We start from the raw sequence: 72,089 nt of genomic DNA, 5'->3' as shown, positions 1-72,089 counted from the left end.
GATAGCCAGCATCTCATGGTTTTTCTGCAAAGTTAGGTCTGTACACTAAGCTACTTACACTAATTTACCCATTTGTACAGCAGGATAGTTTTTACTGTATAAATTCGAGCTAAGCATCATGATCAAGGGTTCTATAGTGGGAGAGGAGATCGGAACCCAGGTTCCTTGACTGCTCTGATCACTACAGCATAGTATTTATGCTCTACTCCTCACAGAAAAATCCACCCGGGATGCAAATTAAGCACTGTCTCTCTCGGTTCAGCCGGCACTGGGTGCCGCTATACCAAACACCAACCCGAGCTCCGCATTTCCATCTTTTTAACAGGAGAGCATCGCGTGGGTGGAGAAACGTGGTGCATTGTGGTTATCAGCATTATCCAGGTCACCCCCTTGTGAAGAGTATGAAATGGAGGCATTTGGCAGCCGTTTCCATCCCCCTCCCCCCAAATAACCCCAAGGCCCCCATGCTGCTGGGCACGATGTGGAACCGCTTGGCCCTCACATCTCGAGACACCTGGGGTTCCCCGCACAACAGCAACCAATATGTCCAGGAGAAAACTCTTTGTATTTCTGTTACACCGGGGGGGGGAGCTGGGGGGCTGATTTTTCTATTTTTCTGGATTGTTCTACCAGGCGGACACTCTGTTCTTTGTTGGAAATTTAGAAACCTGTGACAAAAGCTGTACGTGAGTGTGTGTATTTCCTGCATGTGTCATACAGGTGCAAATGCAGCAAAAACACGTCACATCCAAATTTCTTGTGCGAACGTCAGGGTGATCTGTGCCTCTGTGCCCCAGTATGCCTCCGCGCCACAGCAAAACAAAAAACCGTAACAACACAACCTTCCCCGAAACCAGGGTTCGGTTCGCCCACCCAGCTGTCACGTCCTCTTCTAACAAGTCCAACATCCATTGGGACAGAGGGAAACCGCTCAGAGGCAAAAGCTAGGGGGGTCGCTTTCTCAGTGCTCTGGTCCGAATTGGTCTGACCAACAGAAACCGCAGGAGATCAAACCCTTATTGAGGACTGGGAGCGCTTCATGTGAGGAGATTAGATCCGGGTGTCAAATTAATGCTACGTCTTATCTTCTCTGGATCTTAATTTCAGCAGCTTCGGATAAACGTGGCGATTTTCTCCACACACTTGCGCACGCACACACACTCAGGCACACATGCACAGGGACTCAGTTAGCTGAGGAACAATCCAGGGCACTAGCTGGAGAAAAAGACTCCCTAAGTGCTTTTCTCTCATGCCTGCTGACAGTGAGGCACCCAAACAGTGACCATGCCCAGCTGCGCAGGCTGTGCACACCGACGGATTCATGTTTCAATGGTTTGGGTCCTGGCCAATCAGGAAGCTGCAGCCCTAGGGTGGCTGGTGGGCTCAGCGAATAGTGAGTGTGCCTGCACTCCACATGACTGGATCTGCTCCTGTCCATCAATTGGGTCGTATATAGTTCATTTCAAGTGGGACAGATGAGACTTCAGGGAAGCGTGGAGCAGTTCGCTGCCTCGTCCGGCCATACCGGCTTTTTTTTTGCCGCCACTGCTGCCGCTGTTGGCTTGTTTGTTTTGCTGCTGCCTCCCACTCTGAGCGGGACTTGCGCGGACAGAGCTAACGGCATGGTTCCTAATGGTGAGGCTCAAGAGCGTGCGAGGGAGGAAAAGAAAAGGAAGGGGAGCAAGCAAATGAGTAAGAGAGCGAAAGAGAGAGCGAGAGAGAGAGAGAATGAGAGAAAGAGAGAGAGGGGGGGAAAAGTCCCGGTCCTCTCTGTGCCACACCAACTTTTTTGCGTGTGTGCAAGTACTTACAGGAAGTTATTGTTCCTGCTGCCAGACACATTGGTTGGGGCAAATGGGTTTTTTTTTTTTTTTTTTTAAAACTGTCCCCTCCCGCCCTTTTTTATGCTGTGCAGTCTGTCTCCCGGTTATTTGCTGTCTTGACAGATCTCCCTTTTCCAACGTGGCTGGTGTGACGCTGGGGAGACCTTCAGCGGAGTACTCTCTCTCACCATCAGGGTAAGCAAAAATGTTTTTCAGCCCCTCCTTATCTTGTCCGGAGTGATCCCGGTCAGTGGTGGTCGAGTGTCCTTTACACATGGTACAGCATTTCTTCCAAGTGTTGTGTTTTGGTGCTGCCGGATTAACTCCTTCCCACCCATCCTGCGACCCTCCTCCTGGGTTTTTTTGTTTTGTCAACTTGTCCGACTGCTGTTCACACCACCCCGTCTGTGTTCTGCTGGATGGATAAGCTTTGCTTGGTTGGTTGGGGTCGCAGTCCGCTTCGCATTGCTCGCTGCTGCGGCGGGTCTCCCTGCTGCCGGTGACCACGTTGGGGTCAGTTACCGTCACAGGTGTTTTTTAACCGTTTGAATGCGTGGCAGGCACAGATGGGAACCGGCAGTGGAGGTCAGACTCTGGCTCTTTGCGTACTGTGTGCAGGGGGGGGGGGGAGAGCATCAGCATTAGCCCCTAGGGCAGAATGGCAGGGGCCACTGGGAGCCGGGGAGGAGTTCAGCGAGACGGACTACAAAGCGATGAGGGAGCCTTGCCGGGAGCCAGCTAAGGTCAGCCGCCAGGCCAGACAGCACAGCCTAGTGCCGGCCCGGGGGGGGGGGGGGGGGGGGCTGGGGGCACGGGGCTCTTCGAGAGGTCGGCGAACGGGACACTCCACCCCCTTTCCCTTCTTCCCTTTTTACTAGAATAGCGCTTTTCCTTGAGCTGGAATGAGGCTCAACAGCCAGCAGAGTCAAAGAGTGACAGAAATATCATAACAGAGCAAAGTACGCATGGAGATTTAGAGAGAGAGAGAAAAAGCACAAACACAAAGCAGTTACGAAAAGGGAGTAAAAGTGCTCCTTTCTAGAGGGGGCTGGAATGTGTTGAGTGACAGGAAATGCTTTCAGACTCAGCTTCCCCCCCCCCCCCCCCCCTTCAGTCAGGTTGCTTTTGTCTAGCGCTCAGGACCCGTTTAAAACATATCAGAGGCCGAAATGACATGCTATCCACACACACACACACACACACACACACACACACTCGAGTGAGAATCACCTACAGACAGCTGTACAGCATGGAGTCCATAAACCGGAGTGTAAAGTCCATCGAATCTGCTTTTTGCCACAGAGTTTAAAAAGCAGGCAGACAAAACACACTGGAGAAGACAGAAACTCACTCCTGCACGATCAGCTGTGCGTACGTGTGTCCGTTTTTTTCCGTATGAGCGCATCCATAGCCGACTCTCTCCTGAGATACGTTCAGGTTTTTGCATCTCAAAATACAGCTGAGTGTGAAAGTCTCTTTGCCTGTGGACAGATTGGGGCCCTGCCAACCATGGGAAATATATAGCTCATTGAGCCGTCTGCATGCTTTACCAAAAAACCTGCCAGGAACTGACAGAAGCTACTTGCTGACAGTCAGAGGTGAGAGACAGCAGGTAGTGTAGCGGTTGAAGATCTGTGGCTGTGACAAAATTTTGGCTCCTTTAGGGACCACACACCTGAACCCCATTCTGAGTTTGCTTAACTCAGCTTTCATGTCCGATAACAAAACTTTTGCGATCAAACTCTCGCCGGGCTACCCACAGACCCCCGCCCCCCACCTCCAACCCTGTCTCTACCTGGATTTGAATAGAAACCAGACAGCGCGCACCCCCACCGCCACCCAGCCATCACCATTCCCAGTGCTGGACAATGAAGGATTGTTAGCACCCAGCCACAAGCCGTCACACACAAAGCTCCAAACCGTACGGGGTGAGGGAGCGAGGCGGGGTGGCTAGGGGCCCGTGGGACTGCGGGAGTGCGAATGGGGGGGGGTGTCATTGCGGACAGGAAATTACTACCTTTGATGAACTACCAGAAGATTTGTGCTCGGAAAAACAAGGCACAATGCCGCGTGTCATCCATCCCTCCCCCGGTCACTTCCAAGTCAATTTGGCACAAAAAAAAGGAAAAAAAAAAAAAAAAAGAGTGAAGACACTGTAAAGCTGTCCCAAGGAGAAACCGTAAAGCTGATCTAAGGACGCAGCCTGTCACTTCCTCCGCCAGTGACACGGCTGTCAGGAATTCAGGTGCTGTGCAAACACACACCCGGGTTTTTTCTGCCATCGCCGCCATTCTTCCACTTCAACTCCTCCTCTGTCCCATTCAGCATATCAACATTCCATCCATCGAGAAATTCATTTAATCTTTTATCCCTTCATCTCTCCTTCAGAAGGAGAGGCGGAAGAGAGACCGCGGGCAGGAGTGGGACACACTGTGTGGAAGACCTGAAGGAGATCTCTGGCTTTTGTTTAGCGCGGGATTGAGACGTGTTTTCGGCAGACTGTGTCTGGGAAAACAACCGGGTAACATCAGCCAGCTCTAATCTTTTACGACAGTCCTATTCATGAACCGACATGCCCCCCCACCCTCCGGTCCAGTCTCTACCTTTTATTGTAGGCTCAGAATGGATGGCGGGGGTGGGGGAATGAAAGCTTGTTCTTTTCACCAGTTTGATAAAACTACACCGTAGGGGCTGCTTCGGAAATTTCGGAAAAACGGTCAGAGAAAACAAAAAGCGCAAGTAGGACAACAAATGTTTACGTGGGCCTGAGAGATGTTTTGGGAGATTTGCACGGACAGGGAAATGAAACATGATGTTGTTTCAATTCGGGCTTCTGTTTGGCTGTGAACCACGGACTGAGAACAAACTCCGGAGTCTATCAGGATGATCCTTCACTTTACATTTATATCTACTTATTTAGCAAACGCTTTTCTCCAAAGCAACTTCCAATGAACTCTATGTGGTGTTATCAGCCCACATACCTTATTCACCAAGGTGACTAACACTGCTAGATACACTACTTACAATGGGCCACTCATCCCTACATCAGTGGAACACACTCTCTCTGTCACTCACACACTATGGGAGAACCTGAACAGCATGTCTCTGGACTGTGGGAGGAAACCGGAGCACGCGGAGAAAACCCACACAGACACGGGGAGAACACGCAAACTCCACAGAGACTGAGCAGGGATCTAAACCATGTCCTCTCACACCACCCACTACTTGCCGTGCCACCGTGTTGCCCCCAGACTTAAGCAGTGCCCCATGTTGGAACCAGGCATATCAACAGGTTGGAAATATTTAAGCAGTTAGAAAGAGAGAGAATGAGAAAGAGAGTGTGTGTGTGTGTGTGTGTGTGTGTGTGTGTGTGTGTGTGTGTGTACACACGCTACAGGAGGGAGTTGCCATAGGGCTTGTGTGCAAGACGTAGTGCCACATTGCGTGTAGTAATGTTAGGGTCAGCGAGGTAACCGATGAGATACGGAAAAAACGGTCACTGACTCCGGGATGCTGACTCTTCCGAAGAGGGAGGGGACACACCTTAAAACCATCTGAGCGATACAGCTTTTTGACTATGCGCACGCAGGAGCTGCCCTGCCTCTTGCACTCTTTGTTTTGTTTCGCAACGTGGGTGTTCGTGGGAGTGGGGGGGTGCACGTACGCCACTCCGATATCTCGCAAGTCAGGTTTACTCTCGGGCGCCGCTGCAGTCGCTCACGACGACGGCGGGCCGCCCGTCAACACGCTTGCCAAGACTGTCTCCGCGGGCCGACCAGATGCCAAGACGTGATTAAGAGTAACAGAATGTTCAGGCTGGGGTGTGAGGCGGTGTGGGGGGCGGGGTGGATGTGGGTTCGTAGAGCTGGCAGCGAGAAGCACGCGATGCTGTCTCTGCACTTCCAGAGAAAAGCCGCCCCTGAGAGTTGTCCCTCCCTAAAGCTACCCAGAATCTAGGTGACATTCCGGAGCGCGTAAGCCCGAATTTCGGAAGTGCCGGCGATCGAGCCACCTGAGAACACGCGACGCCGCAGTGCCGTGATGGGAGGGAGGGCCACTTATTGAGCTTCAGTGGGTTTCTTCAGCAACTCGTGCTCGACTCTCTAAAAGAGTTCGGCTTCCGCGGGCCCAGAACGCTTTGTTGTCCATGAAATTTTAATATTCATGCAGCGCCTGTCCCCATTTCAGTCCCTGCAAAACAAACGCAGCCATTGCCAGGTTGCACATCAGCAACAGAGGAACGAGAGGTGGCCCGCTCCTTCACGGTATGTTAAGAGAAAGGCTTGATGCTGCGGTTGCTCCCTCATGGTTTGAGCTCATGTTCGTGTCATGTGAAATTTTGGAGCAGGGGGTTGGAAGTCCAGTCCACTGTCAGGCAGCAAACCCGGCTGCTGCACACAATGACATTACTGTATTTTATTTTTTTTTTTTTTTTAATTTTTATGTTGTCTTGGCACCTCATACAGAAGATTCTAAGCAATTGTCTTGTCCTAGGAGAAAGTTCCCAGCCTGTGGGTTATTTTTATTTTTACTCCTGCATACGCCATACAAGTCTCATGCACTCTGTTTAATAATCTTTGGAAATACGAATACTGTGTGTGTTTGTTATTTTTTAAATTAAATTGTTAGTAATAACATGCTGGGTCAATAATCCTTTATTTATTTTTAATTGTTTAAATTGTTATTAATGGCTGTACAAATATGTAACCTGGGGAGGTGTATGGACATTTGGATATATCAGCAGCAGATGGTGTAACTGGCAATTAAAGGACCCGGTTTCGAATCCCACCTCTTGCTGTAGTACCCTTAATCATGGTACTCACCCTGAACTGAGGCAGTAAAATTTCCCAGCTGTACAAATGGGTAAATCAGTGTACAAACCTAACACTAAGTTACCATGGCGTCAGAGAAATGAATTAATAAGTCCGGCACTGTTGTGCAAACGAAAGAGCTGTTGTGATGAGCTTTGTCTTCCGCTCAGTGAATATCAGGGTCAATTAGGAGACACATCTGGCTGCTATTCTGTGTGCATTAGAGCAGATTAGGCAGTGGTATCCAGCACGGGGACCTGGGGTAGGTCATCTGCCTCGCTGACCCACATTCTCCCGGTAAGCTCGTCGCTTTCTATTATATTTGCCACCCCGTGTCACATCGGTGTAGGGTGGTTAGCTAAATCCCCGTTCAGTGGATTCGCACCCCGTACTGACTTCAAACTGCCCGCTCATCGTGACAAGAAAAAAAGACAAATTTGCTTGTTTTGAAAAAAGAAAACACATTTTGCATGGATGTGCAGTTCTCAACATGGATCCTACATCTTCTTCTGGAACACTTTATAGCAGAATATAAGAGTCCTGTAATAACCGAACGAAAAATAGAACTTCACGTATATGTTAATATTAAGGAAATGCTTCTCTCTTCCTCCCCAAAAAAAAGTTGCAGTCCAGCGTTCGATCACAAAGCCCCTTTCGTTCCGCGGCAGATCAAAGCCGTTCTCGAGCCGAGTGCTGGCCCCAGATTGCTGCGGAGAGTCTTCCGTCGATAAGGAACCATTCGGAATATAGCACAGATCCTTAAATTGCTGCAGGGATGCAAGGCAGATCAGTAAGCAGTCTTTCGATCAGTTTGAATGCTCAGAGGCATGAAATCAGAACCGAGGACACGGAAAATGGGTGCGGAGGAGATACACACGATACAGATTCCTTAAGAGCCTCTAATTTAGTTACTCTGAAGACTCATACTGTGGTTCAATATCATACCCATTCATTTATAGTGAGGGACAGTTTTTACAGCCGCAATTCAGGACAATCACTTTGCTCAAGGGTACAGCAGTAGCACATGAGCTTGGAAATTTTTGTCTGAACAATGCTTGTTTGGAAAGAAAACTGCATGACCCCCAACTTTGGGACAGAACTGATCGAGGACAGATGCGAGAAGCTTCCAGAAATGGATGGGGACTCCTAAATCCCTCTTCAATTTTGATTTAAGAATCCTGGGACCAAGAAAATCAGTCTCACCCCTTTAATCTCCTCTTTATTCTTTACTTGCACGTCCAGGAATCATTCATTTTTCAAATCTTTCTCTTTCACATACCAGCATTTATGTGAAATCATAAAACGGATCAACCACCGAGTTCAAGAATGAAAACAGTAAAAGGGAGTTCCGGGCACATGGCTTCGGTAGCTGAAACAAAATTGTTGGTTTAGAGTTCCATCAGAAGTTTGGACCCCCGTTGACAAGTCTGGGCACGATCCATGCAAGGCCATTTCAGAACAGTAACGTAAGGCAGTTGCAGCTTAGCGGGCTTCTGACTGTTATGCATCAATCGTCTTGCCGATTTAGCCTCCATGTCTCCGCGGCCAGAGTTAATTGGCAGCTTTTGAATTTGCGGCCCTGTCGACAGATAAGGGCAAGAGCGGGAAGCTCTATAATCGCTGAAGATTAACAGATCATAAAAAATGGTGACATTTTTCTGGAATGTTCTGAGGAAGGCATCGGGATCATGCGGCGCAGCTGGGGCACAATAGGAAACAGTGCGTTTTCTGTGTTCTTAAAGAAATTTTATAATTTCTTCTGGCAGTGAGCAGAATGCTGTAAGAGGAAGAGGAGGAAGAAGAAAAGGTCAATGGAAAGGTCAAGAAGCAGTAGATTATAAAAAAATCATAACTGCAATAGTGTGTCCATCGGGTCTTGGCTTAAGCTCCATCTGATGAATGTAGTTGGAGAAGCAGATTCCTCGGATGGTCAGCAGTGTGTGTGTGTGTGTGTGTGGAGACCTGCAGCAGCACACCAGACAGTGGAGATCGTCCTATCAAAAATGGTCTTGGCAAGGATGCAAACCAGAGTCCTGAGATTGACGCACTCACATCTGCTTGAGGAGCATTTTGAGAAATGTGCTGAGGATCAGCGTTTAGTAAGTTCAGGAGCCCCAAAAAGAGACAGCTACCCAGGATAAGTCTGAGGGAGACCTGTGTGTTTGTGTGTGGTGATCTTGGCCTGCCAACCAATTAAATCACCTCAGACAACAGTCAAGTGCGCAGAATACTGGTCCAAGGAAGACCAGAACTAGACCAGGACCTGCAGCACGTGATGAGTAGAGTCCATGCTCATCAGGATGATGGCCGCATCACCCTTCAGCCAGTCCCCTCGTCAGCATGGGTAGCAGTAGCCAGAAAAAAGCCCCAGGAATGGGCCCTGTCACCCTGATGTAGGAGAAGGCGCTAGATAGAGGGTCTGTCAGCCTGGAGGACATTTGCTTCTGCTTTTGACTTTTACAGGGAGTGACGTGGTGTCTTGCCCCTGCAGGTCTCGCTCATGTATTTGGAGAGGGGTGGGGGCTTTCAGACAAGAAGCTGTGGGGTATTGACAATACACATCATTCCTTTGACTCTCCTCAACTTTTTGCACTCTGACCTTTGTTGTGGTGGTATCTTCAGCATCTCCTGGTAAAGCAAAGGGACCCAAGCTTATCTCCTTTAACCAGGAGATGCTTTGCAAAGAACATACATGGGAGAGGTAGCCCTCAACTAAAAGAGGGCGCTACCGTCAGGTCATGACCACAGTGTCATGGCCTCCACCTTTTGCATTCCATGCCACTTTATAAAACCAGAAAGGTCAATTCTGGCCAATCCCATCATCATCACCTAGGCAAGGGTACAGGTCTAGGGGTATCAGTAATGGCAGCTTGCTGCACATCTAATCATCATAATAATTATTATCTTCATCATCCTCTGTGATTATTCAGATTATTGCAGCTGAGAGCTGAGCAAGTGCAAACAGGGTGCTGATCACTGCCAGCTGGATCAGACACCACCTCCATCGAGCAGATTAAATGGATTAAACACATAATAAATGACCACCGTGTGATTCTCAGAGCAGCCGTTTTTCTCCAGCCTGAGCAGTTTTCTGCTCAACTCCACTGATGTTAATGATGTGCAAAATGAGTGACTGAGGAAAAAACTTAACTGGCTTTAACTGTTTGTTTTCAATCGGACAAGGGTGGTTCCAGAGTTAGTTGACTTGAAAAACTTGTACCACCATTTTGCTAATCGATTTGCAATACCAGGGACTGACAGTGGATCAAAGTGCCCAGTATGTGAGTGTCTGCTGTTTTAGAGAAGTCTCCTTTCCTTTGCCATGCCTGTAGGGCAGCCTTAATGTGATTAGCAACAGCTAAATTTGGAAGTGTTGACAGAAAATTAATCCAGTATAAAATGTGCTTCATGTACAAGCATTCCAGAGCTCACTGTACTAATCAGGGTCCCCCAGTCATGGAGGGTTATGCCACATGATCTGTGGCGGGATGGGTAAGGTCACATCATCTGTAAGGATACGGTTCAGACGTTTTGTAGGAAATTACTGCAAACTGTTTTTTGCTAAGCAATCATGGTGTGGTCGCTGCGATTGCCTGCCAAAAGCCATAGTTACATCCTTAATGTCTACGGGAATAACCATCAGATATCTCTCTGGTATCAACCTGATGCAGGTGGTTTTTGTATTTTAAAATTAACTATTACATAGCTAAGGGGGGTGCGGTGGTGCAGTGGCTCTGACCAGGTCCTGCTCTTCGGTGGGCCTACGGTTCGAGTCCCGCTTGGGGTGCCTTGTTATGGATTGGCATCCCCTCCTGGGTGTGTCCCCTTCCCCTCCAGCCTTGCGCCCTGTGTTGCCAGGTTAGGCTCTGGCTCGCTGCGGCCTTGCTTGGGACAAGCGGTTTCAGACAGTGTGTGTGTGTGTGTGTGTTACATAGCTGACATGTTTTTCAAGGCTCATTACAATGTTAGGTTCCCATACTAAGCTACTTAGAGTGAGTTACTTATTTACGCAGAGCTGGGCAAATCTTACTGTATCAACTGAGGGTAAGTACTTCGATCAAGGGTGCTACAGTTGGAGTGTGTATTCAGACCTTTGTCTCTGATAACGCCTCTAAACGCTGCACTAACTAGGAGTAACTGCTTTCAGGTTGGATTCCAGTTGGCATGATTTTGATTTACATTCTGTCATGTTCCTGTGTTAAAGGGTTACTTTAGTTTCAGGCTTCTGACAGGTGCATAAGTCCCTTTTTCTGTTTGCACCTTAATCTCCTATCTGAGGTTTAGTTTACCTTCTGAAAGCGCGACACAGAAGTCAGCTTGTGTTTCAGAAACGAAAACATATGCAGCCGAATGAGGGTGTGTCTCCTTTTTTGACAGGCTTTTTGGACACCGTGAAATCAGACCGCCTGATATTACTTCTCCAAGAAACATCGCTGAGGATGCTCTAGAGACTTAGCTTGTAAGTCTACTGTTGTCTGTCAACTGCCACTGGGAACCTGCTGACAAAGCAGTTTGATGTGTGTCCTTCCTAGCTTGATACCTGACAGCATTCAAGTGTCAGCTCAGCCAGGGCAGTAGCACTGGATTCAGGAAGGTTCCATCTGAGCAATTGCATTTTGGCTTATTGTGAGCCAGTACAAAATGCGGAACTTCGAATGGAGAAACATCAGCCCTATAGCCGAACTGCTTGCTGTGGGCACTTGTAGCATCTCTGCAGCAGGAGCTGCGCAAAGACTTTCTTTATTCATGCGCTGACTGTAACGACAGCTGCCCACTGTCAACTAGAGGTGTCCCACACGTGGACAGCTGATTTATGCAAATAAAAGGATGTGTGATCAGTGAACAGGGAGAGGCCACGGGGAAAGGGCAAGGAGTGACAGAGGAAAACCCAAGAATGGGAATCTTGTTAGAGCAACAGCAGAAGCCAAGGTCTGGGAGCATACTGCCAAAGAGAAGAGGCACTCCTGCCAAACATTCCCTCCAAGGCGACTCCGTCTCTGCACCTCTTTTCCTCCATGGTCTCCAACACGACATCCGACAGAGCAGCGGAACCAAGGGATGAGACCCGTCTGCCGTCAGGCGATAACGCGTGGGATGTAGAGCTGCACGGACCGTTCTCCACCTGGCGTGGCTGTGGTCTATTTTCTCTGCGCCAAACCCAAAGCTTTTCTCCTTCCAGGCCTCTTCACAAAAAAACTCTACTCAACTGCCCAGATCTGCCAGCAGGCAACAAATGGGATACACAGATAAGTAACAATGCTTCTTTAATCCAATATCATTAATGATGGAGAACTATGCACCTAAAGACACTTCATATCCCTATTTCTTCCCTGAAAGCCATTAATTATTTGTCCTGGTCCAACCACTCACAGAACAGAAATACACATGATTTGATCTGTCATTTTGGCATGAAAAATGCACTGTGAACCTACATAGATCTAAAGAATTTGGAGGGGTAGAAGTGTTGAAATAAAAGATGGATATCAACACCCAAGGAGAAACATGGATAATCTTATCGGCACTGTCTATAATATCATCGCGACAAGGAGCAAGCATTCTTCACTGACAATATTTTCCCCGATTATTCACCCAAGTTTGAGTTTACCTAAGTACACCAGTTTTAAAAGTAACAGTTTGACTGATGTTGTTGAGATGCCCGTCTTTTCAGATGCACGAAAAAAAAGAGTGTTGCTTCTGCACTCAGTACCACGGTTTCTAATGCCACTGCACTCATCCCCGATCCTAAAACAAACAAAAGAAGCTTGCTGCTCCTCACCAGTCAAAACGGGCAGAGCAGTCCTTTCAATTTTTCTGGAGCTGAGGTCTTTCCAGAAAGCTGAACCCAAACTCTCTATATATATATATGTGTGATGTATATATGTATAACTGTCTGGCTGAATGGTCCCCATTCACTAGCCAGTACCCACTGCCTCTGTAAACACAGCTGACATAGAAGTTTGCTCAATAATTCAGAGGGCCGCCGAGCCGGTGTTCCTCCAAGGCCCAGGCTTTGCAGACACACACACGGTGAGCCAAGGTCATGAGAGCACCCCAGCCTGCTCATTCCACTGTTTTTAACGAATGCTGGTCACTCCTGTTTTTTTTTTTTTTTCTTCCCACAAGCCACTGGAACGTAACTGCAGTCAGACAGAAGCTTCATGGCAGAAGGACAGGGTGAATGCAGCTTCTGTTAGCAGTAGGCTGTATACTCTTTATACACATTCACCGCACACACAGACAGCTACTTACACACATGGTGCATATCATGATCCAAATTGTATGACACTTAAACCGAACTGACCAATTTCTTCACAGCTCTCTTGCAAATGTCCTCTTTAACTAACACACAGACACCCACACACACACGCACGCACGCACGCACACCCTATGCTGCTTCCCATAATGAATGTGGTAATTCCATTTCCATTTTTCCAGAAAGGGTTATAAGTCGCTCAGAGCCTGCCTTATCATGGGAGTTGAGACTGGGGAGCTGGAGTATGGCATCTAAGAGGCACTTCACAGCAACTCTGTGGGAGTCCACTCCCTCATCCCCTATCAATCCACCCCATCACCTACTCTCCCTTCTCCAACTGAGAGCCCCTCCATGTTTAAATAAGGAATCATCATTTGATATCATTTCATTGTTCGCCTGCTCAAACGATATTGCTGATACTAACAGAACAGCAAACTTTGCCTTCTCTCTAATGTGTCATAAAGCAAGCATCCTTGGCAAACCCCATTCCCTTGTCATTCTACAGCCTTGCTCATGTTTAGGATCGAAAGCCTTCTATGCTGGTCTCAGGCGCTACTGCGGAAAGATTCTGAACCACCATACGGTTATAAATCCTGTGAACCGTGAAGCATGTGTTTTATGGAACAATATACTGCGCTCCCCGTCTTCCTTGTGCGTCCTGGAAGCCTCGGATTTGTGCGCCAGGGAGAGACACAAAGGCAGAAAGAGAAAGAGATGTACGGATAGATGCCGGCGTTAAGTTAGGTAGCGGCAGCCGAACAGGGTTGCGCATTAATAATGCATGACTGCACGATTTCACAACCTCAAAGCACTGTGCAGAGAAGACGCGTTCACTCTGGGGGCTGTGTGCTGGTCGGGGGTGGGGGTGGTAGGGTAGATCGGGGGAGCAGGAACAGTGATTACAGCCCCCTTTCATAAAGCTGAGCGGTACCTTGGTGATGCTGGGCTGTGTTCATAGTTTTACATGTCTGCTAAAATTAAAAGCTCTCCCCCTCTGCCCTCCCACTGTTATCCAAAAAGGGGAGTGGGGGCACAAGAAACCTTTTTAGAATAACTTGACTTTGTTAAGCGGTTACTCAGTTTCTTTGTCCCTGATGTAAAGCTGCCCTAACACTTTTAAAGGCAGAGTTTGTTGTGTTTATGTTTCTCTCTTCTTCCATGGCATGTCTCCTTGTTCTCCAGGCAGGTCCAAAAGAAGTGGAAGAATGAGGATGGGATAAAATCTATAGCATCCTAAGTCTAGAGCTGTTCTGTTGGTTGTCTCTCTGGACTCGTCACTGAATATGTCTTCTCAGCACTAGGGAACTTGACCTCCTTGGCTGTCTCTCTCTCATAACACAGTCATATAGATGTATGGGGATATGGCAGTGCAAATGAGTCATACTTATTGTCCCTGGTGGCTGCATCCTCAGCAACCTTATCCTCATCTAAGGTAGTGGTTCTTAGTTCCATGTACCTTGTGGACTCGCAGCTTCCAAGGCAGTCTGGGGTCAGAGTTCAAAGGTTGAACAAGTGAGGTCATGGAAGAAGACTGTTGGAGTACACGCCGAAAGACATCACGTAACTAGGTGTCCCCAGGGAACATTCAACGCTGTCGGTGAGTTTGAGCTTCTGATGAAAGAAACCATCGACCGTTGACTGTACCCCGAGGTTCGCCATTCTCATCCTAGCACAAGCTGACCTAACAACAAACTGAATATTTATTTGAAGAGCGAAGCTCCCCCAGCACTATGATGAGCGTTCTCGCTAAAGACCACTCAACTCTTCCAACCCTATGACACCTGCAACACAAGCTAACTAATAATGGCTGCGATAAACATTCATTGCTGTCGGTGGGTTTGACGAAAGGGTAACTCACTGGCCAATGAGTGCACACTGCGGTGCAAACTCCTCTGAGGCCTCCCTAGAAGGTTCCCTCTCAGACAGCAGATACCTCTGTCTATGTTCCCTTACTGGTCCACGTTCTAGCCTGAGAAGTATTTGTGGAGGCAAAACTCCCTCCTAGTTGGCTCTGTCAGATAACAATATACCAGATCTTCCATGTTTCGTACTTTAGGATATACTGGATCAAGAGTAGTAAGAAATATATGGAAGTAGCAGTAATGGGAAGCACGTGCTGACAATTCCCACTAATTTTAACATACAGAGACCCCATGAATCACAGCCAGGCAAAGGCCCCATGCTATGGACAAGCTTCACTACTAAACCCTCTCAGATCTAATACTGTGATTCTGTTGAAATCGGAGTAGCCTTGCATTTTTTTTAATCTCCGTTCTTTCTTTTTCCATCCAGCAAGTGCTTCAACAGGAATTACTTTTAGGGGAGCTACTAAGAAAGACAAAAAAGGCAGGGCAAAAGAGGACATGCAACAACTCCGATAAATTTTACCAGAATAATAGACTTCACTGTTACCTACTGTGATTAATAATGCAGTTTGTTTGAAACAGCCAAGTCACCCCTCCAGTACAGCTTGGGTTAAGGACTGTGAATGTGGTGGGGTGTTATTTTTGTGGTCATACACTAAAAAAATTAAGGTTCCCGGGATGAACCCATAGCCAGAAAACGAATGTACTGAAATGAACAGTGGAGTGTGACTGAGCAATGCATTTCAACAGCGCTCTGTGCACCATGGCCGCAACACACCTCTTGCCAAATAAATAAAGTCTACATTGAACTGCTGACCCCCACCACTCCAATTCACAGCACGTTAACAATCAACACATCGCTTTTTTTTTTTTCTCCAGCAGTTTTTTTTTTTTTTTTTTTTTTTTTAAATTGGAAAATGTACGGTCATCTGGAACCAATCTCACTGTAACTTCTCCATTAAAATTGTAACCATACTGGGAATTTTTAACACATAGAAAATTTTCCAGGCCGGCCAGACGACATGCTTGAATTTTTTTATTTTTTTTTAATTTATTTATTTATTTATTTTAAGTAGAAAGTGTCTCCTGATCCAATTAAAAGCGGTTGAAGAAGAAAAAAAAAAAAAAAGCTCAGTCCTCTTTAATCTGTGCTATAAAATGCACTCTGGGGTTCCGCAGCTTCAGAGGAACTCTTCTGTAGTTCTCCTTTGATCTTTTCATAATTTTGGGAGGGAATGTTTCAACGTTTTAGACGAAGGCATACGGCCAAGCGTGTGAGGAGCAGCTGCCTTGTGTCACACGCCATTCCGAAATAAAAGATAAATATAAAGATGAAGGCAGTTAAAAATCATGATCACTATGACAAAAAGGGCCGTGTCCAAAAGGCACATAGGGAAGATCACTTCCCCTGCTGTGACGATAGTATCTTGACCTTATCCATAGGAATGGTGCTGCAATGAAATATTTCTACTGGTTTCAAAGACAAAATGACTGAACGACCCACTTCCAGTGGATCATGTCCACTGCAACAAATTTGAACACTTCCACCAGGATCATTTAATTCACTGACTTTTTTAAACCCTTTTGTGTTTTCATGGTTCATGAGGGCTTTCAAATTTCAATGAGGTTATTGATTTAAAATAGATTTTTTTTTAAAAATCACAGAAGCACAAAAATGAGACATACAGACATGGCAAATATAATGGAAAATATCACAAAATATTTTCACAAGGCAGTGTCAGCGTCAGAGACACCTGCTGGACTTCTCTACAGCAGTTAAATATAAAATATGGTTGGTCATGCTCACACTAAATTGATAAAACTAATGGAACAAAGCACGTTTGTGTGCAATATCGGAGTGCAAGGTTTTAAATAAAATTAAAATGTATATTTGTGTAAATATATCAAGTACATTAAGAGCAAATGAGCATATGAATATTTTCAGGATGTTTCATTATAAAACAGATTTAATTTCTCTATACTAGGATTGGAATGACTGGATGTTTATAATGTAGCATGAAGGTTTATTTTTATGTCCACTGTAATAAATTACACCAGAGTTTAGGGTTTGCAGCTTCTACACATATGTACTCGACATGCTCAGAGCTTTTTCACTCATGGGTGCCGCCACCACGTGACACTGGTTAGCAAAGCATGTCCATGGTGCTCGTGTCACCAAGTTGCGGCAATGTTATCGGGGGAGACAGGCAGGAACATAGCAGAACTGTGAGGGCACCACCGCCAGGGAATGACTGCAAGCGAATCCCTGGCTCTAGTCCATGCCAACCATTGCTAATGGAACCAGACAGGAACAACAAACTCACTTGGAGAAGAACCCTAAAGAAAAACTGACCATGTCCCACACTGGAGGACCAATCAAACAGTATTTACCCTGTGGTGCAACTCTTTAAACTCACAGGATATTTTCACTCCATGTTTTCTTGTATGCTACACACAGAGATTACAGGTGTCCCCTTACAATCGAAGGACCCAGGTTCGAAACCCTTCTCCGCTCTATTGTACTCTGGATTGAAGCACTCACCCTGAACTGATGCATTAAATGTTACCCTGCTGTATAAATGGGTAAATCACTATAAGTAGCTTAGTGTACAAAGCTCAAATTGTAAATCACTGTGGACAAAGGTGTCAGATAAATGACAATTAATACACAAGGCCTATAGAATCCGGCATGAAACATCTACCAGCTATTCTTTCTGTTCATCCCTTTTACTATTCTAACATGAAAGAACTAAAGGAAATATCATACATTCACTCCTAACTAAAAGCCTCAATATTTTAAAATATTTTACACTGACATGACATTATTATGTAAATCACATCTTAGCAAATTTATTAAAATCACATCCTGTGCTACCATTACTAAAAATTATCCCTCCCCATCCATGACACAAAACAGAACTTCAAAGGGGGGTGGGGTGGATGTGATAAATTGAGATCTGAACTAAGTAACCGAAGAAGAAAATGTAAATATATCTTCATGTTATTCATAAGCAGAGGCAAATTTATGTACCAATAAGTCAAGGCAAACTATTATACATTAAACAAAAGTAATACCCAAAAAGAGAAAGATGACTTGTGTACATCTGAGATCAGTTTCAATGAAACAATAGATAGAATCCAGTTTAATATATTTCTGAGAGAAAAGAGCAAACACTTGTTTATAATGTCTTCTGACCTGTAACTTTTTGGCCACAGGCTGCCCCAGTCTGAGCCACAGTGGGCAGACACACTGAGGCTGGTTCAGGGTCTCTGTGACTCACATATCCGCAGTCTGCTTCCCACGGGTGAGTCATGACCCGAGTCACAAAGGCCATACAGCCACTATCTATGACTCTCACCAACTGAGCTCACGCACCAAGACATGCAAAGCTCATGCAGAGTGATGCCCCGTACTATAAATCAGAGACACGGTACACTGAAACGGCTGTGGTTGTGGGGATGAGATCATAAGACGGATAAATCAATCTCTCAGGGTGCTAAATAGAAGGAAGATAAAATGTATGTCCTCTATATGACATCTGAGAATAAATCAGTAATATTATGACCTTCTGCACACGATACTGATAAAACCAGCAAGAATTAAATTACAGTTCACACATGACTGGATGTCACGTAACCAAATCTTGGAATAACTGGGCAGCCCAGTGCATCACAATATTTGTTAATACATTTTCCAGAATTTAAACAAAAAGTGCTTGCTTAATTGGCAAAATGAAACCTAAATTATTTTTAAAAAGAACATTATTTAAACATTATAATTGACTTTCGAGCATACAAATGTCAATACCTAACTTTTTTTGGAACTGCAGAATTAGAAGGAATCGTGAGAGTTTCTGTGTTAGCCTCCTCCTTCTTGTTAAGATCACTGGTAGTTTTTCAACTTGTACGATACTAACTGGTGAAATGAAACAGTTTCTATATATTTTTTTTCTAGTAATTTGCAAGCATACAACTCTACATACTATCAACCAAACAATGTCTACAACCGCTTGTCCCTAGCGGGGTCGCGGCGAACCGGAGCCTAACCCGGCAACACAGGGCGCAAGGCTGAAGGGGGAGGGGACACACCCAGGATGGGACGCCAGTCCATCACAAGGCACCCCAAGCAGGAATCGAACCCCAGACCCGCCAAACAGTGGGCACTGGCCAAATCTGCTGCGCCACCACCCCCACATACCAATAAATATATTTTTTTAATTGTTAAAATAAATTAAATAATAGTACTGCCATGTCAAAATGACACGTGAAAGACTTTTTATTTTAAAAAAAAGAAACTACATGTACAGGATGCACTGGAATCACACAACTGGATCCCTCCCCCCGTCAGTCCAGTCATGTGACGAAGAACTGTCTATTGTGGTCTGGGGTTGCTGACAATGAATTTCATCTGTGACTTCTGCCCCCTTGTGGCCAGCAGCTACCATCAAGTGGCTGCCGCACTGCACAAATTGCGACTGCTCGCACCCTCTGATCCAGCAGCACTTGACCACCTGGGGTGATGCTCGCACGGCTTTTGCAGGAGTCCTTGAGACGCTCAAACCCGGCATTATCGCAGGGTCACCGCACGCGCGTGAAGACGCTGCCCCGAGTGCCGTTCCGTTTGCGCGTTTGCATTTCCCGTTAAAACATTCACTCCGATTCTCTTTCAAGGCATTAAATCACGTTCCAAAGAATAAAACGTGTGGCTGAGTACACAGAGGAACAGCGATACCAGCCTTTTAAACTTGGTGCCCCATGCTGAATTCCGAACATGACTGCCCTAGACAGGTGAGCACTTTCACGTAGCGGATGAACACGCAGCGTGCGCAGGGGGCCTTGCGCTTCTGAGTGACTCCACAGCTATGGAAAGAGGAGCCTTTCTGGAGGGAGGTCACTCAGCACCATGTGCAAACATTTCTGGGTGACTCGCTGCGTGACCGTGGGCATAGTGGACGGTGGGGGGGCACCCTGGGCGGGACAGTTTATCTCCCAGGTGTCTTGCTGACACTCCAGCTCCCAGTACGGGCTCTCTAGCTCCAGTTCTCCTGGATTCCTCTGGGTCAGCAGGTCCAACAAAAGGCCTTCCTCCCCTGAGCCCAAGACTTTGGACCCCCTGCTGCTTCCCAGCTCCGACACATCATTTCTCTCCACCCATAATCCCATTGGTCATGCCGTCGACGGGGCAGTCGGGATTGGCTGGCAGACCTCCGTATCCATGGAAACGGGAGCGGTGGAGGTGGATTAAGAGTTGGGCCTGAACACGGTGCTTTGTTCCAGGGGCTGAGGCCTCATCCACAGTCTTCCCAGGGACATAAACAATTATGTTCCTACATCTGGGGGCATGTGTGGGGGTAGGTGGCGGCACTGTACACTCCTAATCCCCCAGCTCTGTAACGCACTCCCACGCTTCCTTTGTGTGCCGGCAGATGGACGAGTGGCGGGTTCTCGGCCTGGTGCAGAGATCCCTGCCCCGGCACCGCCGTCGCTGGCCGCCCTCCAAACACGCTCCCTGCTGCCACAGATGATGAAGTGCTCTTGGCAGCATTGCTTACAGTCTTAATTTGTAGTAAAAAGTCAGGCTCATTCATAGCAGCAGGCATTCCTCGTAAGTAACAGAGTACGAGCCACACCTCCGTCCCCGGGTTTTCCCACTGCGCTGCCTCGCCAGGCAGTGAATTGTTGCGACTTCTTGTTTTTGTCTCTGGTGTTGTTTATAGCTGACGACGCTGGTGATGATGATCATGATGTCGATGTCACTGAGGATGCGGGTGTGTTTTGTGTTGTTGCCGGGTCATCAGGTTGTTGACGCATTCGTTACTGATGTTGTTGACTTTGTCGCTGCCGATGATTCTGATGTCATTGATAAGTGCCTATGTTGTGTTGTCACTTTTGTTGATGTTAATGGTGACATTTTTCTTTCCGACGTCTGATGTCGTTACTGAAGATTCCGATGTTGATGTCTTCGAGGATGTGGGTGTTCATGTTGTTGTTGGGTTGTCACCGTTGTTGATGTTACTGTTGACGTGCGTGTGTGTGCGTGGCAGGCGGCTCACTGGAGATCCAGCTGTCACCAGAGACTCCTTCAGAACCCCCCCCCACCAATACTGCTCTATCAATTCAACCAGTTAGCTGAAAATGTCCCAAAAACCATGTGATCGAGTTATAGATAAGAACCATTCGTAACGATATATGGACGAGTCACTCATTGGCAGTAGACTATCTATCATTGTCAGTCACTTTGGGTGAATAAGGTGTGGGATGATAACACTACAACACGACAGTGTTCATTAGAAGTCGCTTAAAAGAAAAGTGTCTGCAAAATTAATGAATGTATGTAAATTATTTTTGCTGCTAATGTCTGCTCCTTTCATGACAGATTATTCTAACGATGTCATTGATGATGTTGGTGTTTATAGTGAAAATGTTGACTGTGGTCTCTGTTGTTAGTGCTAATACCAATGATGCTTTCACTGATTTCGAGGTTGATGTCATCGAAGACTCAGGTGCTATTTTTCGTGTTGTTGGGTTGTCAGTTTTGTTGACGCTTATGTTGATTTTGTGATTATCGATGGTGTTTATGTTCACGTTGTTGTTTTGTCTCTTTCGTCAACGTTAAAGTTGATGCTTTTGTTGCGGATGTCTGATGTTCTTATTGATGAATATGATGTTGATGTAATTGAAGATGCAGGTGTTCATGTTAACGTTGTGCTGACGTTATTGTTAACTAACGTTGCTGATTTTGTAACTGCCAATTGCTCTGAGGCTGGTGTCATTGAGGACCTGCGCAAGTGTTTATGTTCATGTTGTTGGATTGTCACTTGTTGATGTTATTGTTGGTGCCTTTGTTGCCAACATCTGATGTTGTCCATTTTGCCATTATTGATGCTTCTGTTGTTGATGTCAATGAAGATGTGGGAGTTCATGTTCATGCTATCATTGAGCTTTGCTGACACTGTTGTTGCTGTTGTCAATGTTATTACTGGTGCTTCTGATGGCATCATTGATGTCTATGTTGACTGTGCCATCACTGTTCTTGACACTGACGGTGTTGATATTGTTATTGTTGGTCTCTGGGTTAGAAACACATTGCAGCTCACCTTCTGCCCTCTGCAACTCTCCTGCTCTAAATTCACTGGGTGCACTGGAAAGACACGAGGCCATGTTTTCAAAGCAAATTTTACAGCAAAGCAACGAAGAGAATCAGCTCACGATAACCACACAATGACAAACCTCACCACGTTTTTCCATGAACCACTTGGCCCGTTCATTATTAAGGTGCTCACCGAACAACTCTTCAAACACCTCTTCAAACTACAATAAAAACTCACAATACAAATTTCTACAGGTTACAAAATTCATAAAATATTTGGATGACCCAGCAGGATTATGGTGTAACACATTAAGCTGACTGAGTCCTTCCACCCCTTCTGGACAAACAGGAACAGGCTGGTGTGGTCACTTAGAGACCAGTCCAGCCACCATACACCAGTGCTGCCCCCAGCTCCTGCATGTTCATTCTGCCCCTCTAGTTACCCCACTTACCACCACTGACATACATTGCTATTTTCTCAATAGATACTTTTATACACTATCAGTAAGATACCTTCAAAACTGACATGTTTATATGTTTAGTAAAGTGTTTTACATAGATAGACAGCACAAAATACTGCATTCCTGGTATTCCTTCCGCATCCCTGCCAGTTCTTCTGTCAAGATTTTATGTTCTGCAAGTTTATGTTCCCTTCATCTCTTTGGTCACTGTTTAAAACCTGCTCTTGAAATATTAAAATGCTGAAACATCTAACCACTGTGCCCCCTATTGCCCATATATAGGGAAGAAATGTGGTGGCCTGAGATTTGAGTGCCAAGTCTGAAGGTGTCACAATCTCATGTTGGGCTCTTCATTGTACCACATGACATGCTGTGTGTTTATGATTGTGGTGGTCATGTTAGTCTTAGTTTATTGAAATAGCAATGAAATGGTCTAATCATGTGCTAAGCTACACTAAAACCAGTTCAGCATAGTGCCCAACTGGCCAACGGCAAATGTTTCTGGGTAACGGCCCATTGGCCAATGGGGAATATTTTGATGTTTTTTGAAGCATCTCCATGGCACATTCCCAGAGGGTTTAGCAATAATGTAAGAACCTACAGACAGCTAAGTTGTATTTCTGCCTCCTCAAATGAGGGGCTTCGAAAAGCTCCACAGGCAGCTGCTTTCAGCACAAATATTTGCCCCTTGACCCCCTCCCCAGGCAGTGGTCAAAAGTGCTGATTTTCACAGCACCTTCTCAGCGGATCCAGTTTTTAAGTTCAGGCCTTGCTCAGTGAAGCCCTCGCTCATGACTGCACCCTCAACTGGTGGTGCCCACATTTGGAGCACTGAGGGATTATGGGAAATGCACAGGGCGATGAAGGTAGGGTTATAGGGTTGAGGGTGGGAATGGTGCTTTTAGGAGCTTTTACACTCTTCTGTTCTGGTTTACAACCTAATTGGTTGTCCACACAAATAAATTACTTCTCCCAGTATGAACAACAATGTGGGCCAATCTCAGATCCTCAGAGCTTCACTTTTACAGACCCAACCCCCTCCCGGTTTCCCAAGGTTTACGGCGCTGCACTAAAGGCGCGGGCTGCTGGGAACCACGAGATTTGGTTGGCGACTGCGTGCATGTTTGTGGAAGCTGGCAGGATGACACAACCAGTCTAGAGTCGCCTGGCGGTCAGGAGTCGAGTGGAGGTCAGAAGTGGTGTGAACTGTGTGTGACATCTGACCCCTGACCCCCACCACCTGGCAGTGTGACTAGTGAGGGAAAGTGGGGCAGAAATGAACTTAGCCTGAACCTGGCCCTTAACATTGGACTCCCAGTCTGTCATGGGCTCTATGTCACTGGCGCACAGAGGTGCTGCTGCAAGAAGACTTTTACACAACATCAGAGGGCAGAAGGGGCAATAGTGGGTATAATCACTGCCTCTGAACTCAGGTTGCAGGTTCAAATCCCATCTATAGTATCTTGGATTGAGGTATTTATCCTAAATTGCTCCAGTACGAATTACCATGTTGAATAAATGGGTACGTTGTTGGAAGGAGCTTAACACTGTAAGTTGCTTCTGAGAAAAGGATCAGCTAAATAAATAATGTAACGGAAAATGAAAAGTAAATGCAGAGACCCTTCCAGGAAAGGTCAAAGGTCAAAACCCAAGCTGAGCAGGTTATTGGAAAGCAACACGCATCACTAGTCTGCAATGTGGCAAAGAGACATGCAGTATCTGCATTGCTTCTAGAACAACATATGACTTGTTTTATTTTACACTTTCAGTATACTACAGCAAGGGGGGGCGCGGTGGCGCAGTGCGTTGGACTGGGTCCTGCTCTCCAGGGGGTCTGGGGTTCGAGTCCCGCTTGGATTGCCTTGCGATGGACTGGCATCCCATCCTGGGTGCGTCCTCTCCCTCTCCAGCCTTTTGCCCTGTGTTGCCGGGTTAGGCTCCGGCTCCCCGCGACCCCGTACGGGACGAGTGGTTTCAGATGATGTCTGTGTGTGTATGTATGTGTACTACAGCGCAAATGCCTCACATTTAAAAAAACTGCAATCATGCACTGAAAACTCATTCATATCTCATCATCAGTTGTTTAAACCAAAGTGATTTGATTATATTTACTGACATATGTGCGTATTTTAAACGGAGCAGTTCATGGACAGCACCCTGATCGGTACATATACCACCAGTGAAAGGTGTGAGTCCACTTCAGTAATATCTGTGTGGGCCAAACTGGACACATGAGTGAAAGCAAAGAACACACAAGTGTCCTACATCGTTGGAACTGTGAGAGAAAGGCTGAAAAGGCAGTGAACAAAAACTATTCCACTACTCTGTTCATTGGTAGTGCACATCTAAAAGCTTTTTGTCCCTCATCTAATTCCTCATCAGTTATGCTCACTGTTGCAAAAAAGACTACTGGGTACAGAATGATGAAAATATGTCGTTTAGTTCAATTTGAATAGTTTCCCGAATATGGAGTTTGTGTAATGCATGGGTTCTAAAGAGTCACTATGAATCTATTTCCAAAGGCCCTCATTTAATTTCCTATCTCTTCCTTTTTGAGTTTTCCGCTCAAAGCTCTGCACCTGACAGGGGCGACTAATGCAGGATGATAGTATAACCGCAGTGATGGGGACACCCAAATCCACCCGGACAAGCTGACCGTCCCTGCGCAAAGCTTGCACCCTTCCCCGCACCAGTCAAGCCAGTTACTCAGGGCCATGAGCCTGATGACTTCTGATGACCAAATCCATCATGAACAAAGCAGCTAAATACCCAAGCATTTCACAGTCATATGTGCCAGTTCATGTTGACTCAGGAAGGAAAAAAAAAAAAAAAAAAAAAAAAAAAAAAAAAAAACCCAATAAACTAATATAACTCAGACAGTTGATAGCATCGTGGTTAGAGCCTTGCCTTTACACCCAAAGGCTGCAGGTTCAGATCCCATTGCCAGCTGCAACCCCTTTGAGCAAGGTACTTACCCTAAATTGGTTTAGAAAAATTTACCAAGTTGTACAAATGGATAGATAATTTTAGTTGGCTTAATGTTTTAGGTAGCTTTGGAGAAAAGCCTCAAAGGAATGTAAATATTTAGAGTTTATATCCGCATTATTTCATGTTAACAGCAAGTTGAGCATATGATGCAGAGTAGGTGAACATGTAGAAAAGCGGACTAGCAACACAGCACTGTTAACCTGGTAACTGCCAGATACAGACCAACACAGTTTACTCACACTGTTCCGTCCCATTCAAGCCTTATTCCCCATTGGTGTAGTTTTGCTGCCACCTTGTGGCGAAATATGTCGATGCAGCAGCTGACGCTTCAACCCAATACAGAACTGATTAAGCTAATCTCAAAAGTTTCACGAAAAATGAATGACTGCACTAAGTACTACAGTTAAGTATGATCTGCTAGGAAAATTATGTTCCAGACCGTACAGGATCCAGCAGGCATGTAGTGGTTAAACCCGCTGCCTTTGGATCCAAAAGTTACAGGTATGAATGCCACCTCTAGCTGCAGTACCCTTGAGCAGGATACTTGGCCTAAAATTTTCCAGTAAAATTACCTAACTGTGTATATGGTAAGTCATTGTAAGTAGGTTAACTAAGTTTCTTTGGAGAAAAGTGTCAGCTAAAGGAATATAACTTCTTAGCTCATCACACAAATAATAGACACACTTGTACGTGAATATGTCTTAAGAGGTGAAAAGGGTGTACAGCAGGTTTCCAATTTACCCACTAATTGTTACTTCAAAGAGTAGTATGTAAAATCTGTAGGACTCAGGTTTGCAAAAAAAAACAGAGAATAGTCTTTCCTGGCATAGCTGTTGTTTCTTTGGGTTTCTGTTTGTATGAGTTTAATTGTAAACTCAACCAGTTGTTCCAGCTTAACAACTGTCAGATGTGTAAATTGGTGAAGTCTTTAAATATATAAAAATATTTTCCAAACTTTGTCGCCAGGCACACGGGGGTCTGCTGCGCATGCACACACACAACACACGTTGCTGGAAGCTGCTCATCCCAAGCAGGGTCATGGCAAACCAGAGCCTAGCCTGGCAGCACAGGGCTCAGGGCTACAGGGCTCAGGGACACACCCAGGATCATTCATCGCAAGGCACCCCAAGCGGGACTCGAACTCCAGACGCACCAGAGAGCAGGCCCAGTCAACCCCCCCCCCGCGGGTCTGCTAAATAAATGTCAAAGCATGTTTTCAGGTATGGGACAAGCGGTTCTGAAAATATGTGTGTGTGAGAAAGTTATTCTTAAAAATGACCACTAGAGGGCGGAAATGAGGAAAATTTATTCTGAAGACCATAAAACAAACCAGCCTTTTCAGCCTATGCATACAGGATAATTGCTAGTTCTGTATACCCTTTATCATGCTTGCATACTAAGTGAGTGTGAGAGACACGTTCTGCCTATAATTGTAAAGTGAGAGTATTTTTCAAAGGAATGAAAAGCTTGCTAATGCGCTCAGAAGTCGAAACACTAAAATTATTGCCGTATTCTTTGTCCGAGGGGCAGGGGGTTCAGTGCAGAATGAGCCCAGCAACAAGGACTTGAAAAGGAAATGTGAAAGAAGCTTTTTCAAAACACCAATACTGCTAGTGTGAAGGGAATCTAGGAAATAAATTAAGCATTAATAAGGATTAATTATTTATTATAATTCATTCATGCAATGTGATGCATTTATATATATATATATACACACACACACACACACACACACACACACACACACACACACACACACACAGTTTGTGTTTCACATCTGAAAGTTAAAATTTAGAACCTGATCCCCATCTACAACAGTGACAAATTTGCTGGCCATTGAGCTTCTTTACTTGGAATCACCTAAGCGTCACTCCTATCTGCTCCTCTCACACTCCCCGTACCTTGTTTCTAATCAAAACCTGTCGACTCTGTCCCCACAATGAGACTAAATGACACTGACTGCTAAAGATAAGAGGGAAGATTGGTAGCATTACAATGTCCAGCTTGGTATTCACTTAATATTTAGACTGACGCAGATTGTCTATGATAAACTCTATTCAAAGAACATTTAATATCAATCCCCAGAAACCTGGTCTGGGTCTGATGAACTTTCAAGAGCAGTGATTGTACTCAGTTATTTGCAGCCTGGGAACTGCTTCTCGAACACCACTGTACCACCACAACAACTCTTATTCCAACAACACTGACACACAATAATTTGCCTATTTATATTGCTGAGTCATTATTACTGTAAGAGTTCAGGGTAATGAAGGGCAGGAACCAGGATTCAAACTCAGATTCTTAAATTTTAATGGGACTGATCTAAGTGGAATCCAGAAAAGAATGAAATCCAACGACAACCCCTGTAACCGTTATGTCACTGAAACAAATCCTCTTCGTGGTATTGTACAATATGATTAATCAAAGAAATTGTGTCACTCATGAATGACAGTGGAAAGCACCAGGACGCGGTTAGGGTTTCCTCTTTGCCCAGATGCAGCCTTCGTGTTCCCGCCGTCTGGTCACCAGTCCATCGGACACTCTGCACCATCTGTGCTGGGCCTGGTCTGGCCAGCCTGACTGTGGACCCTCAGGACCCTTGTGACTGACCGCTCGCTCATTTGCTCACTTTAATGGACTCGAATCATCAATTACGGTATAGTCCAAACCGCCCCCCGCTCCCCCAACAGCTGCAGATCTCTGACCCCACACACGCCACCCATGTCCCTGGCATGCTCTGCTGAGCAGTGGCATATGGTCCCCCCGGAACGTGGACGTGTGCACACAATTAAGCAAATACATCATATTTTTACATTTGGTTTTTTCCCCTGATGTGACTTAGATTTCAGACGATTCAAAAGTCCATTCAACAAGGAGCCTCAAATGCAGACAAATGATATCTGATTTACTGATAAACATTACCAATACAAAAGTTGATCATAATTACAGTATGTACAATACAGTAGCATGGTAAAATAGACTCATGGTGCCATTTTGACTGAACTGAAAATGTGGGTTTTAAAGTCCTTCTTGAATGTGTGGTTTTCTATGGTCCTGAAGGAGGAGGAGCCACTGAAAGTCAGCAGGTATGTAGGTGAAACAGTGAAATAATCAGTGGAAGTGCAGTGATTTTGTGGCATACAAGTTGACTAGGTACTGAAAATAAAGAGGTGCTGTTTCCTTGACCACGCTGCAGGCTGTAAGAAGAGTCTTGATCTGGACAGTGACAAAAAGGTAATTAAGGGAGATGCACAGGCACACATTTATTATTATTCAATTCAATAAAATTTATCTGACAATTTTGTCCAAAGGAACCCAAATTCTTATTGTTTTAAATAGCTAAGTGTTTATGCTGGTAGTGTAGTGGTTAGCGCAACTGCCTTTGGACCCTCACCTCTGGCTGTAGTACCCTTGAGCAAGGTACTTACCCTGAATTACTCCAGTAAGGGGGGGGGGGGGGGGGGGGATTACCCAGCTGAATAAATAGGTAAATAATTGTAACCTTAACATTGTAAGTTGCTTTGGAGAAAAGCGTCAGCTAAATGAATAAATGTAAATGTACTGCAGTTCACGGTCCATAGCTTCAACGGTACTATAGCGCTCCCTGGGGTACATGAACCAACAACCTCCAGGGTACAAATAACCATAGGTCTTCTACGTGGCCCTAACTCCAGACAGTGAACTCTACCACATCACACACACTGCTGCCAGATCCAGCGTATCACATTGTGATACAAGTGTTGTTCTCAGTAGTCCCTTGATTCATCCACTGGGTAGCCTCTGTAAGAGTCCCACATTCTGAACAATAGATAATGAAATATGCTGTAACACTTGTATTTTAATATGTTTAGTACTGTCAACCTACTTTAAAATAAAAACTAATCTAAAAAAAATCACTGAAAAATAAATGCAGTGTCTCCATAAACTCCTGTTGACAGATTCATCTAATAAAAATGTGCGACACTCCTATGTTTTTATGGATCACCAATTACCAAGAACTTCAGGCAAGTGCTGTAAACACCGTGGAAATTAGCTGATGGGAGGTGATTCCACAATCCTATCCTATTTACTCTCATCTGTCAGTTGCATGTGTTCTCAATACAGACAAAAAATTTAGAAAATAGGTAAAGGAAGAAAATGTAATTAAAAATAAAGTGGAAAATAACCTAACATGAGGATTCAGTGTACATACAGTAGATCACCTGATAAATAATGTTGAACTCATCTAGTTGTCAGGAGATCAGGAGTGAAACAGGTCTGAAGAAAATGAGTGTGAAACCCTTTCTTGAATGTTGGGAGGGATTTAGCAGTTCTGAGGGAAAGGGACAGTTCATTCCACTACATTGTGTTGTATATCCAGAAATATTGAAGGTGAAATCTGGAACATGATCCCAGTAAGGATGAGTTCGTGAATTCTTAATGAATGCTTCTATTAACACTAATTTTTGCAGTTAAAACAACCTAATCATGTGATCTAGTCTTTCTACACCTTGAGGGAGAATCATGGGATCACCTAGGAGATTGTGATGCAGCTATTCACATTCTACACACACACAGAAAGGAAGAAGGAAAGAATCAAGTATACATGGACACTTTGAACCTTTCTATCAGTGCAAATATTGAAAATTTAATGGGCTAAAGAGGGTCTGTTGAACTATTGATCTGTACCTGGATACACGTTTCCAGGGCGAACGCATGATTTCATTTGACATACGACACTCCTCAACTCCCACAATCCAGCTGCTCTCTGGCTAATCAACCCCTAACACCCCTGAAGCCCCACCCCCGATTCTAACCCTGCACACCATGCTACCCCTCTCCACCCCACCCTGCAGGGTCAAGCCTTGGTCAGGGGCAAGAAGGAGGGGGGGGTGGGGTTTATGATAGGGGTGCTTGTTATTCCACCACAGTGACAAGCTCAAAGGGATGTCTTCCCTTTCAACATAAAAGAGACAGAGATTTACATCACCCGACCTGGCTAGTGTACTCCATGCAGTATTGGCTGGCGACTGGGGCATTGGGGCATTTCCTCAACGGAGAGGTGTTACTGAAGGAAGTGGAAACTCAGTGACTCCCACAGCAGTCAACGGCACATCACCAATGAGGTGGGTACAGACGAGCAGAAACGTCCCTCAGCTAAGGTGACAGACTTCCTTGAGCAATAAAGGAAGTGGCCCTTTGAAACCCATCTCCTGACTTTGGTCTTTCAGTAACCACTGATCAGAGAAGACCAGCTACCTTCCCATTTAAATTTAAAATTCCGTAAAGCATTGCTTGACCTAAGGCGCTCAAAAAATGGGGGATCTTTTCAGTCTGTAGAGTTTAAGTTTGGAAGCTTTACCTGATATAGTATTTGAGATGACAGGGGAACGAGGCTTCGACTGGGACTTCGAGAACCACTGGAAAAGTCAGCCAGCAGCAGTAGTAGTAGCATCTTCTTCCTAGTTGGTTGTCAGCTCTCCCCAGGGACCCAGCCCTGGAATTTATGGGCGCTGGCATAGTTTTCTGAGCCAGCTGAGCCTGTTCCCTGAGCTCTCAGATTGAGCTGTCCCTGGCTGTCCACCACTGGAAAGTTCCACCATTCCTCTATCCATTACTTTCACTAACTCAGCCACTTCTCTCAATCCTCTTTTCCCCCTGCGGCCTCACCAAAATTGCCGAGTCCAGTCCCTTCGATTATACATTCAGCCTGAATCACAGCGATTGAGAAGGAAAAAGGAAAAATACTGCCTCGCTCTTTTTCACTCAATCCTATCTATAGATGGACTGACCGAAATACCAAATGATTATAATTTTTTCTCTCTACACTATAGTGAACTTTGTGTACTTAGCTACTTACACCAATTTACCCATATCCACACCTTTATTAAGTACCTCTATCAGGAGTATTGCAGCTGGGGAGGGCATTCAAACCCAGGCCCTCTGGTTGCAGGGAAACAGCTCTGACCACTCCACCACCTGCTGCTGCTAAATTAACATCTTATGCAAAGCATGCTGAGTGGAAAGCTCATGCTGGTAGTGCCTTGCTGTCCCTCTCCTGCACAAGTGAATACTCTTAGCACTTATGTTTTCATTTGGCTAGAGCTTTTACCCAAAGAAACGTACAGTACTTGGCCCATTTGGGTATTTTTACCGTATCAGTTCAGGGCAAGTAATTTGATCAAAGGTACAACAGCAGTAGCAAGGAGAGGGTCTTGAACTGGTTTGACCTGGAAAATCTTTAGGTTACAGATCCACCTCTTTTACTGTATAGCTGTGAGCTAACTATGTCCCGATTTGAGTTGATTTCAAACTTGGGAGGTCCTTGGGCACGCACCACTGTGCTCCTGGAAGGATGCTTCCATTACTGCCTTGATGAACCCCTGTTTTAGAGTGGTCACTCATCCCTCTGGGTTGCCATCCAGAGGAAGGAAGTAAGATGTGGGTTACCTAGCAACACATCCCGCACTGGACATGTGCTTGACCTGACCATTGCAGCCTACCTTTCTACCTTAATACACTTCCACAGCAGCTGGACTGAGAATTAAAATGTACCATAACTGACTCCCAACATCACCTTTACATGGTTAGCCCTTGGGCTGTGTTCCGGTCCAATTTGACCCATTTAAACCTTCCGTCGACCAAATATGATTTCTGCTGTAAGGTTTTGCAACATCCTTCACAGTTCACACTAGACATCTAAATACATGAAATTACTGATTGCCAGTTTCATTGAGTTTTACATGTTTTATTCACATTTTAGACATGTGTGTGCACCGTCAAATGAATGGACAAGACTATAATACAGAGCAAAGACTATCAAATGCAAAATTCAGGGGTTCACACACACACACAAAGTGGCATCATTTCAGGTAAATGAGGTCCATTATATACTGACAAATAATGAAGTTGGTTAAAAGGTATAAGACAATATTAGGGGATTGTCTACGTTGTATAAGTGCTTAAACAATTATAATAGTCTACCCAAATTTGAATGGGAACACCAAAAATGATAAACTGTCTTGGTCATGGTTCAAGGGTTAAGCTATGCTCTTACTAGAGACGTTAAACTGAAGCAGCCAGTAACTTCTACCAAGCTGTGGTCACAATGTGGTCAGTCTGTGTTCAGCTTAGACCCAGAGGGTGGTCTCTAGCTGACAACAATACGAAACACTGAATGAACCCACACACACGCTCAAAAACATAGACTTTTGGTGCTCCAGTTACACCATCTGTAGCCATCACACACAGCCATATCGGAGAGGGTCTCTCGAGAGTCCCCCCCCCCGAGACACCCACAAACACAACCTCATCTTTCTGAGCTTTGGTGACACTTTGGTGTCAGATAGAAAACAAATTTACAGCTCAGAAGTGAGAATAAACACAACCTAGCAGTCGCTGTGAAGCAGAAGGATGCTGCCGAATTACAGAAATGCCTGCCAGGAACAATGTTTTACAGACAGTTCACAGAAAGGAGATTAAACAGCAAAAGGAGTTAAAACTATGTGAGTTTAGTCTGCCAAGTTTCCAAAGACATAAAATTTAAAAAAAAAAGATTCACAAACTGCAACTGTGCCATGGCAAAGACTGCATTCATGCCCTGAACACAGAATCACTGACTGCCAGGCTCTCCTATCTTCACCTCTTGCCCCCAATCCTTAGAACCCTGTACTGTACCCTTCAATCATGGTTCACTCGCCAGGGTTTTCACTCCCCGTCATCAGCCACACAATTATTCCCAGGGGTGTAACAGAGCTGCAAGGAATGAGCTGCCACGGGGCTGCTGCAGGAAAGACTGGAATGAGTTACTCCTATGAACAGCCAACCTTGGTGAATAAGACGTGCGGGTTGATAACGATACAGAGCATCCACTGGAAGTCGCTTTGGAGAAAAGTGCCTGGTAAACAAATAAATGTAAATGTAAACAGTGAGTTACTCCTCCAAGCAGTGAGATACAACAGTGAGCAGCGAATCTTACTGGAATAACTGCCCCTGTCATATGAAACCTTCACAACTTGATTAATGATACAATTAAATTCTTTCAATGCATCATGTGGAAACTGTAATACTAATAATAATGATGCATAACCATACATTTTTTTTTAATGGCAAGTTGATGTAAAATACATTCAGCTTTAATTATATACATATAATATTCATATAGACATATTTTCACTTAACTTAGTTCAGTACTGTTTGTTTAAGCATTAGGAAGAGAATAACTGATTTCTGCAATTTGCAGTTGGCATATCTGTGCCCAGAGAATGTCATTTACCCAAAAAGTGAATAATGCATCAGTTATTTCACGTTTGAGTTGAACTGCCAGAAGATGTCTGGGCTATTTTGATTCTTTAATTTTTCAGTTACCTTTCAGCGATGTAGTTTTCCACTTTAGTTTGAAATGAGAGACTGTGAACCACAATAGTAAAACATAATACATTATAGTTTGTGATTCCAATTTGTAGCAGTCCTTTGCAAAATATTTACAATTATTTTAAATTCAATACATGTTGCTAGGAGTACTACTTTTTTGACAGCCTACACAAGGAAAACACCCCTGCTTTGTTTTTTCCATTAATAAATTACTTACATAAATATTAGTGCGTATATATTACCTCACACACACATAAGTACACACAACCGACAACGAGCGAGTGTCACACAGAGCTGTCCATCAAATTAAAATTCCTAATTGGGAACAGACAAATAGAGGTATTTTCCCCATTCACCATAGTACATGCCACAACACCATGAAAACCATCATAGTCCTAAAATCTCCCCAAAAACATGCTCAAACTGCCACTGATCACTATAATCACAATTCATCCAGCGGTTTATTAAAATCACAAAGGCAGTCTAACCAACAGGCCGTGGGGCCATGGAACCACAAGCCTTCAAGCCACCTAATCCAGTAAATCGCCTCAGTTCTGTTTATTAGCCTCAGATCAAAGGAAATGTATTTTTGTCCTGGGAATGCCAAGTCAATAAATCTTAACTATTTTAAAGATCAAGGTAGGAGAATTGGCGCCTGAGTTTGACACAATGCACAAGAGCCCATCCTCTTTATTATGAATAGATTGCAAGAGTTACTTGTAAGAAGTCAACTATTGCAAGGCTGTAGTCAACTGTCTTCTTTGTTTCCTTCCTTGTCTGATGTATTTGTTTCTTTGCTCTCTATGCCTGTGTTCTAGCGCTGTGCCACTGCGTGAGAGAGGGCTCTAAAAATAAACTGAATTGAAAGGATACTAAGTACTAGTATTATAATAATAATAATAATAATAATAATAATAATAAAGGAGTCGCGATGCTCTACTATCCCTTCCTTTTTAGTACTGGAGACAAGTAATAACCGTTTCCTTTATGAAACCTTTCATTTGATCCTCAACCTGACCAAAACACCAATAAAACACCACTGAGGCTCGCAGAGGTTATAAATAAAAAGTGACCGTAATAATATTGTTTTCCTTAACGCGATGTTGGAAGAATCGTATGTATGGTGTAATCAACTTTCTACGCGTTATAATTATTTTTCCTGGTCAAATTTTAATTAGAGATTGAAATGTGAAAATGCTTTCACCCGTTTTAGACAGTAATTCCATCATGAGTTCTCCCAAGTTCAAAAGTTCACCTTTTACGACCTCCCCAGTGACCAGCGACCACAAACGTACAAATAAAAACATTCCCAGTGCACCTCTTGTCCAGCTGAACTTTTTACACTCCGAATAAATGGAGAAGAAGAAAGAAAAAAAAAAAAAAAAAAAAAAAAAAAAAAACAAACAGTTTGACTTAAGTGTCACACAGTTGCAAAAAGTCACGAATCAATAATAAGGACGAGACATGGAACTGATTTATTAATAAGTTCATCCTACAAAAACGTCCATTTAAAAAGCATTGTGCGCATTCACTTTCGAAACAATGCGTTAGTTTCGTAAGACCGGCGGGGAAGTGGGGAAATGATTTGCAAAGTTATGATTTATCGCACGCGCCTAATTAATTAATTGGATCCGCAAGCGACACCCCCTGCAACTTGCACGCGCGGAATATTTACACTATGGAGAAGAAGTGGAAACAGAAGGGACTCGTTGCCCTCCACACCTGAAGTATAGCGAAGGAGCTCGACTTTGACACAAATTCCAGAATAATTGATCATCAATACCAAACGAGAATGAAGTGTGGAAGATCATGATGGTCTTACCGCTCGCGGATTTCTCCCCGTTTCTCTCGGAAAACTCAACAACACCGCTTCCCCTCTTCTTCATCTCCATACTCGCTCCTACGCTGTCCATCGACGTTTTCCACTTGCCTTTTGGCTTTTGTTTTGTCTTTTATTGAATCTGAAACACTTACGCTGGTTGCCCGTGCCTGCCGAACCTTCCTCCGCCTAGGTTCATGTTCTAAAGGTGTTAATTGCAATCTCCGCCGCTGTGTGTCGCCATCGCGCTGTTTCAGAGACATCGCGACACTTAGAACCACAACACACGGGTTTCCAGGGAACCATGGGGTATGGTTAGGGTTAGGGTTACCCTAACTCCTAGCATCTCGGGATTTGCAGGGTTTTATTTTTCACTTTAACACATTGTATTTCTTTAACGGCTTGGGCAAAGACAGATCCCCAGTCGCCTGGCCTGCCAGATATCGATTCTTTGTACCAGTTCGCCGTGTTAAACTCACCACATAAAACACGGTTTTTAACACCCCACACAACATCATGATGATCATGATGATGGATACACACACTATTTTACATGCATTCGGAATAGAAATTACCCAAAGTGATGGATACATTTTGGTAAATATACCATCAGATTTTACATTAACACTTTTTACACAGGTGTGTGTGTGTAAATGAGCTTGTGTGTGATCAGCGCTGTGCTGTTTCAGTTTTTTTAACCCAGGGCTCGTGACAGAGTTGTAACTTTTTATACATAATATGATAATACACTTATAAAATATGCCAAAGAATAAAACAATTCTACAATTTGCTATGCAATTATACTGAAAAAAGGTTATAAATAGTTATTTCTTATATTTGATTTACATACTGTTTTAATATAATTTTAAATTGCTTTACAATAGTTCTGCAAGCATAGTCCTTCACTTGTAGCGCCTCACCATTTATGTGCGTTCAGGATTGATTATGTAAGCCGTTTGCCTTGAGATTTTTTTTTTCTTCGTTTTGCAAAGTTTCAAAGTTTTAATCCATTGTCCCGTTAATATACAATCTGCTATCCGAACTGCACCAACATTACACCACAGGGCCAAGACAGATGACAGTCCAACAATTTATCTTTTTTGGTTCTGATAAATTCTTGCGAGAGCTGATGGAAGACGAAGAGGCTCCGAATCGATCAACACGAATCAATGCCCTTAGTTTTCCTAATCGTACAGCGAGCGGAAAAAAACGTGCTTTTCGGTGAGTATCTTATATGGAACGGAAAAGTACTGCAATTGGGTCCAGAGAGACCACGACACGTAAAGGAAAAATACAACGGTATGATATCAGGATTCACATTCACACATATTTTTGAAGATTCTCTTTTTTACAGTTGTTTTCATATTTCCAGTACAAACAAACAAAAGTTTAATTTGGGTTCACAAATTGAATTCGATGTCTGTCGTGAGAAACCTGTGAAAGCTAAATCTCATTGATTTATCATTTGAAAAAATGACTGGCCACTGACTGGACCAGAAAATGAGATTAAATAAGGAAAAGGAGATTAAAGTGAGTTTACAGTGATGATGACATTATGACCTCAATTATGATATCGTACTATCTCTGTCCCTCGTTTTAAAGTCTAATCAGTGAAAATCTTGCGCAAGCAGACACAGACCTCAGTGTTCTGTAGAAGCGTCTTTAACGAAAGTCAGAACTGTAGCCTGTTTTGTTTCTACATTTGCTCTGTTGCGCTGATTTTTTTTCTTTTTTTTAAAAAAAGAAAAACCGAAAACCATCCAAACTTTCATTTTACAAGTAGGCGTTCAAACTTTTTGTGATTTTCATAATGTTGCGCTGCCCTCTTGTGGCAACAAAGTGAAATGGCAGTAAATTGTAAGTCTCATGGTCAAAGGTCTGTTTAGTCAATAAGATATAAAAGTTTAATATATACATAAAAAGATTTACATAAAACCTTACGTTACGTATTTACATAAAACTTAAATATTTATAACCAAAACTGCAAATAAAGCTTTAAATTAAATTTATGTAAATTTAGGTGACATCCATGATAATTATTTTTGTCACAGAAAATGCTCAAAGTTTTACTGATGCCTAACAATCAATAACAATTCAACTTGGGGGTGGGGGGGGGGGTCACTTTGGAACATTGAAATTCTCTGTCTCACACACACACACAGACACACACAGTTACACACACACAGAGGTTAATACTTCATTCACCAGACACTGTAATCCGGTACAAAAGAAATTAACATTCTATGAAAACAACGAGGAATTGATAATGACATGTCCAGACAGATTAGTTTTGAGCAGAAGTTGAACAGTTCTGGAAAAAAAAATAGAACAGCTACAACAACACCAACAATAACAATAATAATAATAATAATAATAATAATAATAATAATAATAAATGAAGGAAAACAATAATTTGTATGAAGAAGGATTATAATTAAATTCCCACTGGTTTCAAACTGGGCTGATCACAAAGACACCAGCAGAGCCCAGAGAATAAATGCCCAGAAAAGTAGTAATATGAAGATTTAGCCCCCCCTTGTACATATTAGACTGGAAATAAGCCTTAGGAACAAAATATTTGGCCTTAAACATAAAAAATCACATGAATTTTAAATCGCAAGAGGGAAGTGGTTTCCACGAGGCTAAACCTGAAACACTATCTATACACACCTGTACTGCACATTTATAATTTTCTTTTCGAAATGTAACGACATTATTATAAGTTACCTATTCTTTTAATTCATTCATTCATTAAATTAGCTATTACCTTAAAAAATGTAGGGATGTGGTCAGGAATCATCTGTTCTGAGTTTTATGCGCCTACTCGTGCGATGAACATCGGTGCATAAAGTGGAAAGAAATAAACCATATTTACTTAAGAATCACACGTCTGCAACTATGTCTCTCTTTCTATTAATGTAATGCACAAATTGTATTTTCTCTGAGATGTACGTCGCTTTGGAGAAAAGCGTCTGCTAAATTAATCAATGTAAATGTATTCAGCGGTACTTTAACAATACCGAGTTATTCCAGGTGGGGGCAGTAGAACACTTCATTTACATTTACGTCCATATTTACATTCACATGTATTAATCGTTCTCAAAGCCGACGTGCAACAAAGAGCAACGAAAAGTGCAACAAAGAACTTTAGATGCAAACACACGGCTTGTTCGATATCACTGTTTTCTTGGTAGAGAAATTTAAGGAGCCGCCTATGACTGAGACTGAGCTTTATATCTGCTTTTAAGATGTTACTTTTTATTTATTATGCTTGGAGTTTCTAATAAAATAATAAAGGATTTGTAGTTTCTGCTTAGTATCCAACTGTCACATGTTATCTCGCAGTCCATTACCATCCATGTGTCTTTAAATAAATCCATATATACTATAGGTATTTGTCTTTTTTTAATATCGTCGGAAGTTGCTACTAAATTACAACAGCAAGAATGAACTTAACTCCTTGCAACTACTAGCGGTGTATTTTCATTCATGCAACTTTGTGATTTTTCTAGATGCGATTTCGTAATAAATATATATATATATATATATATAAAGAAAGAGAATAAAACAGTTAGATGAAGAGCTCGTCTAACTCCAACTCCCACGACCCCTGACATTTCTGTGTGTAGTTTTTATTCCCGGGCTGGCAGGGCGCCGATGCCGGATTCGCTCCGCCCTCCACGTGTCCGAAGGCGCGAGGAGGAAAAAGCGCGTCTGCGCGCGCGCCCGCTCTTTACTGATAAGGGTGTCTCGCGCTGGGCTGCTCTGGCGGCGGGAGAAGCGCATCTGTCGGAAGAGCCGAGCGTCCGACCGGCCACCTCTGATATATTCCTTTTACTTCGCTGGAACAAATTAGCTGGGGAACACTGCAGTTATTATTACTCCTTTTTTTTTCTCATTTCTTGCCCGGACCAAAACTTATCATCCTTGGGTGCCTGGATTTTACGCAGAGATGTGGAGATCATGTACAAACACGATCGTCTGCCTGTTGGTGGTGTGTCAGCACGTCACCGCACAGAGCAAGGTGAGTGAGAGCGCGTGGTGCGTTAATAATTAATAATTGTCACATCATCGCCTTTACAACCACCTGTGGAAATAAAAAACCGTGATTGATGCGTCCATTCAGGTGAACCTCACTCCTCCTTGAGAATGAGGAAATGCAGCCACTGTGTTTCACAATATGCATAAAATACACAGTGCAATTAAAATAGTTCGTACTTCATTTTGATCTCGTGTACTTGTATATTCAAGAAAATATTAATTATATATTTATCTGCTGATTTTCAGGTATGCATTACTGTATTTATTCATTTAAGCTATTAAATGTAATGGCCTCTCTAGCCTAATACCTCATATCGTAGATGATAATATAGTTATGAAATGATTAAGTTAAGACCTTGCTCGTCTGTGCACAGTGCAGAATACAGTGTTCGACGCGTCTCTATAATACGAATTATGAATACGAATTAACCTCATGTACTTGTGGCTATGACAAAGACCCCCCGCAGCTCGTCTGCGCTTAGCCGTGTCTTCTTCACCCCACGTGTGTGATGTGTGTTTCGTGCTTCTCCTTGATCGTGATCATCACAACAGGGACCTGCACATGATGGGCTGGATTCGCTGGGCTGTGCGGGGGGCGCGACGTGGGCCAGCACGTGCCCTACGATAGGAAACACAAAGAACATCGGACTCTTACAACTTCAGTACAATATTCACGAATTCAGATCATAGTTCCAGGGTCGTAAGGACGTCAGACAACAAGTTTAACTGGAAGGCACCCGAATTCCGGAGAGATCACAGTGTTTTTCAAAAAGCGCGCAGACGTTTGAGTGCAGGTGCTGAGGTCGAAGTCCGTGCGCGCGGGCAGGTGTGACGGAGCTTCACCTGCGCAGCTCCGCGCGGGTCAGGTGGGATAAACTGAAGCACTCGTCCGGCTTTTGCAGTACCAGAGGAATGTGGCCCTAGCGAGCAAAAAGAAAAGGACACATCATGTGGATGCCCGATTCTCCGGAGAATTAACCCTTTCATGTGTTCACACTCCGGAGCGCGCGCGGAATCCGCCGGCTGTCAGAGCGGATAATCCGGGGCGCGTCGCGTCTCCCAGCGCAGCGCTCACATTTAGAACAGTGGCCCCACCAGGTGTTTTTAAAGCCGAGCGCGTTTGTCCTTTCAAATATTATAACGATATGCGGTTAAAGTTTAATTCTTAAAACATTTTTTTCAACCCAGGGTGTCTGCCACCTTAATCGATGCTTCACTCACTGGAGTAATCATGTGCAAAGGGAAAGTCCGATTTTCGGGTGTGTAAATGCAACCAACCGTTATCAAAAACTGCTTGTCCCGAGCGGGATCGCGGCGAGCCGGAGCCTATCCCGGAAATCACAGGAGTGAGGGGAAACACCCTGGACAGGACGCCAGTCCATCGCAGGGCACCCCAAGCAAGACTCAGACCCCGGCCCCTCCATGAGAACCGGACAAACCCGCTGCGCCACCACACCCCCTCTGTATACAGATGCTGAATATTTTTCAAATGATGAATGCAGTAAAGAAATGATAAATTGCTACAGAACAACAGAATAAAACTGAATAGATCTCTCAATTCTCTCATTGCCGCACATCCAAGTTCCATTACTTTTCCATTCCCACCCTTAGTTCCCACTCTGTATCACAACCTCAAAAAGAGGAGGAACTTTTTTACCCTTTCTTGTGGTATTTCCGGGGTATTATAGTGTCAGACCACAGCAGCTGTTCCAGGTCTGTCCTCTCTTAGTCAGCTGTTGTGCTGCGGTACCCACATTTTTGGTGGTTGTGACACATCCTCTGTGATCCCTACCGCAGGATGACAGCTGAGCAGTGAGGTGTTGCTGAAAAGGGTTCAAGATGAAATCCTGCCCTTGGTCTGTAAACACTGCCATTGTTCACACTGCTGCTGAAGCACCCAAGAAACTAATCCATAGTGTCTTTACTCTCATCACATGCAGGTGCTGACAGTGCGAGACACTGAGTTACCATATATGGGCATCAAAGTTTCTTTCGGGGGATGGATTAGGTTTAAAATTTCATCACAGTCCATTTCACAGCACCCCATTTCCAATCCACAAACTGACAGTTTCTGTTAATAAAATGGTGTGGGAATGAGAACTTTCCATTAGTTTCCTTTGTTCTGTCTGATCTGAGTGACTTTGATAGACTGTAGCTCCCTTTATGGGTATCCACACCCTCCAGTTGTCTCCATGATCGTGTGAGCACAGTGGCAGAGAGCAGGGAGAGGAGTGGAATGGAATGGACCTTAGCCACTGGGCGTGGCACTTCCCATGCAACCCCCCCCCCCCCCCCCCCAGCGCTTTGGCAACAAATGGCTCTCAAGAGGAGCTCTCACACAAGACACAAACAAGAGCTGCTTCTGAGGGAATTGTCCATCCTCCTCTGCTGTGTCATTTATTTACCCACATTTGCACAACAGAGATTTTAATTCAGAACTTCATGATTGCACAGCCCGTTCTTTCAATGCTAGGTTACCAGTTATCCACATGTACTCCATTAGGCTTGTATGTCAGATAGCATAGTGGTTAGTGTGATTGACACGGGCTGGACACTGGAGGGAGGACTCAAAGGCGGGATCGTTCATTATAAAAACGAAGGGGTAAACCAATGCTTGTGGTTGGGGACAGGCGTGGGTTCAGAATCGAGGCGGGAACATTGTTCTGAGGGATGATCTGTGATCGTGGTTGATGAGGCGAAGGTGAAAACCGTTGGAAGCTGGGCTCAGGGACGAGGAGGTGGGCAAGAAAGGGAGCTGCAAGGTGAAGGTGAGCTGGTTGTCTCTAAGAGATTCCACGACCTGAGATCGGTGGGGTGGCACATTTTATACCCTGCCCTGCTGATAAGCCAGGTGTTTGCGTTTGGGGTGTGGTTGTGGGCATGACAGTTAGTCACCACCTTGCAACTGAGAATCCCAGGATTGAATCTCATCTCCTGCTGTAGTACCCTTGATCAAGAGGTAAAATCGCGAAAAGATACAGTAAAATCCTACTGTATAAATGGGAAAAAAATTGCAAGTAACAGCGTACAAAGTTAGCCCAAGTCAATTTGGAAAAGGCATCAACTAAATAAATACATAATAGTAATAATATAACATGTAGGTTTAAGAATGGCATTTCTATCTGTCGTTATGTATTTTGCCATCTAAATGTCCGCAACACATGAAAAATGTAGCAGTCCATTTTGCTGGACACATCCTGCCAACATGTGGTGAGTGATTGCTGTATGCCCACTTTCAGGCTGGAGGTTACTGGACTGCAGCCTTCCAGACCAGTGGTTCAGAAGTGGCCAGGACCAGGAGAAGGGGCTTGACAGCATGGGAAGAGGGTTTTGCATCTATGCTGAGTTTTAGCTGTAAACAAGCTTGGGTCACCATGGAGACACTAAGAAAGGTTCCAGAGAGGCGAGACAACCCTCTCTTGGGGAGGGGTTGAGGGGTGGATTGTGAACCTGAGGCGTGGTGTACATCAAGTGGTTGGCTGGTTCTGCTGCCAGCAGGAAATTAGGCCAACAATGGAAAACAATACCTCAAAAATTGTGTTAATTTCCCGTCTTGAAGTCCGTCTGATGACAGCATGTTTACAATACCTGAAATAGCAGATTTGGTAAATCACTCATGTGGTGTCATTTGCATGTCTCAGTGGTGTATAGTATCTCTGATCTTTTTTTTGGGAAGGGCCAGCTGTTTCACACTCTTTCAGAACCTCACCACAAGCTCGGGGAGAAAGGAAATACAACCCAGACACAGACATCATATTGTTCCAGAAAGGAAGCTTATGTTCTTTGCCCTGCCTCTGTTCCCTCAACTTCTCTGTATGACAGATTGCTTCTGTGAGCACTTTCTTTGACATGTCTGTGTGGCATGACTCTCTAATGTGGTCACTGTATCCAAAGTGTAGGCTCCATTCCTGTGTGGTGTGTCAGTGGCCTTGGACTTCAGATCATGTCCAGGTCCTGATGTGAACACTGATCTTTATTTCCCTGTTGGCATTCTGTAGACACACCAGTATTTTCATTTTTCTTAAAAGATCTAATTTTTCCATCTATATTACAAGATGCATTTCTGTGCCATCTATCCTTTTATTCCAACATATATTCGTAGAGGTGGTCCTTGCCACTTAAAAACCACCGAGACTCATATTGCCATCCAATTAACCTTATTAATGTTGGCTGTAATGTCTATCGCGACTGCTCCGTCAGCTGTACGATATTTTTTGCTGGCTGCATTGCTGCAAGGCTCCGTATTTCTCATTGAATCCATCAGTGTGTCTGTTAGCGATTGCGTTTTATTTGCAAAAGTGTAGTTATATTTACAGCACATTTCATTTGTGATTCCATTCAAGTTACTTGAGTATTCTTGTGCTGCAGGGAAAAGAACGAAAGAAGCGACAGAACACAGATTAAGAAATAAAAGTGAAAATAATAATGCAGTATGAAAATATAATATTTTACTGTACTCATATTATAATTCTATATTGACTGGCATCCCATTCAGGATGTAACCCCCTTAGCTTTGTGCCTGATGCTTTTGCAATAGGCTCTGATTCAAGCATTTATTGAAATTGGATGGATGGATGGACGGATGGATGGATGGTGGTGCAGTGGGTTGGACCAGGTCCTGCTCTCCTGTGGGTCTGGGGTTTGAGTCTTGCTTGGGGTGCCCTGCGATGCACGCCTGGCGTCCCGTCTTGGGTGTATCCCCTCCTCCTCCAGCCTTACGCCCTGTGTTGCCGGGTTTGGCTCCGGTTCCCCGCGACCCCGTATGGGACAGGTGGTTTCAAATGATGTGTGGATGGATGGATGGATGGATGGATTCATCTGCATGAGTATCATTTTGACATGCATTATCTCTGAAATAACATAACAAATGACTTTTATCCAACAGAGGATTAATGCATATTATAAAGGGATTTGCCACTTATGATGAAGTAAATGCTAGGTCATCGGAACAAAACCCTGTCATAAGTGAAGGGACACCTGTACACACACACACACATGCACACACAGAGTTCCTTTAAGATGGTTCTTAGAGAACTTCCACCAAGACTCCAAGACAGTATGTCTTGGCAGAGTAGGTCTAATTGATATAAACACCGTTATGAGTTCTCTGTCTGACCACCAAAGCACCATTCTGGAGACCAATTAAAAAGGAGCCACAGTGGAGCAGGCAGTGCGCTCGCATGGAGTGGCACTTAATGAGACCTGGGCACCGTATCAAGACCTGAGAGTGAAATAAAGCTAATTATCTGTACCATTCAGGCCCGAGTGCCGAAGGACAGCGGCAACTGCTCGGCCTTCCGATGTAAAAACAACATTCCACAGTTTCGGATTAGGTTCACTTTGATCCGACGCCTCGTGCCAGGAAAGGCCCTCTCCAAGCAAAGACGTCTCTCATTTTTGGATTTTTTTGACCCTGGCTCCAGTCTCCAGTCCTGGATCCCCCTTCTTCAGTAGTTTTGCTTTAAGATCATAACAATGTTTAGTCACTGTGGAGATGCTTTTTAATCCAAACTGATAAATTCACCTTGTTCTACAGATCAATGTTTTGATGAAACACATCTGGTTCAATACCCGTCATTTAAGTTTTTGCAAACTGAAATGGTATCTGTACAGCTTCTTGCAGTTTTCTCCATTTATATTCCAGGTTAGTGGGGGGCATGGTGGCATAGCAGGCTTGGCCAGGTCCTCCTCTCTGGTGGGTCTGGGGTTCGAGTCCCCCTTAAGGTGCTTTGTGACGGATTGACATCCCGTCCTGGGTGTGTTCCCTCCAGCCTTACCCCCTGTGTTGCTGGGTTAGGCTCTGGTTTGCTGTAACCCTGCCCAGGACAAGCAGCTTCAGTCTGTGTGTGATATTCTGGGTGTTTTTTTTAATTGGTGTTCCTTCCACTTCTTGGAGAACTTCCACCTGTAACTGTTTGGTATGATGCCTAAACCCTTAACCAGTATACCACCTGAAAGTTTTTAGTTAGAACCTGAAGCAGAACTTGCCAAGCTCTGGCCAAGTAGTTGGGGCAGATTCTTGAAAAGGGTGCCGTACAGATGGAGAGTTGTTGAGGGATCGGGGAGGAAGGTGGCTGATGAATATGCAGCCGAGAAAGAGAGACCACACTTTTAGACCCTACTCAAGTTCACAGCATCGTCTGAGGCAGGATGTGAGCCTGGAGATCCACTTTTTCTTTCCCTAGTCTGGGTTTCTCATGTCACTTTCTCTTGTGACTATTTCTCATCCATTTTCAGTTACTGTTACATCTTTAAATCTTGCCAGCATACAGTACATCATTCCATTCCATGCCCTCAGTAGCTCTAGGTATGTTTTTGGCAATCTTTTGTTTCAGCAGAATAGCAATTTAGTTGTCCTGTTAATCCATACCGCAAACTGTGGTGAATGCATTCTGTTTGGACAGACAAGATTGAATGCAGCTGTACAGCAGGTGGTGCAGTGGTTAGCACTGCTGTACTGGATGGATTAAGACCTTAAAGTTTCCCACCTCCTGCTGTGAAACCCTTTAGCAATGTACATCTGTGAAATGGGACAGCTGAGAGTGTAGTGGGTGGTGATGCTGCTTTTAGACCCACAGGTTCAAATTCTTCCTCTGCCTATAGTACCCTTGAGCAAGGTACTTACCCTAAATTGCTCCAGTAAAATTACTCAGCTGTATAAATGGGTAAATAACTTTAAGTACCTTAACAGTGTAAGATGTTTTGGAGAAAAGTATTAGCTCAATGAATGTAAAATGCTTCAGTAAAAATTACCCAGCTGTATAAATGTGTGGTCTCATGCTCAAAGGTATCACTCAAAACTGCTGAATGTCTCTACATTTAAGAAAGGTCTCAAAACTCACCTCTTTTGGACTCAGTTCTCCTCTGATCTCATAAGTGCATGATAAATGTCTAAACGTTCATGTTTAATTTTTGTAACAGTTTGTTTAATAATGGAAAACTTGTATAATGTATACTAGTTAATATGGTAGAATGTGACAAATTGACTATACTCAAGAATCATGTGTCTGCATCAGAATCTCTCCTGTTGATGTAATGCACTTACATTTACATTTATTCATTTAGCAGATGCTTTTCTCCAAAGCGACGTACATCTCATACAAAATACACTTTTTGTATTGTTCTCATGCGGGGAGTGGTGGTGCAGTGGCGCAGTGGGTTGGACCGGGTCCTATTCTCCAGTAGGTCTGGGGTTTGAGTCCTGCTTGGACTGCCTTGCAACAGACCGGTGTCCTGTCCTGGGTGTGTCCCCTCCCCCTCCCCCTATGCCCCGTGTTGCCAGGTAGGCTCTGGTTCCCCGTGACCCTGTATGGGACAAGTGGTTCAGAAAGTGTGTGTGTGTGTGTGTGTGTGTTGTTCTCTGAGCTGTACATTGCTTTGAAGAGAAGTGTCTGATAAATGTAGCTCATTTCTTCAAGCATCATCTGCTCAGTTTAAAGAGAATCTGAAAAGACCTCCCAGGTAGAGCAATGAAACCTAACATTACAATGTTTACAGTAGTTCCTAGGTTCATTCTACTACAAAAGTATTTGTAGCTTGATGGGTTAGTCTCAGAGCTGCAGCAGTGAATTTTTCCAGATCAGAACACAATCTCAGAGGCATTTCTAAAAATAAGAGCACGTGGAAGTTCAAACCCTCTGACTTTCAAATGAAGACTACATCGGTAGCGCTGTCAGAACATCGTGAAGCACATCTCTTAGTGTTCTTGGTTGTTGGGTTGCTGAAATGATGCATACCTGTATACATGAAGAAGATCCTGGTGTATTCATGTGTTCATCACTTCTATCCACCCATCACACTCCCACCCCCAATTTGATCAAGCAGGAATTTGCCAAAATTATCTGTACATTCTCAACTCTGAGTTACAAACCTCTCATTCCTGTGTTACCATGGCACCATCAAAATCAGTCTTAAGCAGTTCGATGTGGGGCTACAGGACAATAGTGGTGGAGTTTGAGGACCTGTAGGGACATAGCCCCTCCCAGTGGGGCTTGATCTGCCCATACATTGCACTGTGTGTGGAGTGTCTGTTAGCCGGTTGCCATTTTGTCTTGCGACAGTCCCGGAGGCCACTTCCTGTCCTGTTCTTGGGGGATCTTCACTCACTGCTAAAGATGAGGTCTGGGTGTAAATCTTCTGCTGTGGAGGTTAATGCAACCTCCCCCCCAGCACCAAGCCGACTTCACCGCAGCTGCATTCCTGCACTAATGAGCTCCTGCTCGCTTCTTTGCTCTGTTGACTTTAATGAGGCTCTTCACCTAGGGAGCGGACGGACGTTCTCAGCGCATTGAGTCTGAGTGGAGCAGATGGCACCAGCAAACAGCCACGGAGCAGATCTAGACCCGAGTGGGTCTGAAACCTTTATGGTGTATATATTCCACATGTGTGCAACCAGGGTCTGATCAATTGCTCGTTTCCCTCCATTTTTTTGACCTTTGGCTTCCAGGCATCAACAGTTGCAGCCAGCAGCTCTGCATAGGAAATGGTGCTTTTACTGAATAGAACTACAGCAGTTTTTGAATAATTATTTTATTTTATTCAATTAGTGCACGCTTTTCTACAAAGCAACTTACTATGTTAAAGTAGGAGAATTACTTCACCAGTTATACGGCAGGGTAGTTTTTACTGTATTCATTCAGGATAAGTACCTTGATTGAGAGTACTACAGCAGAGGTGGGATTTAAACCTGGGTTCTTTCCATTTAAAGACAGTGGCTAACCACTATGCCACCTGTTGCCCACCACTTTTCATGTCAGTTTTAACAGATGTGTATTATGTTTTGCTTCTGCAGTTTATTACTGCATTCTTTTTTCCATGCATGTGTCTGCAACCATTAAGACCATTAACCTATTGAAAACATGAAGAGCTGCTTGCGAGTTCAGTCTCAAAGTTATGTCCAAACCACCTGGCTGCAAGTCTTATTAGTTAAATATCATGTTATAAGTGCTTCTTGACTTATGGCCATCCAGACTTACATCAGCCATCCCGTTAACCTTATTAATGTTTGGTTGTAACATCTACGATGACCACTCCATTTGCTGTGCGATAACACTGGCTGGTCGCGTCACTGCAAGGCACCGTATTTATTTTCGTTTCCAGCAATGTGTCTATAAGCGACTGTGTTTCATTTACAATGTTTTATTTACAAATTTTCCTTCAAGTTACTTTATTCACAATGATCAGCAAGTGAAAAAGTGTTCAAGTGGTAGTGAAAAGAAAAAGCACAATAATACAGATTTAGAAATGAAAGTGAAAATAATGGTGTATTTTGAAAATATAATTACAATGCTGTACTGTAATACACACACACATTTTCTGAACCGCTTGTCCCATACGGGGTCCCGGAGCCTACCCGGCAACACAGGGCGTAAGGCCGAAGGGGGAGGGGACACACCCAGGACAGGACACCAGTCCATCGCAAGGCACCCCAAGCGGGACTCCAACCCACTGCGCCACCGCACCCCCTGTACTGTAATACACACACACACAAACACACATTTTCTGAACCACTTGTCCCATATGGGGTCGCGGGGAACCGGAGCCTACCCGGCAACTCAGGGCGTAAGGCCGGAGGGGGAGGGGACACACCCAGGATGGGACGCCAGTCCATCGCAAGGCACCCCAAGCGGGACTTGAACCCCAGACCCACCAGAGAGCAGAACCCGGTCTAACCCACTGCACCACCGCGCCCCCCTTTTTTGTACTGTAATATATTAACCTATATTAGTATTATTTTAACATGAATAATGAGTGAAGTTAGTGCAAAAATATAACAAACTGCTTATATGCAATGTAGCAATCATACATGTTCATTGCATATATTATGGTTTGTATTATACAGTATAATGGAGTTTGGGACTTAATTACTAAGTTGTCGGAATATTATCTACTGTAAATTGAGGACCACCTAGACTTGTCATCAGTATCAATATGTTCTGGATATTGTTACAGTACAAATATGTGTACATTTGTGAACTTCAGTGAATTTTTTAATTTCATACTCGGGGGTGACCATACTTGGTCATGTTGCAGAGCCCTGAAGCAGCGGTGGTCCTTTGAATTGGAGGTCATGGGTGGGGGCAGTTGTGTGGGTTGAGGGAGAGAAAGAGCACGATGGGTCGTTTTGTCGCAGTCCAGCCGCTGCACAAAGAGGCCTGGTGTGTGAGCATTCCACAGAGGGCCCTGCTCGTGGAGTCAGTCCAAGCTGCTGGGCTTCCCCCATGGGAGAATGTGACCCCTCGTGACACGGGTCGAAGCTGTCACTCTGGGGTAATTATCTTAAGTGCTCCACCCTCCCACCCACAGCCCCAAATGAGGGTGGCAGGTGCTCACTGGTCTTTTAAGATGGAGATCCTCCATCAAACTTATTATCCATAAACCCTGTGTTCATAGGTTGTGTAAACATCAGCCCTGCCCCTTTGCGGCTTCTTGGGGAAGGTGGTGGGCATCAGAGAGAAGACAGTCTTCCTGACCTCTTATTAGGACCCTGCAGGATGTGTGGCATGTGTTTTGATGGAGTGTGTATACCACAGTGCGTCTTCATGCACATCCTGCTGAACATTGCATGGCATCTGTCCCAGAGTCAACAAAGCATATGAATATTTGATTTTTTTTTGTCCCCCTCCCTTATGATTTAATACATGCCTGAGATTCAAAGACATCCGGTGAGCTGCACGTCTGGCTGTACTTCTGAGAACCACGTGTTTGTTGGCCACAACAGATGGGATCCTTTAACCATTCTTCCATGCCTATGAATTTCAAGATTCCTCCAGTGCTATAAGGGCTGTTTTTTTTTTTTTTTTGTAGCTGCTAGAGTATTCGACCTACACAACCTCTATCATGTGGAGAACGGCACAAAATGATGGATGTAAGAAGTACAGAAAGGGAGAAATCTTACATGGCACAGTCAATAAGTTCTAAGACGGGCAGCCATGTGGCACTGTTGTGTTTGCAAACCATTTATGCATGCAGCGCTCGGTGGGTAATCATAGAACATATTGACTTCACCATCTATTATGTCTTTCATGTGCACCAATATGAAGCAAAAAACAGGTGAGCAGAATACTGATCAGTACAGCTGTTGAATATATTCAGAATGCAGTCATATTGTTTTGTAATAGATTGTTTGTAATATTCCTTATGATGCTCATACTGTAATCGTGTACAAGTTTTAAAAAAAGACGTAATTTAGACACCTGTCAGCTGGCCCATCTCGGAGGGAACTGTTATTTTAGGACTTGCTGTTGGCTCTGGCTGCGCTCCCAGAGCCGTGCCCAGCCCAAACACGAGTTGCTGAAAACATGCCTCATAGCTGGTTCAGTTCCCTATCTTTTAATGCCCTTGTTTGTAATTTAATTTTAATTTGGTGAATACGTTTTGAATTTGTCACAAATGCCTGGTATTGTTTTTATCGTTACGCAAAGGAAAGTCCACTATGAGCTTTCGTGGGTGTGATGAAATGATTAAAAAAAAATAATATTTAAATAAACTAAGAAAATTAATAAACTAAAAAATCTGTCAGAGAGGAGTCTTCCACTGTCCCACTTTTGCTGTATTGTGAGTGTTTCCAAAAAAGACACTGATTACTGAAAAGGTCATGAAAGGTTATGCATCGTTAGCTGGATATATTCTTTCTGCGAGAGATCTTTCTGCTGAGGGTGGCACAGCCGGTAATGCTGCCTCACAGCACCTGAGTGGTGCGTGACAACATGGGTTTAATCCCTGCTCAGTCCATGCAGAGTTTGCCTGTTTTCCCTGTGTCTGTGAAGGTTTCCTTACAAGGACATACAGTTTAAATGGACTTGTATGCTAAACTTCTCTTAATTTGTGTGGCTACCCTTCAATGGACCAGCATACTGTCTAATATGTACCCCCCATTGCTTCTGGGATAGGCTCTGGTTCATTGTGACACTGGCCAGAAAAAGTGGTTTTCGAAATTGGATGGATGGAGATCTTAACAAATTGGTCAGTGAAGATAAACAGGTGGAGAAGCAGCAATTCCTGTTCTTGCTCATTATGTTTCCAATCCTGCAGTTGAAGCGTAAGAGCTTGTGCTTTCCACCAGATTCCTTCTCACTCACAGGAAGTGGCCAGCAACATTTGAGATTCAGCTCATGTCACACACACAGCCAGTTTCAAGTTCATTGGCTCAAATCAGCTACATGTGCACAGGCACTAATATGCAGCAAGGGGAGTAGTGGTTAGAGCCACCATCTTTCCCTCATAAAGACCCAGATTTAAATCCCTGTAATTCTCTTGATCAAAGCACTTACCCTGAATTGCTCTAAAAATTACCCTGCTACATAAATGAGTAAATCAGTGTAAGCAGGTTTACATTTTAAATTGCTTTGAAGAAAATCATCAACTAATGGAATAAATAATTAAATATGGAAAATAATCAGTGTGTTCCAGTTATCTAGATATAGTTATCAGAAATTTCACCAGTGGACTGATTTCTTAAAACCACTGAAAAGGACTTTAGATCACATTTAATGCAATGGACATGCAAAGTGTAAAACCCAAAATATCGTCATTCACAGAATTCCTAGAAGTAACGCATGTGATTTTTCATCCTTTCAGTAATTTGTTTTTCTAGGTATATTTTCTGTTACAGTACATGTACACTGTATATATGGGACCCTATATGCATTTTTTAATGTGTAGTTGCATTTGAGCTTAAATTGTATATTTAGTTATTAATGTCTAAGTCCGTGTACAACTGTATTAGATGACAGGTGGACAATGATAGCTTGTTAACGGTGTCACCAGATGTTCCATTTTTTTTTTTTTTTAAATCCCATACTTTCTACATTTGATGATATTTCCTTATCACTTATCACTCAGCAAACTGAGACCTTAGATTTTTCCAAAATGTCACAGTTTATATCCATCACCTGATTTATAGACATCCCACAAAACAGGTCTATTCACCTGATTTTCTGTCTAGTTTTTATGCAAAAGGAAAAATCCTAATATCTATCAAGGCAACCACGTACAACAGCTTACTTTTCTTTTGAGACTTTTGGATTTTCATGGAAACATGGTTGTCAGCAAGGCTTGCCCAGAATCTAACATAACTATTGTAGCCCATTCAACCAGCATTCCCAATAAACTGGGATGAATTTTGATGAGCAAAATGTGTCTTCATCCCTAGGTTTATACTAAACACATGTTTTTGGGTGTAGGTTGATGTTCTACACTTCACTCCTCCATCATATTCTCACCTTCTTGCTCTGCTGTGGCAGATCTTTGGAGAAACGGAGCCGGTGCGCATGACCTCAGAGGGCTCAGACTGCCGATGCAGGTGCATCATGCGGCCTCTGACGAGGGATGCCTGCAGCCGGCTCCGCAGCGGGAGCGCACGTCCTGAGGACTTCTACACCGTAGAGACTGTTAGCTCTGGCTCTGACTGCCGCTGCTCATGCACAGCGCCTCCCTCCTCACTCAACCCTTGTGAGAATGAGTGGAAGATGGAGAAGCTGAAGAAGCAGGCACCGGAACTGCTAAAGGTATCTCTTGGGCTTGCTTGGCCATGGATTGGGAAGGGGTACCTTGGTGGGCCTGAGCATAGGGAGGGAGTGGCCTTGAGGTATTCAGAAATGTACAAAGTGGTGGATGTTAACCTATCTCTTCCCTGCTCTTACAAAACTGGAGATCAGTCATAGTTTGAGTATGTCCTTCTAAGTGTATCCCATGCAAACCATAGATTCATTTTGAAGTCCTGATGGTCCTTGGTGTTGGAATCTATGCGTGATTTCCAAAAGCAGGTTTTCCTTCTTCATGTGATTCAGTGAAATATTTTGTCTACAGCTGCAGTCCATGGTGGACTTGTTGGAGGGAACACTGTACAGCATGGACCTCATGAAAGTTCACTCGTACATCAACAAGGTTGTCACCCAGATGAATAATCTGGAGGAGGTAAGCAGAAAGAGAATGAAGAAGAACAAGGCAGGATGGCAGTCAGCTCTACTGGTGTAGTTGTTTTTGTATAACTGCAGATTTGTAGGTTTAACTCCAACTCCAGATATGCCAGTGGAGAACTAACATGTTTTGTGTTTTTTGAATATTGATCTTCTCTAGGTATTCTAATGTACTCACCCAATATAAAGACTTGCTGTTCAGGGTAAATGGTGTGTTGAAACAATTCCCTCTGTTTGCCTAGCATTCTGCATTAAGACTGGGATTGGCAAATGATCAATTCAAAGCTAAATGAATAAATAGTTACGAGTAAGAAAAACACAGTTCATCGAGAGGAAAATCATGAATTTACACTTTAGAAAATCAGTACAGGCAATGATTTATGTCTTGTTTTTCTCCCAGAACTGGCAGTCAAGTGTGGCTTGATGGAAGTGTGCTGTGTGGTTTACCACACTTAACTCATTGAGCCCGAGTGGTTTCTCTAATTGGAACCAAATGAGGTTTTCAAGTCAGAGACTGAAAGGGGGACAGGCCTGTCGTGTTAATGGTTATCAGCAGCAATGATGACAGGCTGATGTTATTTGAGGTTTTATTATGGGATGTCCTGAAAATCTGTTCACTGTTTAAAATTGACAGGAAAATATTTGGTTAAAATGTGAGAGTAATGACAATTTATGTACTATCAAACTCTAGCAGACCTTAATTTTGCTGTTATGACAGAGATCTAAAAAGTAATTTATCCCAAAACTGAGTTACAAGTGAGTGCTGACAGATTATACTGATATACTTTATAATCTTCCACCGGATTCCTCAGACTATTAGGACCAACCTGACCAGGGAGAACGACTTTGTGAGGGATAGTGTAGTTGCCCTAAAGGACCAGCTGAAACGCTATGAGAACTACTCCGACATCATGGTGAGCATAAAGAAAGAGATCAACAGCCTGGGCCTCCAGCTCCTGCAGAAGGATGCCGCTTCTCCGGACAGCAAAACTCAGGTAAGACCGAAATTTAAGGTTTTTTTTTTCAAATCTCAAACTCAAGTGACTGGGCAGCCATTCTGAAGAACATATCATTGCACTGGTAGGAAACGGCAGTGGGAAAAGGCAAAGAGACCACCAAGTACCCCAGCAAGAAGACACAGAGCTCTAAGCCACCCACGAAGCCATCCAAAGAGAAGCCAGAGAAGCTGGCAAAGCCCAAGAAGGAGAGTGCAAGGCCTGCCAAGGCAGCCAAGCCTGCAGATCCCACAGCCAAGGCTAAGGCAGCAGCCCATCAGCCTGGCGTTATCAGGGGCATCACCTACTACAAGGCTGAAGACACTGAGCAGAGCTCCTCCAGCAGAGGTGAGACACGAGGCTGTCTGTTTTGAGCTGAACCTCCATTTGTTAGGTATGAGAAATTTAGAATCAAAAGTTAACTGCAGACCTTCAGCAGGAGTGATTCCAGGATTTTTTAAATGAGGTGGCACAGGGGGGCCAAGGACCAGTCTGGGGGAGGGCACGGGAAGTCTGCCGAAGTTACATTACCTAGGCTAAGCTGGGAGCTTTTGAAGCTGTTATACCCACGAGGATTATCTGTACTAGGGCAATCGAGGCTTCCGCCATCAGTAGGCTACATCACTCAGTTCTGTTGCTGTTATCTGGAGTTCACCTCTGCATGTTATTGCAGCAGAGAACGACAACACCCCAGTCCACATATTTCAAAATATATAATTGAGTGTGTTCATACTATGAATGGAGATGTGGTCTATGGTCAACTCATGTCTCTCCTCCTGTTTGAAAAATGTGGTACTGTGATTCCGCATTGCAAATTAGGCAGGTATTGACAGTGCTCTGATCCAATGGCGTTGAGCATTGTCAGACTGACAGTACTGTAACCCAATAGCGTTGGGGGGCAATCATAATTCGGAGGGGGTCTTGGAGGGTGCCACCCCGTGCCACCCCTTTAGGCATACCCCTGGCCTTCAGTATGTTTCATAAAATTTATAAAACACCATGAAATGAGAGGCACACTGTGAAGCATGTTTGAAAATATAAACTGTGTACAAAAATACATGACAACCAGATATGCTGGCACATAAGGGCGGCATGGTGGCACAGCAAGTAGCGCTGTTGTCTCACAGCACCTGAGTGGTGCGACAGAACGTAGGTTTGATCCCCTCTCAGTCTGTGTGGAGTTTGCATGTTCTCTGTGTGGATTTCCTCTGGGTGCTCTGGTTTCCTCCTACAGTTCAAAGACATGCTGTTCAGGTTCCCCCATAGTGTGTGAGTGATGCAGAAAGAGTGTGTTCTGTTGATGTATGGGTGAGTGACCAAGTGTAAGTAGTGTCTCTAGCAGTGTAAGCCACCTTGGTGAATAAGGTGTATGGGCTAGCAACACTACATAGTATCCATTGTAAGTTGCTATGGAGAAAAGCATCTGCTAAGTGAATAAATGTAAATATGACCCATATTATGAATGGATTCTTGGTTATTTATTTGTGGTTTTAGGGAGCTCAGCTAAATCCTGAAGTTTGCTCATTGTTTTGGATGGGTTTGACAAATGATGTTTAACATCATTGGATCTCGCAGTTGAATACACAGCTTGCTGATGGAGTTGATCTCTTTGCTGTCCCCACCTTCTGTAACACTTCAACTCCATTACTTCGGTACTCTGTTTATTTTTTGATTCTAGCTTCCATGCTCAGTGTTTGGACCCCAGCCAGAATGCTGTCATTTCTTGCTTGGTTGAACTGATTTCCAGTCCCCTTTGGCTAGCATTTTGCCACCCATCTTTACGGTTCAGCTTTTGGGTGACTGTGGGGTGTCTGGGTGTTGGGGATTGGGTGGAAGCTGATCAGTGCTGTAAATGTGCTCTGGAGAAGTGGGCGGCATGGTGCCACAGTTGCTGGTGCCTCACAGCTCCTGGATGTTTATCCAGACATGGGTTGAAGTTTGTGTGTGAAGTTTGCATATGCTCTCTGTGTTGTTGTGAGTTTCCTCAGACTGCTTTGTTTCCATCCCACAGTCCAAAGACATTGTTCAGGTGCGTTGGTGGCTCTAAATTTCCTGTAGTATAAGGGACAGCAGGTAGCATAGTGGTTAAAGCTGCTGCCTTTATGTTTTTTTTTTTTGATATTGCCTGTTGGAATCCCACCTACTGCTGTAGGACCATTGAGTACTAATGCTAAATTGTCAGTAAAAATGACCCAGCTGTTTAAATGTGTAAATCATTGTACGTAGCCTAACATTGGTAGCTGGTCTGGAGAGTAAAAGAGTGAAAGTTAAATGAATAAGTGATTGTATAAGCTCTCTTGGATGTGAGTCTCAGATACTTAATAATAATTGTCCATCACTTTGGAGTAAAGTGTCTGCTAAATAAATAAATCCATTTTATTTAAAAGGATAGTGGTTAACTCTTTATTCATCATAAATGAGAGCGAGCTGGTAGAACAGAGGTGGAGGAACTGAACCATTTTCTATCCTGATGTTACTCTTGAACTAGTAAATCCCAGTTTTACGAAGTAAAAGGGACTACACGTGTTTTGGATAAAATCATTGGCTAATGTCAGTGTCTTTTGATGCTGTTGTCATTGTCGTCTAATTGAGAACTTTTTGCAGACCTTTAACATCATCGGCCTGGATGAAATCTCTTTAACCTGCATTTTGCCCTGTCTTTTTGAGATCAAGACATGGAGATTTGGCTACAGAGGCCTTCTGGTTGAGGTGCCCTTGTTGTCGAGCAGTGGTTTGGAACCATGGACCCACGGGGGGTATTTGTCGTACGTAAAGCTTCACGCTAAGACCAGACCATCTCTGATGCTGAGACAATTGTTAAAGCTCCACAGCCATTGTTGTGAAGGACTTCAGAGGTGAGGGGAGCGACTGGTGATTGGCATGTTAAAGGAGGAAGGGGGAAGTCCCCTCAGAGGCTACTGACTGTTGACTTGACACGCAGACAGACAGACAGCTCCCTTCAGGGTAGGACCTCTGTCTGGGGCACATCGGCAACCTCTCCTGCTTGCTTCGCCTGCGCACGAAGACACTCAAACAATACGAGAGCTTCTCGGGCCTTAAGATTTGTAGAAAAGATCTGGCATGGGTTCATCACCCCGGGGCTGTCATTGCGTTAGACTCATAACTGAGCTCAGAAGGGATGTGAACAAGTCCAGAGTCGCAGAGGAAATCAGATGTTTGACAGGGAAGATGGAACAGGTCCTCATATGTCACATGGAGACATGGATATGAACTCATGAAGGAATGCTGCGGTTTGAGATGCACTTCCCGCGAGGCTCATGAAATTTATGTTCTTTAATAGCGTGGGTGAAATATGGACTGCAGAAATACCATCAATGGTCTCGGTGCAAGTCGAAACTGGCATGCATCTTGATAAACGCAAAATTTGGGATTGCATACAAAACGGGGTATTTTTGTGCCAGCAATCAGCTGTCAACCAAGCATTTTACTCAGCCTAAGGACCAAAAGCAGACAAAGGACTCTGATGTGAAGATTGTGCCATATCTTGCTGATATCATCAGTAGAAGATATTGATTAAAATATGAATTTTCTGAAACTTTTTGAAATGTATCCACATGCATGCACCTGTGCAGAATACTGAGCATCAAAAAAGCTGTAAGAGGTTTTGTTTCTGACTTTTCTAACATGAAGACACCACTGTGATTATGAAAAAATATTTTATTAGGGCTTACAGTGTAATTCTTCAGCTTTTGTTTTTATAATGTTTCATCCTGTAGTGAAACGTGGGTTCTTTATAATGTATAATACTGGCGTTAGACACTTATGGAATCATATTCATTGTGCACAAAAATAAAATTAATGCATTGCTACTGTGAGACAATTCCTTTATGAAAAATGAAGTAGTACTATGATTAAGTAAACAATTAATGAAGTTTTGTGGATAGATGGATACATTGTGTGAGTTTCAAATTAATGTTCTCATGAGAGGGCAGGAATGCATAGGAGATCAGGATATGGACTTATAACCTGAAGATCCATTCCTCCATTGTTCCTGCCTCAGTACCCATGATTAAGATACTTGCCCTGCAATGATAAAAAATTATCCAGCTGAATAAATAGGTCAAACACTGTAAGCTGCTTTAGACAAACATGTGAGCCAAGTATTATATTGGTGCCAACAGAAGACTTACCTGGATTTTTCCTCTGGTAAATGGGAATAAACACCACTGCTGGTAGAGTGTTTTTTTTTTAAATAAAACTTCAACATGCTTGTCTAACTATAAAATAATACTAGGCTGATAGTTATTAATAGCTGGGTTGTGTGGTCTTACACACTCAGGATAGACCACAGAGAGTTAGACATAGTGGGGGCACACTGGAAGTCACGCTATGGAACTCACAGTGGCTCAAGAATACAAGGATAAACAATAGCTGGAAGCTTGTAGGCTATCTGTCATCAGCGCCATTCTTTCATTTTGGCTAGAAAGTTCTGGAAGGTGCTGGGGCACAGATTGATGGAGGGATGGAATTGGCAGAAGGCCCAGGGAAGCAGGATGGTGATCTTGCTGAGGTCCTACAGCAGCCCTGTATGATAAGAAAATGGACCAGCTAATGCTTCCGCTTTACTCTTCGATATTGACAGAAAATGCCGGCAGAGCTCACATTGCCAATGTGGACAAGATGGTACAATCAGAGCACTGGTCCCACGGCTCTGATACAATCCCGGACAACACTGTAGCCCCCACAGCAGCACCAACCACCACAACAATTGCAACCACAACAAGCTCCACCACTAAGCCTGCGTCTTCCACCACAACTATGGCTGTAGCTGGACCAGAGAGACCAGCCCCAACCATCGCGCTGGTGTTAGACAACTCTAACAACAGCAGTCGCACCTTTGAAAACCAAGCAGGTACCCCATCTAGGCCTACCTACTTTGCTTCATAGGTTAGCTAAAAAGTATTTGCAATTTTCCTTTTTTGGAGGGAAAACTCTTGGTCCATAATTTTCACACAATAGCTTCTTGAATGGTAGTAAAAAAAAAAAAAGTGTTTTATGTACATTTCTACAATGTCTTTGTGTTGTGTGTGAAAGAGCCGGAATGTGAGGGGACAATTGCCTCTGTGGAGCTCCCCAAGAAACACCACAGTTACGGGCGAAACGAAGGAGCCTGGATGAAAGATCCAGTTGCCAAGGACTCTAAGATCTATGTCACGAACTATTACTATGGCAACAACCTCGTCGAGTTCCGGAACCTGGAAAATTTCAAACAAGGTGAGTCCTTTTTTTTTTTTTTCTTCAGTTGAAATTGTATAAACATGCAAGCAAAACAATACCAAATCTTACATTCTTTTTCTCTGTGTGATTCTTGTAAAACTGAATTAATGTGACTGTGAATAATATTTTATTTAGCAAAAGCTCAGTAAAAGTTTTTCATAATTCCAGACAAATCAATCCAGCCATTATGGTTAACTGTTTGTCCAGTGCAGGACAACGATGATCCAGAATCTATCCTAGAAGCAGAGGGCATGAGGCAGGGTACAACTTGGGTAGAACACCAGCCAATGCAAAGAAATTTCTTTGGCAAATCAATAGCTAATATACTAATAAATTATAGCTAGTAAAAGTAAAGTGAAAAACAGATGTGATGTCATTTTTTTTTTTAGCTCTCATTTCTCTTCAAATCTGTTTTAACTCAGCAACATCCTTACTAAAACATGTTGTAGGAATCCTAATTCATGTACTAGTCCTGTTTCATGTGCACAGGCTTTTCCAAAAATATGCGATTTTTCAGACATTTATTCATTTAGCTGATGCTTTTCTTCAAAGTGACTTACAATGTTAAGTTACCTATAACTACTTACCCAGTGTAACTTTTCCTGGAGCAATTTAGTCTAAGTATCTTAACCAAGGATACCACAGCCCTAGGAAAGGTTTGATTCAGCAATATTCGGATCCAAAGGCAAAAGGTCTAGCCACTGTGTTATCTGCTGCTCCCTGCTACGTACTTGGGAGCTGTGGTGACAATGATAAGTAGAATTTAAAGGTGTCATATTTGGTAAGAGGGGGGAGCATGGCAGTGCGGCAAGTTCAGCCACTGCCCGCTCTGTGGCGGGTCTGGGGTTCAAGCCCTGCTCGGAGTGTCTTGCGGTGTACTGGTGTCCCATCCTGGGCGTGTCCCCTCCCTCTTTGGCCTCGCATCTTGTGCTGCTAGGTAGGCTCTGGCTTGCTGTGACCCCGCTTGGGACAAGTGGCTCTTGACGATGGATGGATGGATATTTGGTAGTATTAGGGTTAAATACTGAGCTATAAACAGGTATGTCAGTGACAATAAAACTCTGCCCCCTCACGAAATGCCCCACTATAACATTTCTTTGCTTTATGTTACTGCCCAGGTCGATGGAGCAACCTGTACAAGCTGCCATACAACTGGATCGGCACAGGCCATGTGGTGTACAATGGCGCCTTCTACTACAACCGGGCCTTCACCAAGAATATCATCAAGTATGACCTGCGCATGCGTTATGTCGCGGCCTGGACGCTGCTACATGATGTGGTTTACGAGGACACAACGCCCTGGAAGTGGCGCGGCCACTCGGACATTGACTTCGCTGTGGACGAGAGTGGCCTGTGGGTCATTTACCCAGGCGTGGATGACGACTACTCCCAGCAGGAGTTTATAGTCATCAGCAAGCTGGACCCAGGCGACCTGTCGGTGCGGAAGGAGACCACATGGCGCACGGGACTGAAGCGCAACTCATATGGAAACTGCTTCATTGTGTGTGGGGTGCTGTACGCCGTCGATGTGTACAATCAGAAGGAGGGGGAGGTGTCCTATGCCTATGACACGCACACTGGCACGGAGGCCTTTCCCCAGCTGGCCTTCGTCAACGAGCATGCCTTCACCACGCAGATTGACTACAACCCTAAGGAGAAGGTGCTGTATGCATGGGACAATGGACACCAGCTCACCTACCACCTCAATTTTGTGGAGCAGTAGCCTTGTTCGGACCCATGGGACAGTCCCAGCCTGCTCCTCGTCCCTCAGCTCCCTCCTACGTGCAGCACTTTTCAGGCTGTTTCGTTCCTGTGCTCTCTTCAATTTGCTGTGTGTGTACATTACGTGTAAAGTTCTCCACACTCAGTCTCTTAAAAGAGACTCCCAGTTTTCATAATTAATTGTGTTTTTTTTTTTTTTTTTTTTTTGCATTGATAAACCCATATAAGACTTTTGTTTGCATTGTCTTTGCTCAAACAACAGGACTACATGGACATTTTAGCAGATATTCTTTCATATTTTTCAATATGAAGAGACCACCTCCAAGCACTTCCTTCAGATACAAAAATGTTTCATTTTACAGCGATTCTGATAGTCGCTTTTGTTTATAGAATTTATAACACAATAACTTAAAATGAGTATCGTAAATTTTGAAAACCTAGAGATAAAAATAAGCCATTTTAATAACCATGTAACTAATCCTTTACAAAAATAAAGGTATAAAACAATGCGAATTTACTGTTGGTGATAACATGACAAAAAAAAAAAAACTATTCTGTCCCATTAAACACTCAACAATTACAACTATTTATACTTAGTTTTGTAAAATAATTTCCCTGTAAATATGTTAACGTAATTACAAAATTAAAGCGATTTTCTGATTTATGTTTGTCAGTGCATGTTCAGTGATTCCATGTTTATTATGGTTAAATCCTTACACTTTATTTAAGAATCTCTACATATATTGCTGACGTGCATAATTTTAAATGTGTTTCAACACAATGTAAATAAAAATGACATCTCATGTAGTTTGGCAGAAGCATTTATAGAAAGATTCACTGTTGCTATAAAACTGGGTTTCATGTGCAGATTTTTTTCGGTTTATCATCAGTTGTAAAATAAATCCTGGAAAGAATATGTTCATATTGAGGAATGAATGAAAAGACAAAAGTGATTTAGTTGTTCTTTTGCCATACTGTGTTTTTCCTCTTATTGCTTTTCAAGCAGTACACTTTTTTAATTTCTTATTGAACATGTTAAAATTTGTGGTAATTCCTTCTTGAAGTCATTATTTTTCTGTATTCTTTCTGGATTTTGATATACCCTTCACATGATAGACACTAATATGGGCATTATTACCAACAGCAAACATATACCAAGAAGAACTTTTAACCATGTGGGGTATGATTGGAATATCTCATAAACACACATATGCACATTAATTAAAAAAATATTTTTTCTTTAATAATGGAATTTACAGTAAAGTTTGAGAGTAATTGTAAGAATTGTAACTGAATGTCTTTTTAAACCCAAACCTTGGCATTAAAAGATGTGTTTGCTCTTGACATAATACTTTTCTGAAGTTGTACTTGAATAAAGACATAACATTCAAGGTTGCTAGTGAAACAACTGATAATAAACCCATGATAGGACCTTCAGCTGTCTGTCTGTGTGACTAAATGTTACATTTATTTTTATTCATTTAGGAGGCCCTTTTCTCCAAGTGACACACATCTTAGGAATACAATATAAAAGTGCATTAAACCAAAAAATGGAGAGGTCAAGAGGCAGACGTGATTAAGCGCCAACAGCTTGTCTTGTATGACTGTATAAACCACTATACATTACACAAGTAGTTGCATATAGAGGGTTTTTTTAAACAGTATAGTACAAGTTTATTGAGCACACAGGAGAGTGGGGAGAAGAGAGTCTCAAAAGATGTGTTTTGAGACCCTTCTTGAATGGTGTCTCATGATGGTATGGCAAGGTTACAAAGTAAACCTTAGATGTTTTTTAATTTGGATTTATGACAAAACCATGAAAGCATAATGGATCGTAAAAAGTCAGTAGAAACTTAGAAGATTTGTGAATAATGAAGATGCAAAAAACTGAACAGGCATTCAATGGTAGTTGTTCTGTCTGAAATATTATACATAATTTTTCACATCATCAAGACACTAATTCCTTTTCATAAGTCCCTCTGTATTCAGTTTTTTGTTTTCAATCAAATTTGTAACTCCACCCATCTACTGTCCTTAACCACTTGCCGGGGCAGGGTCGCAGTGGTCCAGAGCCATAGGACTTGAGGCAGGGTACACCCTGATGGGACACCAGTCCATCACAGGCTTTCAAACACACAAATACACACACCAACAAAAGGCAATCTAGGGTTACCAATTCACCTGAAACAAGTATGTTTGGACTGTGTGAGGGAAACCAAAGGATATGGAGGAAACCCATGTGAACACAAGGAGGACATGCAAAGTCAACACATCCTGGGTTGGACACAGTAGTGTGACACAAAGCCATGCGCAAAACCTACTGTGCTACTGTGCCATTCATTTGAAATAATTTTCATTCCATGTTTGGGGACAACATGTTTCAGGTCCAAGACAGGAACCAAACTATAGTTGCTTCTGTTCTAAAGTAATCCACTAAAAATCAAAGCATGTCATTAGACTCGGTTTCCGAAGACTGTGTGTCATGGATTCCCCACAACGCAATCTGGACTGCAAAAAGTTTCAAAGAAAAAACCAGAATGTAACAGTTTTTCATATGCTGCCTTGACAACAACTAGAGTATCATGACCGCATATGTAGGAAGGCCTTTTTTTCTGTAGTGCAAAGTAAACAAAGCTGTATAAAATGACGGTGCCATTAAATCCATGAAGTGTAGACAGAAGGCAGGATAGTGGTTACAGCTGCTGCCTTTGGACTCAGAATCCCATCTCTCAATATAAGTTACTTTGGAGAAAAACATCATCTAAATCAACAAATGTAAGTCTGTCATATTGACTGTTTATATGTTAGCTAATGAATACCATATTGATCAGTGCCTGTTGGGTAGAAGGGTCTAGGAGTAGAGGCTTTGTATGAATGTCTTTTGGCATTCTTAAGTAGTAGTAAAGCCTTTCAAGTTAAACTATGCTGGGGATACAATATACAGTAAGTGCACATACATGTAATTCCTGAACTCAAATGCCATCATCAGTCCATCATCAACAATCACTTTGTCTCAAGTGGGGTTGCGGCGAACCGGAGCCTACCCTGGCAACACAGGGCGCAGGGACAGACCCAGAACAGGACACTGGTCCATCGCAAGGCACCCCAAGCAAGGCTTAAACCACAGCCCCACCACACAGTGGGCACCAGCCAGACCTGCCACGCCACCACGCCCTCCCATTCAAATGCTATCATGCCACCTGGAATTCCAAGCTAACAGGAGGGAAAAGAATGTGATATTTATTTTCAGAGCTATCTTGCAAATCTGTTTATCTTGTGCAAACATCTGAATCAAGTTCTTCAACCTGTTATAGACAAAGACCAGTGACAAGTACAGATGAATACAGTTTCAGTAACGTTTGTGACTTATGACATGAGTGAGTAATTTCTACCGAATTAGATACAAACAACTGTGCAGATACAGTGCCTTTTTTTGTATAGAGCTTTTTGTATCCTGAGTTCATGGGGGAACAGCTGGATTTGGGAACAAAGGCAAGCTGATTGGTCTTCAACAGACACAACTGCAATGCTCTGGTGTAACAATCCTTCACACTGAATTGCCTCACTAACAACCCATATGAATAAATACTTTCTTACTTACTTATGCCTTCCACCCCACCAGGGGCATAGGCCACCAACAAGGCTTCCTTCTTGGCATTTCTGTAGCTGGCAAGGTTTTACAGTGTAGGGTAGCTAGCCCCACACCCAACCCTTCTCCTTGCTCAGTCAGGCTTGGGACCGTCCATGGCGGAGTTATATGGACAAATAGGTAAAGTGTAAGCGAACATGAAAAACACATTATTTAAACTGATATTAATAGGAATGTATGCCAAGTACAAAACAAATAACACAATTTTTCCTTTGTTCTCATCACCACCAGAGGGAATTGCTCAAACTTTGCAGCTGCTCTATTTTCAGTGGCAATGACTCATGTTATTATGCCATTACATTGTGCGTAGAAACAGGATGAGCTAGTTAAATGTGTTTAGCCAGGGTAAAAGCTGGGGGCTCATATCTTCCTCCTATGTGTGATTTAGTCAGACTTGCCATTGGACTGACAGCTTTCAGGCTGTAGATCAGATATAGGGTGCCCTGAAACAAATAGCCTCCCAGCAGTGCTTAATTAAAAGCAATAATCATATGAAGGGGCAGGGCTGTGGCTGTTTTACGCAGGAGCAAAAAAGCAGGCATGAAGCATCTACCCACTGTTGATTCACTTGCCAGACATGGTTAAGTCTTCTAGACAGACATTGACAGCATAGTGACTCTGCCCCTTTCCTGTTCCATGAAAAACTCTGCAGAAAGTGAAATCTACTGGACTGAACACCATTAAAATGCTATCTCGACAACGAAACATGATTCTTGACCATTTTGCTTGGTCTCAGTTAAAGAGCAATACAAGAATTAACAACAAGTTAGAGGGAAAGCAATAAGTAAATAATGTAAGTAAATAATGATGCACTATGCAAATTAGTTTTCTTTACAGAAATTATTTTTCTTTATTTTTCTTCCTCTTCACTGTAAAGATGATCAAACTCAACACAAGCAGAATGCAGAAGCGAACAAAAAAGAAACGGAAGCAAAAAAACCACTTACAACAAGATGACCAAACAAGAAATTGCATCAAGAACTTAAAGGTAGGCAGAGATACAAATTTGTTAAAACTGGGCCTCGAGTGTTAACCTTACAAATGAAAATCACACACTGGGCTTCTTCTAACAGGAAAAATTTACTGGACATCAGTGGGTCTGCAGAACTGTATGAATTCAAGGTAGAGGTCAGTAGGTAATTTATGCAAGAGCTTTAACTATGAGGCTGAAATGTCCATGTGCTTCTAGGAGAAAACCTGGACCTGTGTACAAATCTAAAATGCCTTCCTGTCCAAAGTAACTTTAGCAGCATTTTTCACTAATCTACTTTTTCATCAGTATTGAAGATTTGTGTAAATAATTTAACTTTCTTCTCTTTGGAATTTAACTATTTTTTTTCCTCTTTAGCTAGAGAATTACAAGTGGGCTGATGGTTGTATTATAATGCAGACAAGTGTTCTTTGGTCACTACTGGATCTCTAACATCACATACTGCATGACATCATACAGTATGAAAGATAAGAGGAAGAGAGGGGAGCGGAGCACACTGTGGGGTCTGTTCTGAACTTGCTTCTGTCTGCGGTTCAAGGCGATGATCTCAACATCACCCTTCACACCACAGAATGCAGTGGGTCTTGTATTATCCTTCTCAGGGTGAGGGATGATGGAGAACCTCGCTTTCTTAATCACTGTGCCATCCATCACACTGTGACAAAAGGTTAGCCAGTTGATCAACTGGATAGGCTATTTGTGTCTATGGATTTCTGAAAAGCAGCTCCTATAAAGCCATTCCATTTTATAACCCTGAGTGATTCACTTCAGCCTCCTGTGCAAATCAGCAATATCACACGACCCAGAACTGACAGGCCACACAATAAATTGACCAACTCGTATCCATTAGCTGATTACCTAAAATTTACTAAGTACAGCAGGATATTGTATGAGCAATTCGGCCATATACCATTAGAGGTGAACCATGTTCTCAGCAAAGTGCTGTCAATTAACTTTATTGTGAAGAGCTTCAAACTGAAGTCATCAAGAAAAAAGAAACACTGCCTTCATATTGTGTAAATATTTCATAATTTCTTTCAATAACGGATAAACTTTTATGCAGCTACTTGTGTGTTGTATGCCGGTTCATATGGTGGAATGTGATAAATTATGATCTAGAACCACATGTCTGCATCTTGCTCTCTCCTTCGTCTTCTGTCTTCTAAGATATACATTGCTCTGCAGAAAAGTGTCTGTTAAATAATCAATGTCAGTGGAAATGCATTGCTTTTATGTACAATAAACCATAAGTCACTGTATATAAAAACTGAATACTGATAAATAAACAATACCAATACAGGCAGTCCTCGGGTTACGAACGTCCGACTAACATACAACCTGTAGTTATGAACCCCCCGCAAGGCCTACTATATTAAAAGTTCAAGTTGGATACAATAATTCGTAAATAGACATTACTTTGTGATGTACATCAAAACATTTTGTGTCTACAGCGGTTTGTCGGCTCATGAGCCCGAGGTAGAATAAAGACGTCCTTCTTTTCAGTTGGATCATGTTGTTGTTAACAGTTTCTTGTGTGCTACTATATTTGGCTTTAATTTTTTTGATTCTACCCTTGTAACCATAGCACCAAAGCGTAAATGCAATGCAAGTGATGGTGATGCATTAAAGAAAAGGAAAACGATCAAAACTGAACTTGAAATTATAAAGCAATCGGAAAAAGGTGAAATGCCAATGCATACTGTAGTTGTCATGACCACGCCCGCACTTCAACCAGCAGCACCTGGCTCTGATTAAGCACCTGGCTGCAATCAGAGCACTCGGCTATAAAAGACACTTCTCAATCTCTTCCCAGTTGCAGAATCTCACCTGAGACAACTGTCCCCTCTGTGGTCTCAAACCTACCTCGCTTTGTTCTTCCAAGTCCTGTCCCTCATCATTACCCAGTCCTGTTTGACGTCTCTTTGATAACGACCACCCACCTTGTCCCTCAACCATGATTTCGGATCCTTGCCTCTGTTCAGTTCGCCGATTGACCGACCATTCGCGAGTCCCAGACCATGAGGATACGTCTAGTCCTTTGATTTTAAATAAATGATTTTGCACTAGGGGGTGCGGTGGCGCAGTGGGTTGAACCACGGTCCTGCTCTCCAGTGGGTCTGGGGTTCGAGTCCCGCTTGGGGTGCCTTGCGACGGACTGGCGTCCCGTCCTGGGTGTGTCCCCTCCCCCTCCGGCCTTACGCCCTGTGTTACCGGGTTGGCTCTGGTTCCCCGTGACCCCGTATGGGACAAGCGGTTCTGAAAATGTGTGTGTGTGTGTGTGTGTGTGTGTGTGTGAGTGAGATTTTGCACTTGGGTCCAGCCTCCTCCGTATCCTTTCTTCATCATGACAGTAGTAACATATATTATCTCTTTCTATGCCTGTCTCTATTATAAATACTATAGTTACAGTCATTATTATCATTACACACACACACTGGCTGAAACTGCTGGACCTGAGTGAGGTTGCGGCAAACCAGAGCCTAACCCGACAACACAGGGCTCAGAGCTGGAGAGGAGGGGACACACCCTGGACCCTCGCAAGGCACTCCAAGTAGGACTCGAACCCCAAACCCACCAATGATCAGGACTTGGCCAAGCCTGCTGAGCCACCGCACCCCCCCCCCATATCATTACACTGTATTAATACTATTACTACAGTATAGTTAAATTAAAGATGTTTTAGTGTATCCGGAAGTGTTTTTTGTTTTTTATGCATAGGAAGGTACACAATATACTATATACTAAGACAAACATTTAACTAACTGACATTAGACACAAACCGTACCTTACTGTTCCAACTTATGTATAAATCCAATTTAAAGACAGATTTGGGAACGAAACTCATTTGTAATCCGGGGACTGCCTATACTGAATTACAGAGAGAGAAACAATCAACCTGAAAGAATGAGCAAGGTGGATATATATTAAATAGTTCAACCAACCAATGTCAACAACCACTTGTCCTGAGTGGAGTCACGGCCAGCCGGAGTCTATCCTGAAAACACAGGGCGCAAGACTGAAGCGGGAAGGGAAACACCCAGGATGGGACCCCACTCCATCGCAATGCATTAACAAATAGTGATTTTGATAAAAAAAAGGTACTGAGCAATTTTATGTATCTTTAAGTGTTTAACATAGAGTTTTTACGGATTCCTGTTGTTTATGATAAAGGGAAGGCCATTGATTCATTCATATTAGATCTACATTTACGTTTATTCATTTAGCTGACACTTTTCTTCAGAGAGACTTACATTTTTAAGCTGCTTACACTTTTTAACCCATTTATACAGCTGGGTAATTTTTACTGGAGCTATTTCTTAGGGTAAGTACCTTGCTCAACCTACGACCTTAGGGTTCAAAGACAGCATCTCTAACCACCGCTCTACCAGCTGTCCTCGTATTTCACCCCATGGATAGCTGACCTATACAAATAACTAAAAATTATACTTTCGTGTCCCCGGAAGACCTTTTATGGTGTACATTTATTTCTCATTTTAACACATAAACTCCATTAAAAAAAAAAAAAATTTATTTACCTGTGACTTGGGCATTAGAATTTGGCTGAAGACCAGTCAGATAGTAAGATTAATGGACAGCATACAGCACCTGTCACGACCATGTCCACACCTCAACAAGCAGGTCCTGGCTCCGATTAAGCACCTGGCTCCAATCAGAGCACTCAGCTGCAAAAGACACTTCTCAGCCTCTTTCCAGTTGTGGAATTTCATTTCAGACAACCGTCCCGTCTGCGCTTGCCAACCTACTTTGCCTTGCTTTTCCCATGTCCTGTTCCTCATCATTCCCTAGTCCCACTCCACGTCTCTTTGGTGATGACCACACATATTGGCCCCTGACCACGACTTCTGATCCTCATCTTTGTCCAGTTTGCTGACTGACTGACCATTTGCCCTTCCCCGACCAGGAGAGCAAGTCTACTCCCTTGGTTCTGAATCAATGATCCTACACTTGGGTCCAGCCTCTTCCAAATCCTCTGTTCTCCATGACAGAAGAGTCCACCTCTAACATAAACCCAGCAGAGATCGAACCACTGCAGCAGGTTTTCTCTGCTCAGGGAGCAGTTCTCAGATTCCATGATCAGATGCTGCAACAACTGTCAAACTCCGTTCAGGAGGTCTTGCATCTGCACTGATGGAGAAAGGTTACAAAGAACGAGATGATGCTTGCTCCTGTGCTGGAACCTGCTTCATTGTCAGGCACCATCCCAGTTCCAGCAACCAAACCCTGGTTCACCACGCCTAAGCCCTACAATGGTGATCAGGAGAAATGTGAAGGCTTCTTATTGCAATGTGAGCTGGTTTTCTCGAATAGGCTGCATGTCTACCACACCCATTCCAGTCGGATAACCTACAGTGCCTAGTGTCCCTGCTGACAGGCTCTACCCTTGATTAGACTACGGCGATTTGGAAGCATTCTGCACCCGCCTTATATTACCTATTCAGGGAACAATTTGAGGCTGTTTTCAACCACCCTGTTGCTGGTAAGACAGCCGACAGTCATCTCATGAACTTGCAACAGGGTGACTGGTCCATCTCGGACTACACCCTGGAGTTCCGCAGTAATGCAGTGGAACATGGCTATGACTATTCCAGCAGGGTCTGAGCCCCTGGATCCAAGCTAAGCTCGCTTACCAGGATGAAGACTGGAGTCTGGACCAGTACATGAAGAACGCCATTGACCTGGATAACCTGCCCCATGAGCGCCTGTGGCACAAAGCTTCAAGGGTGACCTGCTCTGAGTGGCCCTCCACAGGAGTTCCCCAAACATGGCCTTTGGCAAGTAACCCCTTTCATCCGGACTCACAGCTAACTGTTCCCATTGTCCCGTCTTGGGGAGGGGGAGCCCACCAGATAGTTGCGCATATTTGTAGACTCCGGCGCAGCCAGTTACTTTATGGACATTGCTTTTGGGAACTTGGATGGCATCCCTACGTGGGACTGTGACGTAATGTTACGAATCAGTGCACTCGATGGACAACCTCCTGGGAAGAATGTAGTGGAATCTCGCACCAAAGCACTCGGGCTTCAGGTAAGGGCTTGCCACAGGAAGGCTTTCTCTCCTTTTTTCATATTACATTCCCTGACAACCCGGTAATCCTGGGATAGACCTGGCTGGCCCTACATGACCCCCGTTCTCCTGGAGTACAGGACAGCTGGTTTCTTGGAGAAAGCAATGTGTCTCCTCCTATTTGTCCCTACCCTGTAGAGCCACCTCTATCAAGAACCCTGGGCCCACACAGCTTCTAGCTGTGCTGGAGGAGTACAGAGACCTCAAAGACGTCTTCAGTAAGGCGCGAGCATCTGCCCTGTCTCCACACCGGCTGTGGGATTGTGCTATCAACCTGCTGCCGGGGACATCCTGTCCGAGAGGCCGTGTATACCCATTGTCCCTTCCTGAGCAGAGGGCCATGGAGGAGTATGTGATCGAGGCCTTGGCCTCGGGCATTACGCGACCTTCTACCTTGTCGGCCGCTGCAAGCTTCTTTTTTTGTGGAAAAGAAGGACGGTGAGCGGCCTCCTTGTATAGATTACTACAGTCTTAACAATATAACAGTGAAATACCCCCATCCCTTGCCTTTGATCATGAGACTGCTGGAACAGGTCAACAGGGCATGGGTTTTCAAATTGGACCTACGTAGCACGTACAACCTGATCAGTATCTGGGAGGGGAATGAGTGGGAGAAGGCATTTGGCACTGCCCTGTGTCGCTATGAATATATGGTGATCCCATTCGGGTGAGTTAATGCTCCTTCCCTTTTTCAGGTGTTTGTGAACTATGTGTTGGGGGATTTGATGAACAAATGCATGCTTGTATACCTAGACGATATACTAGTGCTCTCACGCTCCATAGCTGAACATGTGGAACACGTTCTTGGCTGCCTATTAAAGAATGAGTGAAAGCAAGGCAACACACAAGTTTCCTATATCCCTGGAAACTGCTGTAGGAGAGCTGGGAAGATATTTACATTGATTACTTTGAAAATGAAAATGAGTTTCCAGCCAGTGGATTCACACTTTTTACTAGCACTGTAACTAACCTGGATGTCAGAACTCC

General features: G+C 43.7%; 1 protein-coding gene across 1 annotated transcript; it reads left to right on the top strand.

Annotated features, from left to right (window-relative positions):
* The first annotated feature begins 39,217 nt into the window (after positions 1-39,217).
* LOC114910724 (olfactomedin-like protein 2A) lies at positions 39,218-61,576 on the top strand. Its single transcript, XM_029252988.1, has 8 exons — positions 39,218-39,486; positions 52,748-53,011; positions 53,313-53,420; positions 54,235-54,417; positions 54,507-54,765; positions 59,021-59,290; positions 59,473-59,652; positions 60,774-61,576. The coding sequence occupies exons 1-8, from the start codon at positions 39,415-39,417 to the stop codon at positions 61,376-61,378; spliced, it is 1,941 nt and encodes a 646-aa protein (XP_029108821.1). The 5' UTR covers positions 39,218-39,414; the 3' UTR covers positions 61,379-61,576.
* Positions 61,577-72,089: the final 10,513 nt, after the last annotated feature.

The sequence above is a fragment of the Scleropages formosus genome, chromosome 6 (genome assembly GCF_900964775.1).
Source record: "Scleropages formosus chromosome 6, fSclFor1.1, whole genome shotgun sequence".
In the NCBI taxonomy this organism is placed as follows: domain Eukaryota; kingdom Metazoa; phylum Chordata; class Actinopteri; order Osteoglossiformes; family Osteoglossidae; genus Scleropages; species Scleropages formosus.
Note: the sequence above shows the minus strand (reverse complement) of the source record. Positions and strands in the feature narration are given on the sequence as shown.

What these genes read in the sequence shown, in the direction of transcription:
- LOC114910724 (XM_029252988.1), top strand. Translation starts at nt 39,415, where the DNA reads ATGTGGAGATCATGTACAAACACGATCGTCTGCCTGTTGGTGGTGTGT. An exon ending in CTCCGGACAGCAAAACTCAG is followed by an intron (nt 54,418 to 54,506) that starts GTAAGACCGAAA and finishes TTGCACTGGTAG; the next exon opens with GAAACGGCAGTGGGAAAAGG. An exon ending in CACCTTTGAAAACCAAGCAG is followed by an intron (nt 59,291 to 59,472) that starts GTACCCCATCTA and finishes TGTGTGTGAAAG; the next exon opens with AGCCGGAATGTGAGGGGACA.